This window comes from Amphiura filiformis, chromosome 7 (genome assembly GCF_039555335.1).
Source record: "Amphiura filiformis chromosome 7, Afil_fr2py, whole genome shotgun sequence".
NCBI lineage: Eukaryota > Metazoa > Echinodermata > Ophiuroidea > Amphilepidida > Amphiuridae > Amphiura > Amphiura filiformis.
In genome coordinates this window covers 70,082,975-70,144,061 of record NC_092634.1, presented here as the reverse complement: position 1 = coordinate 70,144,061, position 61,087 = coordinate 70,082,975, and the positions used below count along the sequence as shown (strand labels likewise).

The 61,087-nt window shown below is 36.0% G+C and overlaps 1 protein-coding gene and 1 long non-coding RNA gene across 3 annotated transcripts; both read right to left on the bottom strand.

Moving 5' to 3' along the window:
* Positions 1-18,321: 18,321 nt before the first annotated feature.
* LOC140157559 (uncharacterized) lies at positions 18,322-20,455 on the bottom strand. The gene is made up of 2 exons (XR_011859703.1): positions 20,318-20,455; positions 18,322-19,925 (listed from the first exon to the last, which is right to left on the bottom strand). It is a non-coding gene; the product is annotated as an uncharacterized lncRNA (long non-coding RNA).
* A 3,927-nt stretch (positions 20,456-24,382) lies between these two features.
* On the bottom strand, positions 24,383-38,121 carry LOC140157558 (terminal nucleotidyltransferase 5C-like). Of its 2 annotated transcripts, none has more exons than XM_072180789.1 (2): positions 37,957-38,121; positions 24,383-26,330 (listed from the first exon to the last, which is right to left on the bottom strand). In XM_072180789.1, exon 2 carries the CDS (start codon positions 26,303-26,305, stop codon positions 25,085-25,087), a length of 1,221 nt encoding a protein of 406 aa, XP_072036890.1. In that variant the 5' UTR covers positions 26,306-26,330; positions 37,957-38,121; the 3' UTR covers positions 24,383-25,084. The 2 variants fall into 2 exon arrangements, with proteins under 2 accessions (XP_072036890.1, XP_072036891.1); XM_072180790.1 differs by lacking the exon at positions 37,957-38,121 and adding an exon at positions 26,587-26,672.
* Positions 38,122-61,087: the final 22,966 nt, after the last annotated feature.

Here is a 61,087-nt window from a genome sequence, read left to right as displayed (position 1 = left end):
TCAACCTTTATCCAGGCCTTTTACTGTACACCCGGACTGTACACTCCTAGTGGTAAACCTACATATGGTGAGTGAGGACATCATCAACCTTTATCCAGGCCTTTTACTGTACACCCGGACTGTACACTCCTAGTGGTAAACCTACATATGGTGAGTGAGGACATCATCAACCTTTATCCAGGCCTTTTACTGTACACCCGGACTGTACACTCCTAGTGGTAAACCTACATATGGTGAGTGAGGACATCATCAACCTTTATCCAGGCCTTTTTCTTTTGTCCCGGACTGCACCCTCCTCGTGGTACACCTCCATATGGTGAGTGAGGACATCATCAACCTTTATCCAGGCCTTTTACTGTACACCCGGACTGTACACTCCTAGTGGTAAACCTACATATGGTGAGTGAGGACATCATCAACCTTTATCCAGGCCTTTTACTGTACACCCGGACTGTACACTCCTAGTGGTAAACCTACATATGGTGAGTGAGGACATCATCAACCTTTATCCAGGCCTTTTACTGTACACCCGGACTGTACACTCCTAGTGGTAAACCTACATATGGTGAGTGAGGACATCATCAACCTTTATCCAGGCCTTTTACTGTACACCCGGACTGTACACTCCTAGTGGTAAACCTACATATGGTGAGTGAGGACATCATCAACCTTTATCCAGGCCTTTTACTGTACACCCGGACTGTACACTCCTAGTGGTAAACCTACATATGGTGAGTGAGGACATCATCAACCTTTATCCACGCCTTTTACTGGACACCCCGACTGTACACTCCTAGTGGTAAACCTACATATGGTGAGTGAGGACATCATCAACCTTTATCCAGGCCTTTTACTGTACACCCGGACTGTACACTCCTAGTGGTAAACCTACATATGGTGAGTGAGGACAATATGTACGAGGGGGTATCCAAAAGTTTTTGACATCACCCAGAAGCGAAGGAGCTATATCGATGAAATTTTGTCAGTGTAAAAAGTTTGTAAGTAATATGGAATTTTTGGCCAAAAAACAAAAATTTCACTTTGACCCCCCCTCCACTGGGATTTTTTTTACGGGAAAATCAGTGGAGGTGTGCAGGAACATGACTCAACATGTGAGTATACTTCTATTGGGAAAAATGAAGTGATTTGCAAAACAGGAAAAACCAACTTTGAATGTGATTGGTCAGAAGCCAATAGCGACTGCTTGGTTACCATGGCAACGGTTTTATTACCTTCATAACATGGCCAACATATCCCTACATAAGCACAAACTCACTTGAGATTGTATCATGAAAGGTTTTGGAGATATTTGCAAAAATGTTGGAATTCATGATTTCCCTAAACCTTGCCTTTCGAACCACCTTAAACTATTAATTAGCCCCGATAGAGGGCACAGCTTGAAGGGAAAAAAAGCGCAGTGATTTATAGTGCACTACGCACAGGCACAATGCCTAGACGTTGATCCACAAGCCTCAGCACACTTTACAGGTTTTCACTGACCACTACAGCCCCACATCATTCCATAAACCATTAAACAACAATTCAGGGACTTTGCTGTTTCAAGAGCGCACACCCTAGACATTCCACAAATAACCTTCGCAACCAGGATCAGCTCCCCGAATTCCGTACAGGTTACAACGAGACAAATTAGCAGTAAGTTCCTTGTCCAGGGGAATTTCAAGCTAACTCAATTTTTACCACAAGAGCGTACTAGGCACCGCCAGGGTTCGAATCCACAACCTCTCCCACCATAGTCGAACGCCTTATCGATTGAGCTAACTTGACTGAATGAGGGAAATTATGGTTAACACCATAGAGTATATAAATGTATCTATGTATACAAATCTATGTTCTATTGCATCTTATGTACATAGTGTATAGTTCAGGTGTGGTAAGTGTACAGGAAATGTGTGGGTAAAAGGTTTATTTTTCACCTTTTACATTACAACATATATACATTATTGTTAAATAACAACTTAAATGTGTAGTAATGGTGATGTAATATTAAATGTTTGAAGACAATGCTGTATTCTGTATAAATCCTAACTCACTAGCTCCATGTGCTAGTTTGGTTTTTGTTATGGTTTTGTTTGAAGGTACTGGATGCTGGAGATTATGTAACTGGCGCAAATAGCCATAGTAGCTGAAGGCGCCATTAAAACCAAAGAAAGAAAGAAAGAAAGACACCATAGAATATAATATGTATGTTAAACTTAACTTTGTTCTATCTATAAATATGATTTATATTATGGTGTCAAAAAAAGGTCCTAACTAGTACATAGAGATGTTTAAAAAAGTAGAATATATCGTCAGCCTGCTACACTAATTGCCTAAGTCATTTGTACTTGTTTCTCATTTGCAATTTTGATTTTCTGAGTAATAAACCCATAATTCATCAAATTTCCAGCCTCATTAACTTGTGGAATACATCTCTTTTAATGTATTCCACAAGTTAATGAAGAATGCGGCTGGAAATTTGATTAATTATGGGTTTATTACTCAGAAAATCAAAATTGCAAATGAGAAACATGTACAAATGACTTACATTTGTAGGCAATTAGCGTAGCAGGCTGACGATATATTCTATGGTGTCAAGGTTACTGGGCTTTCATGCCCTGCGGGGCCTTTTTATATTGGAACTCACTTGGACTGTTTAGTCGACGTATAGGAGTACCATGTGGTTATTTTTACATACTGTGAACACATATGCAAAATAATACAAAAAAAACAACAGTTTGGAATTTTGTTCAATCTGTTTTGTTTTTCTCACAAAATAATTTAATAGCAATAATAGTAAGTGATGTCTATTCCTCTCGCCTGTACTTATACACGTCTTTCAATTCATTATACAAAATCATCAAATGTACAACTTTGGATGTTACTCAAGATGCATTATAACATGCATGCAAATTCATAAAGCAAGGAAATGGATTTTATTATGGGTAAGTAAACTGGCCTCAAAAAGAAACTTATAATTTTTCACAAGGTCATATCTTGAAATCCTGTCCATCAAATTAAAACCAAAATTACACACAGATTTACTTCAATACTCTACTCTGAACACATGTCAGTAACCAAGCAGTTATCCAACTGACACAACAGCAAAATGCACTGACATGTGACAGCTTCCTGGACCACATTCACAGCCCAGCCCTGTTTCATGAAAAAAAGTGTATGAAAAGCAGAAAGCAGCACCGTTTTATCATCAGTGCAAGGATCTTGTGTGCATTCTCACAGATTTTTTGTCCTGGGTGAAAGTGAAGGAAGTCCAGGAAGCTGTCCCATGACAGTGCATTTTGCTGTTGTGTCAGTTGGACAACTGCTTGGTTACTGACATGTGTTTTGAGTAGAGTATTAAGGTAATCCTGTGTGTAACTTTGGTTCATTTTGATTGACAGTATTTTAAGATATGACCTTGTGATTCACAAGTTGTAAAAAAGTATAAGTTTCTTTTTGAGCTCAGTTTATGATCATGATAGCCCTGGCCCAGTGCTGTGAGATACTCTTGCACCACACACTGAGCCAGCACCACCTCAAGAGTGCAATGTGATTACAACAAACAATATACTCAAATCATGTAGTAGAGAAAACCTTTTTTTCCTATACTTGTTCGACCTTCTCTTCACACATTCTACTATCCAGTTCCAAGTATCCACATCTATATATAGTATTATGTATAACGTCCTCCATACTGCGAGAATATACACAAAGTTATCATATTAAGAATATGTACAGAATGCATGACTGGAAGTAGAAATGATACAAAGATTTGACCAATATATTGGCATATTCCACACAAAATCCATACTCCCCCTGGAAGACCCATCTTTAACCTTGCGCATGGGAAGTGTGAATTTGAAATGGACGACTGGAAGATTACAGTCATGTCTTCCATATGGAGTGTATGGATTTCATCTGGAATAGCCTATTTTGTGATTGACTTCATTGTAAAGATATATGCAAATATGGCAACCAATTGAATAACTGCAACACATCAGATTCTGTACAGTGTACATGTATGCTACTGCAGTGATATGCATCTGTTACCCCCAGAACTGGACTGGGGGTAATGCAAGAGACAATATTCTGCCTACAGTGTGCACTCACTGTGATTGGTGTAAACAGGTATGATCACATTAGGGACCGTTCACAAACACTTGTAAGGGGGGGCCTGATGCAAAAAATTTTATCACAAACATTTTTCGGGGCCCCCCTTTACAGACCTCGAAAATTTCAGGGCCCCCCATTTTTGACATGAAAATTATCGGTCAACCCCATAGAAAAGCATATAAACTCAATTTTCCCAGAAAAATGTGGTCATTTTTCAGGCCCCCCCTTAGGAGGGTCAAAAATTTTCAGGGCCCCCCTTTTTGCATCAGGCCCCCTTACAAGTGTTTGTGAACGGTCCCTTACATAGGTCTACACATTATATGCACACACACACCAATCACTGTACGTGCAAATCTGTGACACATAAAACATTGGGTGAATCTTTTAGATGACAAAATATTACTCCCTCATTGTAATCTGTATACAAATTCTGCGCTTACACTAAGGATAAAGTGCACATGTTGATCCCATACACAAGACTAGCTCACACTGATGATATTTCCATATTGTCAAACCCTAATGGCCCAGTTTTGACTGGCAATGACAGACATTGCACACATGTACAATACTATATGGCACTGAACATGCTCAACATTAAAGCTTTACACTAGCTTTATATTTCCACAAAACAAAGACCTCTCTTGCACTGATTGACAACCGCGTCTGTTAAAAGGGCATTTCGTGATCCACAGCACCATCCCCCCACTTTACTCAAAAAAAGTTGAGATTTTTATATCACTGGAAACCTCTGGCTACATAATGTTTATCTACAAAAAAATTCTTGCAGATTAATTAGTTTAGCAAAGATATCATGAAATTTGAATTTCGTTCTGGTATACCAGAACGAAATTACAATACATTGTCTATATGGAGCAGTGTAATACACATAATCATGCGTAACTCGCAAACGCAAAATCGGACTCAACTGAAATGTTGGGAATAAGCTTTTTTCGTGGATATACACTGAAAAATGTCATAAAAAGAGGAGGCTAGGATCACGAAATACTTCTTTAATTAGCAACATATAGGCTTCTGTGTTTACGCAGTATACACACACCACGGACAAGAGAGGTCCATTTTCCTCTGCAAGCTAGTGTAGTATTAAACATATTGTTAGGGGAATACATCCTATATAATGTTATGACCGTATAGGTTGTGACCATCAGTGGCGTAGATTTCTTTTTTGACAGTGGGGGGGATAGGGTTGAAAAAAAATTCTTGAAGTATAGTGAATCCAGCACTTTTTGGTGACAGCTAGACAACCCATATTCAGGCGTCTACATTGGGGGTGATTGTATGGACCATCCCCCCTGCAAAATATTGGGGGGATTTATCCCCCTTGATCTACGCCTATTATGACCATACACGTGCAAATGGAAGTTTTTTGATAGATTACCCGTCAGACATAGAGCAGGATAAAGCAAATCAGTTGCATACATGTCAGCATATATCACACTTTATGTCCCAATGCAAGAACAATCTCAAAACAGTTTGTCTAAAACTTAATACCGTACTGACGCGAGTATAGTCCCACCTTCGAGTAAAGTCCCACCCCCAAATTTTCGAAAAATTTCAGAAATTATAAAATTCATGGTTGACCTAAAAAAAATTTAAAAATTTTTCAAGATGTTTTGTATTTTTATATATGAAAATTGATACTTTGTATTCATGTCATACTCTATTAATGATTTCAAAATGCATTCAAATTCAATGCATTTTGAAATCATTAATAGACTATGACATGAATACAAATTATCAATTTTCATATTAAAATAAAAACATCTTGATTTTTTTTTTTTAGGTCCACCATGAATGATCCTAGCAATTAGGTCTAGGTCCAGGGACACTCCAAAGCCGAAAAAATAAATAACTTAAAAAAAATAAAATAAAAATTTTGAAATTCGAGTATAGTCCCACCCCCCAATTTTGAAAAATGTTCACCCAAAAACGGGGTGGGACTATACTCGCGCGTCAGTACATCTTTCAGAACATTTTTATAAAGTTATCTAGCACTGTTCAACATCTCAAATTTCAACAACCATTGATTCTGTTCACAAATTTAACAAACTTTGTTGTAAGACTTATAATAATTGCTTTTTGTTCACAAAAAAATTTAACAAAATCTTTCACACATTCAATTCGCTGTCGTAGTGCACGTTACAATATGGCCGTTGCCAGGTCAACTGGATCACGCTTTCTTTGTTACGAACCACTGATCGAAATGATCACAACCCAAAGCCTATGGCATATCAAAATTCGGAACAGGTGTATGAGCCTAGGCTTGGAGCAGTAACCAATGGTTACTAACGTGCACTGCGACAGTGAATAGCTTCACAAGTACTTCAACGGTATGTATATACAGTGGAAACTCTTTATTCGACATTTGTGGGGCTACAACATTTAGTTTGTATTATCAGGTTTTTGTCTTATCCATCAGATATTACATAGGGATTCAGTGCCAGTGAGCTTGTCTTATCAGGTTTTTTGTATTATCAGAGCTTGTATTAACGAGTTCCCACTGTATTTGTATCAATATATTAAAAGAAAGATTCAAATGTCAGCATATGCCTTTCCAAGTCAATGCAGTATTCATATCTATAGGGCTGTGTAATAATAAGCCCCCATCCATGCTAAAATTTCGGAAATGATGTGCCAAAAATTGCTTCCACCCTCTGTCTCAGCCTGCCAAAAAATAGCTTCACTCCCCACCCTTAGCCTGCTAAAAATATATCATGCATGTTTGCAAACCCAATTTGCAAGCGCAGAGAGCAGGAAATTTGTACATCCAAATTTTTTGGTGTGACAAAAAATTCTTGCCCCCAATTTTGCCCAGGGTTCATAATCATTGCACAGCCGATTGAATTACAAGTACATTAAAGGCCTGTACAAAATGAGTTGCCTTTCGAATTGGTAGACTTTTGATCAGTCATTTACACATGGAGGGATTTCAAAAATATTCACACAAATGATCATCTCCCTTGTTCATGACTTACTAAAAAACTGGGCTAAAATATCAGGGCCCCTGATTATCATATGGAATATTTATTTTTCCCCTTAATTGAAGGAAAAATACCCATTTTCCCTCTCTCGTAAATATAATTGTGTTTCCACTCATCTCCCAATCATAAATAATGACCAACCCCTAACACAGCCTTTGTACTTTCTTGCCACTGCCAGAGTAAAACAAAGTATATAGTGGTGTAATACCGTCTTTTGATTTGGGAAGGCAGATACAACAATGTATTCAGTTTGATTATCAAAGCAAGAAATTTCATTCAAATAATGAAAGGAATCAGTCCTTTTGTGTCCGTTTACACCAAATTCTTTCCAAACAAATAAACAAACACTGTAGCACCATTCATCAATTGACTATTTTTTGACCCCAAATATGCCATCCAATAACATCTATGGCGGGGCAAGGTTGTATTCTTCTTATAATATTGAGAGGGTCTTCTGCCAAGGAACACCATTTAGTTGATGTCAAATTACCATCAAACCTGGTGGCAGCTCCTAGACAATCAGCCATCAACATCATCAGTGATAAATTGCTGATCAAGCTGGACTCACTACCCAAAGTCAAGAACTTTACAACTCTTGTATAAACAGAAACCACACTGAAAATGTCTTTTTTCATGTCCACCAATGCAGTCTTTTTAAGAACCCAAAGACTTTATACAAAATAAAATAATATATTCATTTTCAAAGTGTACATGGATTATTGCATGCTGAACATTGTACTGTTCATTTCAGAATACAAAGCTCACAATTAGACAAAACAAAAACAGACAAAAATAGAAATATGTACCAATAATTATTGATATTTACAGCCATTTTTAGGCCTCTTCTTGCAGATAATACTCTGCAGTGCTACACAAACACAGTGCATAGCAGTCCATTTCCTTTCAGGTAAGAATCTAAAATTGCCACCAAGAAAAAAATACATGTGTACGGTACTCTACATAATTTGTTTTTGTGTGTGTTACTATTTCATTATGAATTAAAGCACTTATATAGAAATATTTGTTACAAACTTATTTTAAAATTGACATTTTTTGTCACCATTATTATTCAGGGATTTACTAACAGAGCATTGAAAAAAGTTCAAAAAACTGTAAAATGAAAGAATGAGAAATAGGGTGGTACCAATGAGCCATTCAAGTTCAGATCCATACACCTCAATGGAAGATATGACCTTATTCTTCCACACAGGGTGTGTGAATATCAAATGGGGTTACCTGAATTGCATGAATAGGCGACTCCATTTGAAATCCACACCGTGTGTGGGAGATTAACTCTCTCCTTGTGTGTGTCCACTGCAGACAACAAGTTTTGACTTTTTTTCAAAAAGGTTAGAATATTTGGATTGGTATGAAAAATGCATTAAAATGTATTAAAAACAAGCCTACATGTAGTACTGGTTCAGTGAGTGGTTCTCTTGATATTTAGAAAAAATATCTCAAATCTGGGATATTTATTTTGAAGCCTAAGGCAGCACACGGAGCATTTAAGGTCATGTCTTCCATAGGGGGGTGTATGGATTTCAACTGGAATTGCCCAAACCAGATGAATATAACTTTTTCTCATTAAGAGATCAATAGATTCAATTCACTGTACATATAGATTACATATACGCCTATTTAAAAATATTTCCTGTCTCTTGGAGGATAAATGAAAATGCCCCTCCAACATTGTTTTTGGTTACAATGATCAAAGATTCTTTAAAAAAATCAAAAACAACATGATGATATTCAATAGTCTTGTGATAATACATGTACAGGCTGTACATCAGAAAACGTTCAAAACATGTGTTCATCTTGGATTCATTCTCCTCTGACAGCTGTGTATACTGACATTCAATAATTCAGATCTATGCAAAATGTGACATTTGGGCCCCTAAATGCCGAGTTTTTTTAATGCTTTTTTAAAACTCTCAAACAAGGCTACCAACTTGTTGCCCCCCCCCTCGTTAATTTTTAGAACTACATATATATAAGTAGCACATACTTTCTTTCTTTTTTTATATATTTTTACCAGTTAATTTGCCAACATTTTATATTGAGAAAAGTCTGGGTATCCTAGCTTCGTGTAAAAAACCACAAAACAAATCCTAACCTTTACCCTAACCCTAATCCTAACCCTATTTTTATTGAAGGATAAACCGAAAAGTTGATATACATGCATGCATCAGAAATCTTCATTTATATACCCGGATACCCATTCCTGTCCACAATGAGAATCACCAAGATGTACCGGTTCTTTCATAATTGACACACCATGTGAGCCGAAATCAGGAAAGAGTGAGTCCACCAGATCATGTTTCAATACATAACAAATTATTTTTGTACACATAATATAATAGTAATACTGATAATCTGTTACATATGTACAATGTAAGCTAATGTAGAGAGTAAGACTTAATTTATGCGTTTGCAAGTACAAATGCAAGCATGAATATCGGTAATAATGTCGAGTAGCAGAACCTTTCAAACAAATCTGCATCGTTAACAGGCAAAACAAGATGGGGTCCTAGTTTGTTTTTGTTTACTATTCATAACTATTGTGAGGGTAAAATAGGTTGCATTGTCAGCACAGTAGTCAAATCAGTGAATGAATGTTAACAAGTTAACAAGCACACTAGATAATCCTCTACACTTAGGCCATACATTGTGGTTAAAGGGGCACTTCATGATCCACAGCCTCAACTTACTCCAAAAAAAGTTGAGATTTTTATCCCATCAGAAACCTGAGACTACATTACAACATGCTTGTGTAAATAACCTTGATTGACAGTGTCCGATGTCCAATATATTTTCAGGCTGTCAACAGCCCAAAATTGCAACACAGTGGCCTATGGGGCACCGTAAGGCAATCTTAATTAAATCCTGTGTCTCACAAGCTGCCACACACGTTAGTAAAATTGTGCGCGAAGTTCTCTTTGAAAATCACGAAATTCTTTTTTTTTTATCTCTTTTTTTTTTTTAAACAAAAGGCGGAAATAAAACTCAAAATTAGTATTTGATTTCAAGTTTTTTATTTTTTCGCAAACTTTGGACACAAAAATAATAGAGAAGAATAATAGTTTGTAGCAGTGACTTTTTTGTCTGCTATTCCAACATTTACAACATTAGATATTATTTGCACAAAATGCTTGTCCGAAATTCTGTACCGACACATAATTTTTTTTTTTTTACAGTAAAATACACTGCCTTCCGCATTAGGTTTTGAATTTCTCACAAGCTTTGAGACACACAATTTAATTAAGATGGCCCAATAAAAAAAAAATTAGGCCTTGTACAATGGGGCTGTTCTACATGTAGTTGAAATCTATCAACGATCAACCCCTATGGAATACATGGCCTAAATCTCCCATACAGGGAGTGTGAATTACCTGAACAAGGTTACCAGAATGGGTGATCCATTTGAAATCTACACCCCCTGTGTGGATGATTAAGGTCATAGGAATGGATGGATTTCAACTGGAATAGAACTAGCCCCGTTCCACAAACCGTGGTGCCTCTCAAATAGCGAGCGAAGCGATCACCGAGCTACTAGCGAGGCCCAGGAGTGAGGCTTGGTGGAATATCTTGGATCCACTAAAGAGTACAGCACAGAGCCTGTGCTAAACTGGAATAGCACAATGTACTGTAATATTATAAATGACAGCTAGATATATAGCAAAATGATGTACAATACCTGCACAACATTTAATGGAAGGCATTATTTAAAACAATTTTGGTCACTTTTCTTTCATGATGATAATGAATAATATTAGTTATCATAACATTTACATATCAATTGAATTTCAAACACATTGTATGTGTGCATTTGTATAATACAGCAAAAGCCTGCATAGTCAGTACCTTGAGCTAGGCTTAGAGAGAAAACGCAATCTCGCTTTTCTCGCCGTGAATCTCGCGTAACATAAAAAACCATTTTGTAATATGAAGTGCAATTGTTGTCAATACAATGATTACAATCATGAAAACAGAACCATAATAATTATTGAAGGGATTTTTATTGCAAACACTGCCAGAGATATTTGCATCAATTTGCACCATGTGATTCTTTGGAAATATTGTGCAATGCAAAATTGGTATAATGTAGGCCTAAATAACAACAGTGACCAAAGGTTGTACATGCATGTATATTTGGCAACAAAAAAAAAGGTTTGTCTCAAAGCTCACGAGTTGTTTGAAAACAAATGCGAAATGCGATTTTTTTTTTTTTTTTAGTTGTTGACTTGGTATTTTGAGGAAAAAAATCTGATTTTCGCCGAATATTTCTGGAAAAAACTATAAAAAAAAAAAATTTGAAATAAAAAAAATTTTTGCATTTCTTTTTTTTTTCCAAATCACGCGATTTTACAAACGTGCGCGCAAGCTTTGAGACAAACTTTTTTTTTTTCCTAATATGAATCCTAATGAATGTACATTTACAATTCCCAATGCAATGTGAAAAACTGGACAGATAATTCCAGTAGCAACAGTAAGCAAGCCCTGAATTGTCAAATATTGTCACCTTTTGGATTTGAGTAAATAAGATATTGTTCAAAGGTTATCTATGATCCACTTCACCGTAAAATAAACAATAACAAAAACCATAGTGAAAATCCCAGCATATCAGCACAAAATAGACACAAATTGTTACGTTTTTAAATCCAAGTAAAATGGGTGTACTCTAGATGCTCAGGGGTAGCGCTAACTTGTGCCATGGGGTCATAGGCGCATTCTTGTAGCTTTTGGTGCACAAAATTATCATTTAGAGGTTGCTAAAGGGTCATTTGAACCCTTTATTTCTATTGTTTTGCATCCATACTTTCACAAAATTTCAAATTTTTGACCCTTGTTTGAAAACCTATCGCTACCCCTGTACACGCTATCATTACAGTATGTATATGCACGTCAGACATATATGCACTACCAGTAACATTTAGTGTTGCACATATGTACATATTTGCACTGTTTGGACTCCGGTATAAAACAATAGTATTGTATGTGGCCAGGGCATGATAGAACAGGTTGGTAAGTGATAAGGGATGATGATCAATAGGAGTTGATAACAGGCCTGTCAACATTTCTTATTATCATTGCTCACAGTGCTATAGCAACAAATGAATCCATTTGATACCAATCAAGGTTTGTTCCCTCAGTATTTCAATTGTTGTTTGTTGGTCTGAACGTACGGTAAATAAATAGCGGTGCAGCAGTGGGCCAAAAAAAGCTTGATATGCAATAACTAAAACTTTGACAAGGCATTCCAAATTAAATCAACAAAAACATGTATTCAAGTTTCAGCCAAGTTTGGTGCATATTTTGAAGAGAAATCTAGGATGCAGGATAAAGAAAAGTTTTTATGCAGTCAAGTTTAAATCAGGGTCTTAGCTGTGATTAACAAGTGCCTGGTATTTTCATCAAAACTGCCTGTCCAAAATTTGACCCTGAAAGTATCAACCTCTGTCCCTTCTGGGGTTCAGTCAGCTCAAATAGCTACAAAAATTGATCTTGGCTTGATTTTACATTTATTAGTCTGGTCTTGTTTTTGAGTTCACAGAACTTAGTTAATGGGCATAAATTAACACAGGCATTAATTTTGCCTGTCCCAGGTTTTGATCAATAAAAGGACTTTTCATCCAGGAACATTACAAGTAGCTAGATACTCTGCATACAGGCTTTTACAATATCTGCAACTCTGCAAGTTCAAGCTTTTACAATATCAGCAAGACTTAGGCCTACTCCCCATTCCAGAAAAATACACAACTAATTTTTTTGAATAAAAAAATTTTATCCTGTTTTGCCAAATGAAACATAGCTAAATCTCAATCCTTTAGTTACATGTAGTCTAGCAATAAAAGTCAAATTTTAATATTTAGCCGATTTTTGGAAATAAGGGCCAAAAACATGCATTTTGAGGGTGTTTTTCATAACCTGTGACAATCAAGACCAAAGACTTGTACTAAGACTAATTTCAGTTTAAGCATTTGTAATTTTGGAAAAGACAAAATGTTTCATTCTTATAACCAACCATTTAGGCCTAATTAAAAAGTAACACACAAAAGTGAAAATTGGCCTGAAGTGACTTGACAGGAAAAGCCTGAAAAAGCACATAAATTTGGGCTATAAAGCCTCAAAACGGGCTGAGTAGCAAAAGGCCTGAAGTCAGGCAATTGCCTGAAAACTGACATCCCTGTGTTCCAAGTCTGTGATTTTTGTGGCTCGATTGTCAGAAAACATGCCGAAAATGCATGTTTTTGGCTCTTTTTCAAGAAATTAGTAAAATACAGTGTAGTGAACTTTTTCTTTTAAGGTTATTAATTATTTTAAACTGTTGTGATTTGGTAGTTCACAGCATCTTACGAATGGTAGTGAGCTTTGACAAAAACTGCATTGCTCAATTCATAGCGAGCATGTTGAAGAATTAAAATATCACAGATATACTTTTATAGGTGCTGCGGTTCTTGAGTTACGTCGTAAAGAGGGCTGAAACAACAACACTTTGGTAAAACGTACATAATTCATTAATAACAATAAATTAAGCATGTTTGCAAAGTATACGATTTGTAGAATGAACTTTTGCTAAACATCAAGGTGTTAATTTTCAATAATATATTGATCTAGATAATGAAAATCGATTTTTAGGTTGCTTCGACCAACAATACCGCGTCTACCCTTAATCTCCAGTTAGGACTAAATGGATGATTAGGATTGAGCTATGTTTCATTTGGCAGAACTTGATAATTTTTTTAATCCCAAAAAATTAGTGCTGTATTTTTCTGGAAAGAGGAGTAGCATCACAAATATACGCAATTCCTTGGCATGGTTCAAAATTGGTGTAACAAGGATTAATTTCCCCACATGCCATACTCAGCGTGCATGTTGTCCTTTATATCAAACTTTGTAGTCTCTTGCAGAGTGGGGGCCTGACCCATATGGCAGGTAAACTGTAAACTTCCAAGGGAGTTCTTTGGGGGATTAAACTGAATTAGTTACTGAAAGAGGTGAAATCCTGGTTCAGGATGGAATTTAATATTCAGTGCACACACATTGAAAGTTTGTCAGGAGTGCAGAATGAGCAAAACACTGCATCAGGTTGAATAAATCCTAACAAATTTACAACAATATTTGGACTGTTTTACTCATTATCCTCTCTACATGTAGGCATACAGGTATAGGTGCACATCAAATGCAATAAGGGAGTGATCGTTATTTATGGCAGGGGGGAATGGTTAAATTTAGGGGGGAACACGAAATTTTTTTGTGGTCTTGAGGGGGAACCTGACATTTTAAGTTGAACCAAGAGGGGGGGATTGTTAAATTTTAAATGGAGAAAATTGGGAAAACCAGGGGGAACGCAAACATTTTGAGCGGACGCGAGGGGGGAACGCGAAATTTTTTGTCGATATTTTTGCCAAAACACCCATTCCCCCTGCCGTAAATAACAATCGGTCCCTAAATGCTTTGTAGTGGGACATAAAGGTTTTCTCAGATTTTGCTGACTTTACTGTTCCTGAAATTGATATCTGGTCCTACTATTTTCTAACAATAGGCCTCCTCCCTATTATTTTATTCAAAGTATTGACAAATTGAATCAATATCAGGGCTGTCAATTCTCACGCACTGGCCGTGAGTCTCACGCATTGAGTCACTTTCTCACGCCAAGGTAGTATAATCTCACTCCTAGGTAGTAAATCTCACGCAAAATGCTGGAAAATGAGTAAAATCTCACGCATCGTCAAAATAGTTTGTTGTGCATTGACAATTATTTATGGTACTTCATACATTTTTATGAACAGAAAAAAATCAAATATATAATTAAAACGCAAGAAAATTATTTTTCTCAGCAAACAAATGGTTTCATTGCTGATCTTTCAAATGATTCTTTGCATTTCATAATTTCTTTTGAGCATACAATGTTGTTTGTTAACATATGACAAATTATTAATGATAACCTTGCAATACTCACACACAAAAGTTTGATGGTTGCTTGATTTTTAATTTAATCCCAATTTAATTCACCGTAAAATTAGTTTTGTATTCATCACTACACCCACGCTTTGGGTGGAGTCTCCTAGCTTCAATTGCAAGATGAACCCTCCTCATCACTACACCCATGCTTTGGGTGGAGTCTCCTAGCTTCAATTGCAAGATGAACCCTCCTCATCACTACACCCATGCTTTGGGTGGAGTCTCCTAGTAGCAAGATTGCAAAATGAACCCTCATTTTTTAACATGGTCAGAGATTGGCCAGAGGATGTATTGCTAACATTAATATTTTGTTTTTTATGTTCCACATTAATAGTCACATTGTAGTCCATCACAAGCTGGAAGTTTATAGGAAGCCAATTATAACATTTTACATTCAAACCTCAATTTAGAATTAAGTAAAATTTGACATACATGTATATATTTTTCCTGGTATTTTTCGCCTACATGCTATAAGTTATTAGGCTTGTTCAGACGATCGCTTGTAACTACATTCGAATGTAAACTTGTATGTAGTGCCCGTCTAAAAGAAAATGTAGCTACATGCTAGCCGCAGTCTGTGGCCCTCACTGACTTAGCGAAAGCGTGCGCGAGAGAATCGAGCGCGTGGCGCGAGACGTTCAATCGAGCGCCAGCCTCTCTGGATAGTATACTAATAGCAACAGAGCCCGAAAGTAGTGCTACTACATGCAAGTTACAAGTGACGATTTTACATGTAAGATATCTTACATGTAATGAGCAACATTCGAATGTAAGGCCAGTGTGAACAAGACTTGCATGTTAACTCCCTTGTAAGCATGACCTTGATGACCCAATCCTATTCTGATTGTGCATAATCATGCCATAATTTACCAGTGAAGGTCACTCTTACAGTGAGTTGGCTTACAAGTAAGTCCTGTGTGGACACACACTCGCTTGTAGCATAATTTAATTGCGGACTCGCTTGTAAGTTACATTCAAAAGTAGGCTACCGTCTAAACACACCTATTCTATGTAACAGGAGCTTTACTTCCACAGAAGCCCTGGATTTATTACATCAACCATGTTCATATGATTAAAGGATTTGCACAATACCTTCTTCATTTTGTTTGTGGGCTCTCTACTACCCCCATGAGACAATGAACACTTTATTTCCTATTTATCCAATCAAACAAAAAAAGTTGGATCCTCTTTAAAAAGGCATTATTACTGGTTATCAATGCAAGATATCTCTGAATATGAAGGTAGTAGAGAAAGGTAGGCTTGGTATGGTAAATGCCAATATTATCCATGCCCTACACATGGTTTTCTTGTTTTTACTGAAGTAATTTTGGGTTATGTAATTTTTTTTTGGGGGGGGGGTGGCATTTGGGGAGCAAAGTGAATTTCAGGGGAATCAACCAATTTTGCACACAATTGCTGCAAATGGTGGAAATTTTCACCATTTTGGGTTTTTACTGGGGGGAAAGAGTTCTGATGGATTTGCTAACCCCCCCCCATGCAGGACACAGGACTTATTATCAGTCTATTTTCAAAATACAATGTAGGGCTAAAAAAAGTCAAAACATCTATTCTAACACCCACAGATGATACTCAGGATTTTTGTTATTTATTTGTGTGGGAGGGGTCCTCTAGAATTTGAAATAATTGAGAAAGATACAACCCTCAAGGAAACAGATTTATATTTCTTTCTCAGAAAACCTTGTTTAATTTATAAAAAGATGTCAAAATACTTGAGTATCTATATTATTTAACAGCCGAAAACCATGCAAGGACCCAGGACGCAGAATGTTGCCATTTCTAGGTGCAGGTGTACATACTTGTTTTACATTGTTGTTAATCAGTTGTCTATCTATCCAAGGGGGTGATGAACTGATGATGCTCATGTGTGCAGATGTTATAAAGAGATCAATAATAATTATTACTTCCCTATTTGGGGTTGAAATTAAATGCCCATTTCAAATTGAAACTGACAAACATCTGTAACCCACACCTTCAACAGCTTTTGGTGGTTTACTAGCCAAAATATCTGAAATTTAAGAATGACTTTGCTGGGACAATTTGTGTGCAAAATGTGCAAAAATGTGAAATATTCATGCTTAAAATGTTTAGGCCTATTTAAAATGTAGGCTAAATGGACCAAAATTAGATTTGGCCTGAAATGAGCCAAAAGGAAGCAGTTGAAACAGTTCAGAATTGAAAAACACATGTGCAAAATATTAATGGCAGGAAAATTTCTACTGTAAAGAAGCTACCAGCAGTCCATCACACACCCACATTGATTGATTGTGTAATTATACAAATGTACGTGTAAGTTTCTTGGAAACAATCACAACACATAGCCCAGGCCCATTCATTGCAAGAATCTTGTTCATTGGTTGCTTTTTAAAAGGAGTGAACAATAGCATTCACATAAATTATAAAAGAATTAGTCATGAGCTTTTGGACAACCAGATATTGAATTCCCAGGGCTCCATCCAATAGATGGTCTATGATCCAATGCAATGCAATGCCTGGAAAAACAGGGAATTTTAGAAAGCTTGGGAAATGTTGTCATTTTGAGGGAAATGTTCATTTCTGAATAAAGCAATTAGCCTATAGGCCTACATTTTTTAGTAGTGTGAAATCCTGCTTTTTTTAGAGGAAAATTAAAATCTTTCCAGAAATAATGACTTTTTCCAGCCCTGGGCTGCCATTGCATGACTCTGGTTAAAATATTTGGCTTTTGATCTTCAAAATCTGCCTAGCAACAATTTGTTTATCCATTAATTTTGTGAACAAGGATTTAGTGCCCCAGTTTGAGAGAAATTCCAAGAAATCTGCTAAACTTATAACCTTCCTAATGAAATATCCAGGCCACTACCATGACACCCCCATACTGGCCCATCAAAGATTCTATAAGGAACTCCTACAATCTGTGGGCCCATAGCCAGTTCACCATTCTAATCAAATCTGACATCCCCCTCCTAAACACTGAAGTGTTGAGAGCAGTTGCTCTGCATTTATCATACATTTTTACCACTTTTGTCATTTTTATTCTCCTAGTAAAAAGTAGGTGTGGCCAATATCAGGTAAGTTAAAGTATACCAAACATTTTATGCTGCAAATAGTATTTAAGTACTATACAATGTACCTTGCAACTGTAGTTTCTACAATGTATTTGACCTTTGAATTTCTTTTCAAGTTAGACTGACAATGTGAAATCACGAATGGAAATGCCAGTCACCAAAATGATGACAAGTCAGGCAAGTAATACTGTACACATGTGTATGAATTGGTCATTATTTTATTGAATTTCCACATCAATACCCAATTACAAAATTGGTTGCCACAATCAATAGGTACTGGGTGGGATCACTGGGTTTCTTTCATGTGGGTTACTCTCATTTATACACCCAAAATTGTGCGTGAGACAATGACGTTTAACTTTGTATTTAGTCGATCATGCCTGATTTCATATCATTAGGTTTATCAAATTTGCAAAACATGTAGGGCGGCAATAGCAACTTAGTCACTAGTCAGGGTTCAGTTTTTGCCGGCAAAAACCTGTTTTTGCAGACAAAGTGGCAATAACTGGGTTTTTGCCTGGTTTAAACCGGTAAAAATGGTAAAAACTCATTTATAGTCACTCAAATGTTAACAAGTACACAGAAAGCTCATTTAACAGTAAACATACAACTTTTAATGAATCATTCAACATCAAGTCCTTAAAATGAAAAAGTTTTGAATCTGATTTGCCACATTTCAGTTAAATGCACTAGTGAGTAGTGAGCAATGAAAACGTATGCCTTTAATTTCTTATGTTACTTTTAATTACAAAATCTGGCCTTGTTACACTCAGGAAATTAATTAATAATTCGTTTTGAGATCAAAAATCTGAACTTTAAATCACATTTTTAGTTTTTCCCATTTTTGCCAAGTGGTTAAAACCGCATTTTTTTTACCTGCGGCCTGTAGCCACAGGGGTTTCGCTGGCCCAGCTAGCGATTCCCTGTGCATACAAGACTTACAGTGATTGCGTCATCGCTTTCAAATGTGGAATGCATGCATGCACAGTGGTTTTCATAGCGAGTTTCAGTTGGATTAGGGTTAATTCTTATCAGTATTGGCAAATGAAATCTACGAAAATGCACAAATTTCATGCAATTATAGGCAGGCTTGTCAATGGCAGAGATTGGGATCTTTGGTAATTGAGACACATTGGATGACTTTGTCTTTTTTAAGTCACATGATTTGGGCTGAAATTTATGATTAACCCTATTTTAATACGGTACTTGAACCTCCAGGAAGTAAATGTACCACACTATTTATTTGTAAACAAGAGTCTCATGTTTCTACTGTACCTGATCATGACCCGATGTATGTATGTACATGTAGGCCCTACATTTTCCATTTTATGGTGTGATAACATTTGAAATAACTTCAAGAATCAACTTTTCTGTTGTTTTGAACCATAGACCATTTAAAACAAATTTTAATATGGTCTGTTTTAACAGAGCTAGCCAATTGATTTTCACAAAACAAAAGCAATCAAATCAAACCAATATTAACCTTGATGCCTTAGGCACATCTAGGCACCTTTAATAATAACACTTTCATGTGGAGCAAAACAACTCATTACCAACTTCTTATCATACCCTGGGCACATTTGTAACAACAAGGCCATTTTGCAGAACATTCAAACATTTGTAATTTGGTAATTACAAATTTCCTTGCAAACAGATTCAACATGACATGGTATCAGTACTGGGCATGAAGAAATACCACCTTGCCACAGCTTAGCACGCTTATACATAGTGTCATTTAATATCAATGGAAGTTCAATACCAAACCAAGGGAAAAACAAAGTGGTACTAACTAAGGCCCTTCACAATTAATTCTTAGTTTCCTGTTTCATGGTTGAAAACCAGGGATGAGGCGACTTTTAATTATTAATTATTAATTATCTTTTATTTTCTTTATTTTAAAATAAGTGGTCGCAACCTACATCAAGCCATTTTGACAAGGAGCATGCATTTAATTATTTTACTACTATGTTTGATTTTATACATAGTAATGGTACAATTAGGTTCTATGTTTATTCATTATTATAGATGATATGATCAAAGTCAGAAAGTAGCAAATGGTAGTCATTAAAAGTTATTTTTAAAGAGAAAATCCAAAATATAAATAAAATAATTAAATATTTTGCAATTCTCTACTTTGGACGCGGGCGGGAAACAGGAAACTAAGAATCAATTGTAATTGGCCTAATACTATTTATTTTTCCTTCAGTTTGGTATCTAACTTACTTTGATCATTACTAGCATACTACCTTCTGTACATTGACATTCACTTGTAGCAAGTCCTACATCTAGGTTACTTTGGTTTATCAAAGTAATTTTTGAGTCTTAAAAATACAAAAGAAAATTAGATGCCCCAATCATGACGATTCTTTACCAAAATCACAAGTTTACATCTTATGCTTTTTTTCTTACTTCACATTTTACTCCCAGGTTGGGGTTCATGGCAGTAGGACTCAATATTTTGACATTGTGTATGTAACATTAACCTTTGATCACTGGTTTATCTTTACATGTTTAGGTTACAAAATAATCAATTGCACAACATAATGTAATCATCAACAAATCACAGTAGCCTAGGGGTAGCCTAATCAAATTTAATACAAAAAATAGAGAAAAAAATCTGTCAAACTTAACAAATCAGTAAACCACTTGAACATTTTTAAATTAACATTAGACATTAGGCCAAATAAAAAAATAAACATGTTTCACGTCCCCTCCCGCTTCCTTTTTTGAAGTTTCCTCAAATATATTTTTATTTTTTGAAATTCAGTTATAACTTTTCAAAAAATATGTCTAGGAGTAGGAAGTTGGGATGCTTTCTATAGCCTTGTTAAGATACAAGAAACATTTTAGGAAGGTTTTGTTATCATGAAGGGGTGTAACTCTCAGAACAACAAATAAAAAAGGGCCTCCTCCTTTTCCCAGGCATTATTATATACGCTAAAACGGCTATAAGTATGGGTATTTTACCGTATTTACACCAATTTTGCGATAAAAATAGAAAATAAAAGACCCTCTTCCTCCTTTTTTTTTTGAAAACCGGACGTGAAACATGTTTTATTTTTTACTTGGCCTTATGTTAGACTCTACCAAAAAAGCCAACATTTTATAAAGCGGGTTTATTTCTGTGGGTGATTATTTGTGGTCAGACAGATAGCAGTGTGGGTTGGTAATAATTTAGCCTGACAACTGAATAAAATCTGCTATTAAAAATGTCACTTGGAAATATTCTGCCTCTGCTAAAATCATAGTAGAGAACTTCCTTCTAGAGTCTATGAGAGAACCTAGTAAATAGGGTATGTTTCTTCAGCGCAAAGAACGCATTTGCAAATTTCTAGCAGCCCTAGAATAGGGCCTATAACATGTACAAATGTAGGCCTTAATTACTCACAGGTCAATGTGTTCTTCACTTAATTTATTTGGAAATTAAGGTTGATAATGAACTGGTTTGACAAACAAGCACATTAGGCCAAGTAAAATAAAAAACATGTTTCATGTCCGGGTTTTTGAAAAAAGGGAGGAAGAGGGGGCTTTTTATTTTTATCGCAAAATCAGTGTAAATAGCCATAATTAGAGCTGTTTTAGCGTATAATGCCTGGAAAAAGGAGGAGGCCTCTTTTTATTTGTTCTGAGAGATAGACCCCCTCTAACTACCACAAAACTTATCAAAGTGTTTCTGTAGCAAGTCTATAGAAAGCATCTCTACTTCCTAGACATATTTTTTGAAAAGTTATAACTGAATTTCAAAAAACAAAATTGAAGAAACCCTCCAAAAAGCAAGCCAGGGGGTGGGGTGGGAGGGGGAGGGCGTGAAACATGTTTATTTTTTTTATTTGGCCTTATTCAATTTGATTCAAGGGTAGGGCAAGTCATTATGTTTTCAGGTGGCTCTACGCAACAGTGTCATGCACAGATTTGCTTGAAAATGATACGCATGATACTTATATTTTTTTGTTATTGGAATCCCCATAGACTTTGTACACAAAGTGTTTTTGGCATAATGCCAAGTTCATCAAATCAGCATTGAAAACAGATCATTAATGTGATTGTCTCTCCTTTATACACACTGCATAAATACATGTAGATATGGTTTTTGATTTATTTTATTGCAAAAATGTTACCGGTACTTAATAAATTGTCCCAAAAACTCCCAATATGTACTATTTAGAGAATAAAGGTATTGTTTTTAACTGCTGGAGTGCTCATGTATACATAGATCGTCTCATACATGTAGGCCTATAACATGGACGACATCAATATTTTCTTCACCTTGCTGTTAAATGATGTCGTGTGATATGAGACAATAGATGCACAACAGCAGCTAAAAACATTAAACTCATTCTTAAACACTTCAATTCATTTTATAAATCATAATTTCGCAAGGAATTACCTACGGCTACGGCTTAGAATCAATCAATCCCGTTGTTGCTATAGCTATGCAGCTCCGATAATTGGTTCAAATAGCCTGTCATATGATATCACACAGGTAAGAACCAATAAGATTACAACAACATTCCCAAGTGTTTTTAAGAATTAATGTTAGTACCGGTACTTTTTAAAATTTTCATGACTTTTTCTAGAAACACTAAATTACCTCAATTCAAGAATTTTTTGGAGCTAACTATAGCCTAGGTCCAATGTCAACAAACATGGTGTTATATGATAGGTAATCAAATTTAGAAAATTATCTCGCCAGCTTTGTTATTTTATTTTAGTGTTTCTAGTTCAAGTTAAAGGTGTTTCTAAAGTTACCCAAAAATGAAAAAAAAAAAATGAAAATTAATGTAAAACAAAATTAAACACTCAATCTAAAAAAGCTGGCGAGGTAATTTAGATATCATTTAAAAACTTTAATTGTACACCATCCCTGTAGGCTAAAAAATTAAAATGTGGAAAAATATAGGTTATTTTCAAAAAAATAAAGAAATATATACCGTAATGTAAGTCTTAAGAATCTTGATGGAGTGAAGACTTCCATTTTATGTTTGTTTTAAGTTTTCAATTACACAATTGTGATTTTGCTCAATTGCAGCTATTTTGCTGCAAGCCCTGATTAGCCAATAGCCATACGAACCACCTTCTTTTATTTGGAGTTGATGATGAACTGGTTTGATTCAAGGGTAATTAAGAAAAGGCAAATGTTATTGAAATTTTGAGTTCTATTTTTAAAAGAAGTAAAAAATAGGAGATGATTTTGACCAACCTTTTTTTTTGGTAGCCAATATAATATTTTGATGGAAAATGTCACTTTAACTCAAAGTAAAATCATACAATGAATGATAAAGTACAGGTCATGTAGTTTGTAGATCTTCCAAATAAAACATCTCATTTTATACAAACTCTATATTATCAATTATACAATGTACATGTCGATGTTTAAGTTTTTATTACTTTACAACATGATGAACCGAAATCATCTCACAATATACTTGTAACTATTTGGGAAGATCCACACACAAAATGAACATCAGTTCAACATGTTGTTGCAATGACTTTGTCAGTGACAGCTAGATTGTCCCATACATAATCATTTCCAACAGTGTAAAAATGGTCATTTGCATACATGTATGTGCAATTTTTCATGTTTGATCAAATCTGATCTTTGTTTTTCTTGTTTTAAATTTGCCATTTTTTTGACTTTTTATATTGACTTTTTTACAGACTAAGCATGAAAGAACATAATAGCTCTGTGTTCAGCATGAAAATTCCACTTTTACAGATGTTGGCAGAAAAGATATCATTCTCTTCCCAGAATCCTTTGCAACATGATGCATCACCTCATACATTTTAATGACACAGTGACACTTTTACTTTATAACAGGTTCCCTTTGTTTCCATGTTTTAAATCAGGAATGTGATTCTTCTGGATTTTTCCTGATTTCGAGATTTTTTTGTGGCCAAAATTTATGCAATCGGATTGAATTTCAGCCCGAAGGATTTCTACTGGTTTCAGGATATTTCACCAGCTTTGAATCACACCCCTGATTGAGACCTTGGCTAAACATGGGTCAACACTTTAGACAGTCATCAAATTAACATATTTTACAAGATCTGTATGCTGTTTATTTTGTTACTACATAGCCCATGTTGCAGACTTGCAGTGGATAGCAAATCGGTACAGAAAATTGATTGAACAAATGCATTGTGGGAAGTATAAGATATCTTGTCTGGGACGTGTAGAGGTGGATGCATTATGGATCCATACAGTCAGGTGATACCGTACAATGACATCCACTCTTCAGTCTTCACGTCTCAGTTGAATTGGAAATGAAGACTTAAAATAAACAATTCTTTAAATTAATAAAGAGAACATTTATAAGAACAAACTTTTTTTTACATGAATGTCACACACAATAGAGCACCTTGAGATTCAAATAAATTCACCATTTATCTATTTCAACCCAAGTTTGACACCGTTGCAAATTAATTATTTCTTTTTTGTAAATTCCAGGGCAGTTCAAGATCTATGGCAATCTTGTGGCTGGCCTAGGTCTACTAATCTGACTGACAGCATGGATGGCTCTCCCAATGTAAACAAATTGTCAAAGCTTGGGTTGTATTCAGGTATAAATGGTCAACTCCATCAAATCTTCCAATCTCATCGATTTCCCTTTCATTGTATTATCCTGACATCATTTTCTTTGATATGCTGTATTACATACTGAACTGGTTGCAGCTGGCATTGAATGAGTAATAATATTTTACAATAATGACAAAAAAGAATTTAAAAAAAAAATGATAACAAGATTTTTTTGGACCCGATTCAACAGTAACATAATACAGAGCTACACTCAAGTCGTAAAGTCAGAATCTTACTGGTCTAACCAGTGCATGAGATTAAGACTAAAGTCAGAATCTTACTGGTCTAACCAGTGCATGAGATTAAGACTTAAAAGAGAGAGCAAGTTACATACATAGTAATAGTTTCTTGGCAAAGCTGGGGCATTGTTATTAGTAAGCGTAATGCACCCACTTGCCATTATGACCATGCGGCCTGTAAGAGTTGTGGTGAGGAATGTAGACAGAGTTCGTAAAACCGAATCCCTGATCAAACCCGTATGGAATGTACTGTTGTTGCATAAATGGCAGAGCTGCGTACAGACTTGTCGGATGTCGGTTGTGATTATTGCGACATTTTCTCTGCTGGAATGCAAGAGACCGTTGCACCTCCTGTGCCAAGTCTGTGATAAGTTTTAACGTTTGCCTTCTCTCGTGCATCATTAAGCACACAGTACTTGCATCAACAACACGACGCAACGTCACAAGGTACTCGTACTTGCTGACATCATCACCAGAGAAGTGTGCACTCAAGTAACTGTCAAGTTTTTGCCTCTGCTGCGGTAACTCACTGAAATCAATGAAGAACCTTGAGCACATATATCTCTCCAGCAATTTGATTTCTTCTTGACTTGCTGGCAGGTAGTCTCTCACAAGGAGATTGCAATACTTGAGTAAACCACCACCACGGATCTCTTCCGGATTCCGTGTCGCGATCAGCTTGTTATTGAGATGGTACAACGCCTCATGGAAGTTGCCGAAGACGCTCTCTCCCATCACAGTGGGGTAGAAGTGCGCATTCATTGGGATCTGTGACAGTTTGTAGAAGAACAATAACGAGTCCATGATGATCTGGAATGAATCAACGCTGAACTCAAACTGCCGCCGCATACGATCCACAAACTTAAGTTCTACGTTCTTTCCGGAATTATTGGCAAGACTGATGAGACTCCATCTATCATTGTCATTGGAGATCTTGACCATCTTATCCACATAGGCATCCTGCATGGTGCAAGCACCGATTCTATCTCGATTGACGCCATCAGGAAGAAAGTTAAGCAAGGACTCAAACACTGCTTCCTTGATCAGGTTCATGTTGTTGGGACTAGACAGATCAACACCAAATATAAGATCCAGGTCGTTGTATGACTGCTGCTTCTCTGAACACAGAATATAACTCGCTGCTCCACCATTTAATCGTATTCCTCTTACGTTCACGCCATCTTTTTCCAGCTTTTCGCGTACGATATTAACTAAATCCAAGAGTTTAATTTCCAATGTTGGGAAGTTACCTCGTCCGTGTACCGATACCGGGTCCTTGAGAACTTGGTCCAGACGCTCGACCTGCTCAAAACTCAGCACTTGGAAACGACCCGATGAGTCCATTGAAGCCATGATGAGCTAGATATGGCGAATTTAGCTGCAAAAGGTAGAAGAAAGAGAAGAATTTGGGTTATATTCCAATTATAAAAGTCCAGAATTCGTTGTGCAACGCTTTACATACACGCTGCAATGTGCACAGTTAGCAGATTTGACACCAAAAACTTCACAGCTGTTGACCTAATCACTCACTGGTTTTCACCCATGCAACTGCGCAAATGTCAATACATGTATAAATAGTACCATTCACGAGCATTGATAAAATCTTGAAGAACTGAATAAATTTTGAAACTGACCATATATATGTTGGTAAAAAATATGACAACGTAAATGAAACGATTTCAGCTCAAACTATTATTAAATATCGTGACGGTGACTCTGCAAAAATAAATATGGGAAAATTTAAAAGGCCCAGCGCGGATGACTAATGGTGTACATGCACCACTGTGATATTTATCAGTCGTGACATTTGATTGGTCGCGAGTAAATAGTTGATCATAACGACAGCCAACAGGTTTATCTGTATTTGGAAAACTCTTCAGCATATCAATCAATGCTCATGAATATTCATAGTGGTTGTGCAATTTAATTCAAGGCCAGGGTATTCCCAATATAATTTTACCCTGTTACACTGTTGTGAAATCCAGGGCACGGTGAAATCTTTCACGGATCTTTCACAAGTTATAACTTGTTTCGTTTCTGAAATAAAATGTATAGAAAGTAGAAAAAAAATATATTGGAATACCAAACAATTCAGGAAAAACACACACAAAAACTTATCAATCAGTATCAATATTAATGTTTTGGCTTCCATGGTAACACGCATACCCGGGCACGCATATCAGTGAAAAATGTCCAACCGCATTTGGCAAACATTTTAGTAAAAATATTTTGCCAATATTTAATATGCAGCAAGTTTCAGCAAGTTTTCACAAAAAAAATCAAATTTTGAATTTTAGAATGTTTTGCAGCAACTTCAGAGCATGTTCAAAAATGTTTAATAGGCCCTATGAGTATTTTTTTAAGCCCGATAACAAGAGCTAACAAGAGCGGTTAATACCATACCGCACCATAGCTGAACCATGTGGCTTCAGTCAGGGGAGCGGCATTTGTACTCTTTGGGGTAATACATTTTCGAGATATGAAAAGGACCCAAATATGAACACTGCATGTGACCCCCGGGTCACCTCCGGTAGTGATATAATTGTTAATCTTTTTTCTTTCTTTCTTTCAATCAATGTTCATTGCATTTGTAGGCCTATTATGAGAAAGCAAAATCAACAAATCACAACAACTTATCAAATAAAAAAAATAAAAAAATAAAAAAAACACAAAACAAAACAAAAAAAAACAAAAAAAAACCAGCAGCAAACAACAAATTTTCTAATTACAGATTGGTGGGTAATGAACCCGGGGCAATGAAGGCTAGTATGGAAATGAGAGCTAAATTATTTACCTTTCTTTTTTATTTTTGTTCTATTTCCCTATTATTCTTATACAGAGGAAGTTCAGGGTGAACTAAACCTGCCTGGTTATCAAATTAATCATTGAAAAGGTTATCTCTGAATTTGACAGGTCCTATTTTTTGTTTAATGTTATTGCATCAATTAGCACCTGTCAAATTCAGAGATAATCTTGTCACCCCAGAAGAACTGCTCTGGTGACGGGTCTGGTGAGTGGGCTTCCTCTTTCTAATGTAAGGGAGTGATCGTTATTTGCGACAGGGGGGTAGGCCTAATGGGCGTTTTGAGGGGGGAATCCGAAAAAAAAATTGGGTCTTGAGGGGGGAACGCGAAATTTTTCGTTGAACCAAGAGGGGGAATGGTTTTAAATGGAGAAATCAGGAAAACAAGGGGGGAATCCGAAATTTTGGAGAGGACGCGAGGGGGAAACGCGAAATTTTTTGTCGATATTTTTCCAAAATGCCCATTACCCCCCCTGCCGTAAATAACGATCGGTCCCTAAGTGCCTGACCAAGTCCCTTCATTTTTGCTCCAGTGGGTCTGTCATGTCCAGTCCAGGCCAGGCCAAGCCAGGGCCTGGGCCAAGCAGTGCGATAGAATAGCGCCTCAGTATCACTTGGCACTTAAGAAACATGGAATAATATTTTTCCAAGATTGAGGGCGCTATGAAACTTGTAAAGTTCCCATCTGAAAGTTCTCCAGGCCTGAACGTTTCCATTTCGAGAGTTATTACACATTACAGCCCAGCAAACACACAACGTTTCAAAGTATGGTTTACAGAACAGGTTTAAATGTCGGGTTTTAAAGGGTAGGCCTGCCCCTATATGCAACGTTTAAATAAACAATTGGAACGTGATGCAATACATTCTAACAGAATGCATGTTATTAACCATTGACAAAATATTTTGGAAAAATATTTGCCCAAAACATTACAATTTATAGGCCTATCGTTTTAAAAACGTAATCATGATCTTTATATAACCCGGTATTTAAATGTTATTAAAACATTTTGAATAGGCCTAAACATCTTTAGAACATTTTTATGTTTGCTGGGAGTGCAGATAAAAAGACTATAGGAGAAGAAAACTCATGCAGATCGCAATAAGTGAACAAACTCAAGGAGTACTAATTATTTACTAGAACGTTGCGTAAAAGGCCGGCATGATAAGTAGGGTTCCAAGAAAAGTCATACGTGCACATCCGAACGTTGCAGTAATTTGAACCCTAATACTATCCGAATTTTACTGAAAAAAAATACAACTTCTCATCGTTTCTGATATGATATTATAGCCTGCGCCTAGTGGGCCTATATAGTCCCATCGCAGCCTGTGGAAACCTTTTTTTCTTCAAAATTCATGATCGCATTCCGAAATGAGTCACCTGTCGGTAAATCATGACATCGTATCCTTAAAGACCCATTCAGTGCCCGGATTCAGTGATCCATTCGCAAGTGTAAAAAAATTAAAATTGTTTATAAATTGCTTAAAAGTGAAGGATAAGTCATTAATTACAAGAAACAAGATATGAATAAAAGTACACATTTTTGGAAAGGAAATTTGCCAATGAATCTAAATACAATCATCACAGATTTGGTGTAAAAAGTAAAATATTGAAATAAAAATCGCAAAAACACATCTTTCCTCACTTATTTTGTAACACAATAGTGTTTTTTTTAAAATGGGTGAATAGTCACAGATGTGACTTTTACGTTGTTTCTTAAATTTAGAGGCACTCAATTCTAGGAAATAATTTAAATTGTTTGGACAAAAGCCTGAATTATTGACCAAATACGGTCAAAATTATGAAATTTTGGCTAAATCTCCCCCCAGTCAAATTTTGACTTGAATTCCAGACCACCGATTGAAGTGGAATAAAGTTTATATTTTTTATATAGCTTGATTTATAATTCCCACAGAATTCTGTAATTATTCCTTTTTACGGATCAGTTTTAGAATTGGCTTATATACCGACAATTATTTGGCTTCCGAGTGTTAAAAGATGATCTTTTGGGGATATATGTGTTTGGATCCACGGTCAAAATAATCACAATAAAAAGTCAATGGGTTGCTAACAGACGTGCAAAACTAAGGTATGGCAATATTCACTATACGACAGCGAATACGTTTATCCGCCTCGCGCCTTGAATTGGTTAAAACATCACGTGCAATACGACACACACCTGGGGGACTCGCAAATCGATTCTGATGACTGAGATACGCCTACGCTTTTACTACGCTCGTGTTTTTGTGAATGAAATCCCTAAAAGCTCGTAAAAATGATCCGTTCAGTAACAAAATGTCGACCGTATACGACGATTTCTGTCGATGATGGAGCTCGAAGAATTTATTACTATACCCGTCTACATAGAAAAATAGAATCAAAAAATGAAAAAACAACATCGTTCCTGATCCTATCTTCAGTAGAAAGCATATGTACATTATAATTTCATTGTTTTCAGTAGTGAGGCTCCTTATAAAGTTCCTATCAGATCTAATTTTCATATATGGCCTTGTTCAAAAAGATAACAGTGAATTTAGACCTTCCAATATAGACCACCTTGCAATTGTGCTATCTTCAGTAGATAGCAAGTGCGCGTATTAGCCTATGGTGAAATGACTATGTCCAAAATCCCTAAAAATACTAGCTAAGTTTAATAATCCATGATGAATAAACAGTTTATAATGTAAACTAAATACTAATAGTAGGAAGGCTAATATTAAACTGAATTGTATTTTTATACGAAAGAAACAATAATTGTATTGTATATATAATGTCGCACAATTATACATCAAAATCTTCGGTTTCAATCAGACTTATCACCATGCTTTGGCATTTCAGTATAAATTTATAAAGCATAAGATAGCAAAGGAACATTCTCGAATTGAGGTGGGCTGGCATTTTGCATGGTGACGCCCACGCATACATCGAGAGAGAGAGATATAATAGAGAGTGGTTTTGGGTATGCCCCATTTATAAGATGTGGAAAAACACCTTGCGTGGGCGTGAGTCGTGTGAATGAGATAGATAGTTGGTATCGTCAAATCGCGCATGTTCAGTTACAAGACCAGCTGGGTTTCTCATACATACGATAACGTGTCGTTGTTTTGACAAGTTGATATTTTATGAAGATTTCTGAGATTATTTGAAAAGTACGCACACTTTAAAGTCATTAAAATAACAAAAATATATTTGACATCAAATAATTGGTTTGCTTGAAATTATGTCCTTCTTTCAAAAGATATTATTAGACATTTAAAATGTTCCCAAGTATTTCTATAGGCCTAGGCCTACATGTAATCATGATATATTCATGAACTATATAAATGAATTTATTTATCCTTGCCTTCCAATCCGTCCTCCATAATTATCTTGTTTTTGTAAATCCGTTTGGTTTTGTTGTTTTTGTATGTAAGCTTTTTAATTATGGAAATAAAGACGAAGTTGATTATTATCATGAGCCTTGATTACATGTGGGCGAATCACCCACATGTAATACAGGTTCTTATTACATAAACGTGTTATTTTCTTGCTGGACAGAATTGCATAAGATTATAGGATATTTTATTTAGATACATCTGAAACCCCTATAAATAAATCATTTACAAATTGGTCCCACTCCGGGGTCCCACTAGAGCAATACATTATTTTGTAACCCACAATTGCGCAACTTACAATCTTTCAAACATTATATTCTGCCATTGCAGCATATGAGTGCAATGGACTTTAGTGCGCGTCGCGATTTCAGTGGATATCATAGTATTTAATTTCATAATAATTCCAAAATATAGATATTTGAATCTATACCAGACACCTGATTTCCAGTTATATCGCGTTTGCTTTTTGCCAATAATTTTGCATAAAATAACTGGGCTCATTATACACGCTCAGATTTTTCTTATTTTCGTTTAATAGTCCTTTTGTGGTTCACATTGGTTCACACCTATAGTACAGTAGGAATTTTCTGTTTTCTTGTTAATTTACATTTTATTGTCAAACAATCGCAGCATTGACTGACAGTCTGATTGTGTATTCAAAAAACAACATACACAAACACCCTTTTGACCTTACCATACTTATTCCGTGTCCGAGTAGGGAAAAAGTCAAATGGACAAACACAAGGACACTTAAGATCGATGACGTCAGCAATATCTGTCTGTCCTCCAAACGCAGTTGTAGTTATTTGTGCATTTTTACTTTGAAAGCAGACTGATTGTAACAAATACTAGGCATTCGCTACTTGCACGGTTCCGCCATTATGCACTATGTGCGGGGAGAGCCTCGAACTGGCAGCATACATGAAAGGAAGAATTACGTAACCTTACACAGAACGTTATGACTAGTTCAATTCCCATTCATGTATGCTGCCAGTTCGAGGCTCTCCCGCACATAGTGCATAATGGCGGAACCGTGCAAGTAGCGAATAGGTTTAGAACCGGGGCTCAGCCCCTCAATAATTTTGGTGCGGAATACCTTTCAGCCCCCCCCCCCCTAATCCTAGGTTAAGTTAAACGTTTGTGATAAAATAGAGGGGAAATGGGTGTTTGTGACCTATATTTTGCAAAAGTTTCTGACTCCCAGGGGGAAACCCCCTCGTGCACCCCAGGGTGGCCCACCAAATAATTCTCAAGTTTCAGACCCACATGTTGAAAATCTTCTTAAGCCAATGCTATAGTATCTGCATGGTCCCCAATTGGGTACATGGTAGGACAACTCTAAGATGGAAAAGGCTCTGTACACCCAAAGGTCAACATTTTCATATTATCATTATCTAAAATGCAGGCGGCATGTCAGTTCGTTTCATGTCATACTTTTTCATATACTGCATTATTATACAAACTTAAAAAACATCTGGTATCATTTCCCAACTGGTGACATTTTAATTGAACCAGCAAATATTATGAAACAAATTCAACCTTAAATCGAACGACCTACGCAATATCCTCTAATTAAAAAATCCCGGGGGGGGGGGTACTCAGTACAAATGACCATACGGGGACGTGCCGCAAACATGGGTATCATTTTCAGCCTTCTGGTATATCAATGACCCCTTTTTCAAAGCCTATTTTGGTATATGAATGGGTCCTTTTTTCAAAATTTTCTCAATTTTTTCGGAAAACAGCTCAATTTTTCCTTAATCTAGCCTTAATCTAGCCAAAATTTTCCCAAAATTTTGGGAAAATTTGTAAAAACTAAGACAATTTTGGGTAAATTTGGCCGAAAATTTTGACTTTTGGTATATGGGTCCAAATTTCTTGAAAAATTGGTATATTTATGGGTCTACTTCCAAAATCTCAGCGGCACGTCCCTACCAAAACCAAACTTGAGTACCCCCAGGTTAAAAATCTAGTATGTGTATATGAATTGCAAAACTTATCATTCCCTTTTACTTATGGGAGACGTGTTTTTAGGTTTATTATATACTTTCAAGATGCAATGTGCACAAGTATAACATCGGTCAGCTCGATCCTTACGTCGAGGCAATTATCTGCAAGCCAGTAACCAATAAAGCATAAACCAAGTTGAGTTGATATAGTCGGTAAGCAATGAGTTGCTATAACATACTTAAAGGAGGATTTCGTGATCCTAACATCCACTTTTTATGACAATTTTCAGTGGATATTCACGTTATTTTCCAAATTTCAGTGGATTCCGATTTTAAGTTTGTGAGTTATGCATGATTATGTGTATCCCAACTTTTTTTTTAATGTGGGGGATGAGGCTGTGCATCATGGAATGCCCTTTTAAGTTATAAAGGGAAAATAACCAGCTTTTTTAAGAGTGTGCCATTCTTATTTTGTCCGTTGATGAAAAGCATTCATTAATTACAAGGAGCCGATCAAGTACAAATTTGAAAAAGGTTACCGGCTATTCATATTGTTTTTCAATTCATACAGAATCTTGCGTGGGCGATTGGTATTAATTTAGTAGGGGCTACTTGGCAAACTTATACTGCTCTTTGATTAGAAATGTCCTGCACTGAAACAATACAAAGAAAGTTTTGTTTGATGGTTTTGATGAAACATTAAGAACAAAATCATTATTTGTGTGTATTTCAGTATGTCGTACTTAACTTATTTGGTGAAATACATGTTGGTATAATTGTTTTTCGCTCTATTATCTCTCACACTTCTTGCCTTGCCGCAATTTTCTTCACAATTTTTGAGTTTGAAAACTTTGAAGAATAAGTTTTTTTCCCCTTTTTATAAGAATAGGTTATTTACTAAATCATGACAACTTTGGTTATTAATGTTTAACATGTTTAAATACATGATATCTACTGAAGATAGCATGGTGTATAACAAATGCTATTTGCCAAAGATAGCATGTGAAACTTTGCACACCAATGCTATCTACTGAAGATAGCATATTAAACTGCAGGTCAAATGCTATCTACTGAAGATAGCGTGGCAATTTGTGTACAATTTTCTTCACCATTTTTGAGTTTGAAAACTTTGAAGAATAAGTTATTTACTAAATCATGACAACTTTGGTTATTAATGTTTAACATGTTTAAATACATGATCTCTACTGAAGATAGCATGGTGTATAACAAATGCTATTTGCCGAAGATAGCATGTGAAACTTTGCACACCAATGCTATCTACTGAAGATAGCATATCAAACTGCAGGTCAAATGTTATCTACTGAAGATAGCGTGGCAATTTGTGTACACCATTAATGCTATATACTGAAGATAGCATCAAATTGTATACACTAAATGCTATTATACTGAAGATAGCATATCAAACTGTGTGTATATCAAATGCTATTTGCCAAAGATATAGCATCATGTGAAACTGTGTACATCAAATGATATACTCTGAGGATAAACTGTATTCACCAAATACTGAAAATAGCCGATCAAACTGCTATCTACTGAAGACAGCAGATCAACATGTGTAAACCGGTCTTATTTATTTTTCATTCCTCATGTCTTCTATTTTTCTCCATTATGTTTTCAATTTCTACGCATATTCCTGTTTATGTATCGTTTTAATTATCTTTGTCGTGAATTAATGTATCGCTTCATTCGACCTCAAACCAGTTGTCAGAGGTTTAGCTAGCCTATAACTCGTACTTTCACGCTATCATGGAGGCGTGATATTTGTCGACACGTTTGTGATCACCTTGTCTAATTAAACATTATTTTTTGAACTTAATATTAACCTTTCGCCTGTACGTTAATTTAATATATAATAGAAATATTACCAGCATCCCCACATACATATTAAATGAGTTGCTACCTCAGGATTTCCAATCTAAGCACAGTTACCATGGTAATGACCAAGATGCTGACGTCATTGGTAATATGACCTTATTTATGTCAAGTCTGGGGGGAATGCTATTGATCTGTCTTACGAGTCATGAATGTAAACAGTATATACACATAACCAGTGCGCCAACGGATACATAAATCTGACAGACTTAGCTGTAATTGTCAGCAAGATTTATATAGAAACAAAGGACCTTGTTTCCTTCTTCATTGCAATTTAACCGAGTGCAATATCTTTATGTTGTTTATTGATCATTTATTATTATTTTTGTTGGTTTCTTTCTTTATTTTCCTCTCGATTTTCCTTTGTTCTTTCTTGCCTTGCCGCAAAATCGGAATCAACTGAAATTTTGTGAATAAGCTTTTTGCGTAGATATTGAAAGGTTAATATTAAGTTCAAATAAATAAATAAATAAATACATACATAAATACAAAAATACTTATATACATAAATAATTGAAAGTAAAATAATATATAATAGAATAAATAAATAAATACATAAATACATAAATACATAAATACATAAATAAATAAATAAATAAATAAATAAATAAATAAATAACAAACAAACAAATACATACATAAATACAAAAATACTTATATACATAAATAATTGAAAGTATAATATATAATAGAATAAATAAATAAATAAATACATAAATACATAAATAAATAAATAAATAAATAAATAAATAAATAAATAAATAAATAAATAAATAAATAAATAAATAACAAACAAACACGATTATTCAGCGTGACTAAGTGGGATTTCAAAGCTTCAACAGACACGAAACCACAACGATCCAGATGGTTTTGAAATCATTGTTCTCATAACATTATCAGTTTTTAATTCTAAATCGGCATTTAGTTGACATAATACGCTGCATAAATACATAATACTATCAATAACCGTGCCTAGCTCGAATCGGAAGTGGGAATGTTTAGATTATATATCACTATAATGTCGACCCACTTATCAAACTATTAATATTATAATCTCGTCATATTTTTGCAGTCGTCAGCAAAAAAAGCAGAACTTTTCCACTAGTGGCGCAAATGTGTCAGTTCGTCATAAATAATTACAATAAGGACATACGTATAGTTTGCAATGAGCACGATATTAATAATGTTAACAATATTATCATGATGGTCAAGATCCGTTATTTACAATCATATTTATTGTGTTTTTTTTTACAAATTTATTTAAAGCACGTATAGGCCTACTAGAAATGAAACATCGTATCTTTCAATTTTTTTATAATGTGTATTTTTCGTTTTTGAATGGATCAGTAGCTATCAGTGGATTGAATAAAATTCTAATTTTGTGTTTATAATCCTTGTAAATCAGCGCACAATGCTTTAATAATTATGGTCCTTCGTTTAAAATAGCAAACATTATTCGACTTTAAGGAAACGTACTTTACAAACGCCAGTTAACTACTCATATAAGATATTGTTTTGGTTTTATTCAAATATCTATCAAACTGATATCGATTATATTTTTTCCATAATACTATAAAGTGATCATTTTTTTGTGTGTGTGGTTTTAGACATCAAAAAAATTAATGATAAAGCGATCTTTTTAATATGGCTATCATCTGCGTGCGCATTCAATCAACTACTGGAAATTCCCGTCTCGTGTGACAGCCTTTGCGACATCAAGTTCAGTGTTGCGAAATCACTTGCCGCCCACATACTCAGTGTACTGCCGGTTTCACCATATGATAAGATATCACTAGGAAATAAAATTGATGACAACTGCTGAATTCCACAATCTGCTGTGACAAAAAATTATTTTATTTTGACAAATTGTGTGTGAAATCATTTTGCTCACGTTTTAAAAATGCTGTTATTGGGCATCACTCCTGGGACACATGCATGGTATTATAGAATAGCGGTACAACGAACTTTCACCTAAAATTGTTTTGTCAAATACAGAAATGAAGAATTCAATTTTATATAACTTTACCAATTCTAACATTTGGTAGAATGTTAGAAATAACACGAGTAGGCATTATTTATAGGGAGGGACCTGTTATTGATTAGGATATATAACGAATATGCGCATTCGTTGGTTCAAAAAGATGATCACTATTTGATGTACAGACATAATTATTTCATATAAAAACAAATAAATCAGATAAATGGAAAGTAACATTGCTTTTATGAACCACTTACATACATGGAAGATTGAACGACAGATCAAAATCTATTGTTATCAATAATTAATAATAATAATAATTATCAATACTATCAATAATCACAATCTTAAACCTTGCCCTTAGTGTGTTAAATTATCACCATGAATCCTCCACCTCACGTACTACATCCAAACTGTCAAAGATTCGATTTCAATTCACTCTTTATTATTGATTTCATTGCCCTATTTTTTCATGAAATGTGAAAATAAAAAATGGTAGGCCTACCTTAAATATATGAACGTTTTAATTAGACAAAATAATAATTAATATGTTTATTGTTATAACCCATTGGTAGCGATAATTGCTATGACAGTAAGTCGCATCTTATTACATGATGTATTCACAGAAGTCAGTTGCATTTACCATTATTTTGTAAAACAAATTTCTGACTGAAAATATTCCGATTGCTTTAATTTCAAAGGATGGTAAGCACCTTACAATGTTTTTGTTTTAAATGCTATTGCTTCTCATATTTTTAACACATTTAACACATATTTTCTTCGTGCAAATTATTTATAACAAATTAAAGCTTAAGAAATATTTTAGCAATACATGCCTTTTCTTTTAGTGCCAACCATATAGGCTAGTTGTGCAATATCATATCACATATATAGCATGCACACGTGGGAACGTAATTAGCACGCACTACGCGCTCTTCACGACCATACGGTAAACTTTAGATTCCGATGCACAGGTTTTTACAACAGAAATACTCAAATTCATTCTTACCTTATTTTATCTATCCTTTTCCACACAAATATATCACTCTTGTATTAAATCCCTTAAATCCTGGTGAAAAATTCACACAAAATATGTTAGATTTGGTGTGTAACAGAAGAGCATGTAAACCGTATGTCCGTATATGCGCTTGTTTATTTCATCTGATTGAGGAGATTGCTCCTATTGCGAGGATACTGGTGCATAGTTAAACTCCATCATTTCAAATCTCAACGCTCATTTACAACTGGGTTGCCAGTTGTATTTATTTCTTACAGAGAAAAGCCCGCAAATCCATTTTCATATGCTAAAGGGAAAGTGTCTGGGATATTGCGGTTAGTGTTGAAATGATACTCAAAACAAACGAGGATTAATTGAATCAAGTATTATAACAATTATTACCACATTGCACGATCTCTTGCTAACATACGGGAAAAAATTACAAAACTGATATCAAATATGCTAGTGTGTAAATAATTCTTTCACAACATGAGGAAATTCTATATGTTGTGAGCCAATATTTAATTGGACTGTTCTAAATATAATAATCATAGTAATGTTTTGACAGCACAACATTTAGAGAATAAAGGTATCGTTTTTAGCCGCTGTCGTGCACTATCATAACATATAACACGGGCGACATCGTTATTTTAAGTAAAACAACGAGGCGAAGCCGAGTGTTTTATGCCAAAAATAATGATGTAGTGTGTTATATAAGACGATAGATGTACGACAGCGGCTATAAACAATAACAATAAACCGTTCAAATAAATATATTAATCATAAGGATACCAAACTTTAATCAAATTAAATCCTACATTTTACATAGAACTAGGGCTTAGAATCGATCAGTCCAGTTGTTGCTATGAATATGCACCTCTGATATCGCGTACGAACGAGTATCAGCAAATAGTAGTAAATCAAAGACTCTTTTTAAGAAACTGTCTTCAGTAGATAGCAAATCCAAGATTCTTTGTAATAAGCTATCTTCAGTAGATAGCAAATCCAAAACTCTTTTTAAGAAGCTACTTTCAGTAGATAGCAAAGCTAAGACTTCTTTTAAGAAGCTATCTTCAGTAGAGATAGCAATCCAAGACTCTTTTTAATAAGCTACCTTCAGTAGATAGCAAATCCAAAACTGTTTTAATAAGCTATCTTCAGTTGATAGCAAATCCAAAACTCTTTTAAGAAGCTATCTTCAGTAGATAGCAAATCCAAAACTCTTTGTAATATAAGCTATCTTCAGTAGATAGCAAATCCAAAACTCTTTGAAGAAGGTATCTTCAGTAGATGGCAAATCCAAGACTCTTTTTAATAAGCTACCTTCAGTAGATAGCAAATCCAACACTCCTTTTAATAAGCTATCTTCAGTAGATAGTAAATCCAAAACTGTTTTAATAAGCTATCTTCAGTAGATAGTAAATCCAAAACTCTTTTAAGAAGCTATCTTCAGTAGATAGCAAATCCAAAACTCTTTTAAGAAGCTATCTTCAGTAGATAGCAAATTCAAAACTCAAGTTAATAAGCTATCTTCAGTAGATAGCAAATCCAAAACTCTTTTTTAAGAAGCTACTTTCAGTTGATAGCAAATCCAAGACTTCTTTTCAGAAGCTATCTTCAGCAGATAGCAATCCAAGACTCTTTGTAATAAACTAGAAAAAGTAGATAGCAAATCCAAAACTCTTTTAAGAAGCTATCTTCAGTAGATAGTAAATCCAAAACTCTTTTAAGAAGCTATATTCAGTAGATAGCAAATCCAAAACTCTTTTAAGAAACTATCTTCAGTAGATAGCAAATCCAAAACTCTTTTAAGAAGCTATCTTCAGTAGATAGCAAATCCAAGACTCTTTTTAATAAGCTACCTTCAGTAGATAGCAAATCCAACAATCCTTTTAATAAGCTATCTTCAGTAGATAGTAAATCCAAAACTGTTTTAATAAGCTATCTTCAGTAGATAGTAAATCCAAAACTGTTTTAAGAAGCTATCTTCAGTAGATAGCAAATCCAAAACTCTTTTAAGAAGCTATCTTCAGTAGATAGCAAATCCAAAACTCCCCCCATTTCTAGTACTCCCCTCTCTGTAATACTCATTGTCTCGCTAACTCTGGGATGTCCCTCCCTCCTCACTCTCTCCTTCTCTCTCTCTTTGATTGATTACGACATCACATCAGATGTACAATGATTTCTTGTTTAAACACACCGTTAATGAATTGTGTATTTCCTGGTTTTGTGGGAGGACGATGCATTATAATGGACCCACGCACAGGATAGAATAAAGACAAATGAAGACCCACGCACGTACAGGACAGTCTAAAGACAAATGAAGATCTCGTTCCGGATCCTTTGTAAATCCGGGATACTAAAGAGGCCTATAAGATGATTTATGGCACGTGTAATGGCATAATAGTGAGAGCGGCAAAAGTCACATTTGTCAGATTTTTGTTGTTGTTTTATGTTTAATTGTTCATTCGTTGTTGGTCATTATTATGATCGTTTTATTTTGCATTTTTTCTGTGTGTATTATAATATGTGGGAGTGAGTGGTGCATGGTGATGTACATGTCCTCAAAAAGCGGCGATGTGCATAATTAAAACAAGTTTCATGATATATAAATATAAATTGTATAGAAAAGTTGAAGGATCTTAATTACAGTGAGTTTCCCCTTGATATTCCATTTTTTTTAAATCGAAATTTGATAAAATATTTAAAAAAAATTGTATAACATATAACATAAATTGCAGGTCATTGTGATTTGTTCAGCATGTTATAATCTAATGTGGGAGGTTAGTATCAATGTCAGTTTCTTATTGAAATAAATCAATTGTCTAATTTAAAGGAGTATTTCGTGATCCTAGCATCCTCTTTTTATGACATTTTTTAGCAGATATCCACGAAAAAAGCTTATTTCCAAAATTTCAGTTGATTCCGATTTTGCGTTTGCGAGTTTTGCCAGAACGAAATTCAAATTTGGCGATATTTTTGCTAAACGAATTAATCTGCAAGAAATATTTGGTATACATAAACATTATGTAGCCAGAGTTATCCAGTGGTGTAAAATTCTCAACTTTTTTTTGGAAAAGTGGGGGGATGAGGCTGTGGATCACGAAATGCCCCTTTAATACATGGTATCTATTACAATATCAATGTTTGTGTGCATTTGAACTTTGAGTTAATTCCGGGTTTATTGTTGTCACATCATGTGGCAATTGAAGGAAGTTGTATGGTAGCCTATCGGGTGTGACACAGTTAAAGATATCATTAATCACAGTCATTGCTTGAAAGGGAAGTCGTAATAACATAATGTTGTAATAAACAGTGGTATCCTACCATGGTAAAGGAACCTGATCTTGATCTACTCTCCCCTAAATCTTTAACACGTCGGAATAGGGAATAAATCGTAAATATGTAGGACTAGATCAGGAAGGAGGTTATTGCCCCTGCCTAGTACAAACACAACATCTGATCATGATAGATATTGCCTTTACTTTTTACTTTTTCACTGAGGGCAAATATTGGCTTTACCCAAAATGCTGAAATAATATAACTGCTGAGAAGGCTTTTTGTCCATTAATTTTAATTTTAAAGCTTAAAAAGGGCATTTCGTGATCCACAGCCTCATCCCCCACTTTTCTCAAAAAAGTTGAGATTTTTATATCACTGGAAACCTCTGGCTACATAATGTTTATGTACAAAATATTTCTTGCAGATTAATTCGTTTAGCAAAGATATCGTGAAATTTGAATTTCGTTCTGGTGCACCAGAACGAAATTACAACGCATTGTCTATGGAGCAGTGTAATACACATAATCATGCATAACTCGCGAACGCAAAATCGGAATCAACTGAAATTTTGGGAATAGGTTTTTTCGTGGATATCTAATGAAAAATGACATAAATAGAGGATGCTAGGATCACGAAATACTCCTTTAAATAACAAGGAACGTGAAAGAACCCCATTGGCTATTTTTGGTCGTTTGACATGTAGTTCTTATGGCGGTCATAAAGTCATAATAATTGCTCTATTGACCAAAAACACAACAAACGTGGCTGAATCCATTTAGGTGTAAGTTGGGACACGTATAACATTACAAATATGCCCAAAAAATCATGTTTGAAAAAAATTAACTATTTTTATATTGTTACATTATAGCTTTAATATAAATACATCCTATTGTGGTCGACAACATCAAGGCGCACATACAAGGCGTACAATTGCAATAACGTTCTATTTTCGGAATCTAATCTCATAACATTTAGAAAGGGAATTTTTGATAAAAAATAAGCCTATTTGAATTAATTATCTAAGAATGTTTCCATAAATAAACATTAATAGCCTACAAATAAAACTCAACGTCTTTTCTTTTGTCATAGACACAATAAGCACACAAGGCTGACATACACGGCATCAAATTATGCATTTTAGAAACATTTCATAATACTATTTTAGAAATAGGAATTCATAATAATTAAAAATATCTGTGCAAGTGAAATGGAACGGTTTAAAATTGCAAATGTGTCAAAATTGGTGAAATAACCTAAAACTAATATAAAGCCAACCACTGTGGCAAGACTCATCCACCTACGCACACAGAAATCTAAAAATAACTCCACCGTCGAGGCAGGGAACGCCGCAATGGACTGGTGACGTCAATTCATTCTGTGACGTCATTTGTGTATATCTGACGTCCACTGGCACTATGTGATATTAGATCTCATTTTCAGGGAGCAACATGTCCTGTAAGGGTAGGTTTGAACGTGCAACTTGAAGCACAACATTTAACACGGGATTGAGAATATGAATGGGAAAACGCTCTGTGAAATTGATCGTTGTGAAACGCAGAATATATATAGGAAAAGGCAACATTTACATAATGATCGAATTGGAAAGGAAATAAATCAAAGTAACTTGATTAAATTAAGGGTTTGCAAAAGAAAAGAACATGTGAATAAAATGTAAATCAATTTACAATAATAACGCTTTATACTGGTTTTGACGTAACTGGTGTAACTAAGCTAAATTTCGCTCACGGTGACATACTGGAATTTATAGACCAGAAGTCTGACAAACTAGAACCTTTCCCTTGCGAACTGAGCAACATAGGTTCTGAAGCTCTATGTACAATAAAGAACTTACCCCTTGTCATCTAGCGGTTCTTAAAAGGAGGTTTGAAAGTTATAGACTTCAGACTGTTTTTGAACTCTGAAGTGTTGTCACTGTTGTGCATAAAATTCTTTTACCCCCCCCCCCCCAAAAAAATCACAACAACAACAAACAAACAAAAAACATCAAGGGCGCTCGTATTTGTTTGGGAATACAATTTGACTGCATTTCAACTTCACTTTGATTTGATAACCCAAGAAATAATAAAGTTTCTTGCATAAAATCCCAAAGTGAGATAATGCTATCTTAGGTAGATAGCTACATCTGTCTACAATTGACTAGGCCCTATATCATAATTATGTTATCTTAGGTAGATAGCTGTACCTCACTGCAACTACAACTGACTATACAATATGATATCTTAGGTATATAGATGGCAGCCTGTATCTCACCACAACTGACTACATACACTCTCACTACAACAACTGACTACACAATGCTATCTTAGGTAGATAGCTATATCTCACTACAACTGACTACACAATGGTATCTTGGGTAGATAGCTATATCTCGCCACAACTGACTACACAATGCTATCTTAGGTAGATAGCTATCTCACCACAACTGACTACACAATGCTATCTTAGGTAGATCTCACCCCAACTGCTTAGGTAGATAGCTATATCTCACTACAACTGACTACACAATGCTATATAGCTGTATCTCACCACAACTGACTACACAGTGCTATATTAGGTAGATAGCTATATCTCACCACAACTGACGACACAATGCTATCTTAGGTAGATAGCTATATATCACTACAACTGACTACACAATGCTATCTTAGGTAGATAGCTATATCTCACCACAACTGACTACACAATGCTATCGTAGGTAGATAGCTATATCTCACCACAACTGACTACACAATGCGCTCGTATTTGTTTGGGAATACAATTTGACTGCATTTCAACTTCACTTTGATTTGATAACCCAAGAAATAATAAAGTTTCTTGCATAAAATCCCAAAGTGAGATAATGCTATCTTAGGTAGATAGCTACATCTGTCTACAATTGACTAGGCCCTATATCATAATTATGTTATCTTAGGTAGATAGCTGTACCTCACTGCAACTACAACTGACTATACAATATGATATCTTAGGTATATAGATGGCAGCCTGTATCTCACCACAACTGACTACATACACTCTCACTACAACAACTGACTACACAATGCTATCTTAGGTAGATAGCTATATCTCACTACAACTGACTACACAATGGTATCTTAGGTAGATAGCTATATCTCGCCACAACTGACTACACAATGCTATCTTAGGTAGATAGCTATCTCACCACAACTGACTACACAATGCTATCTTAGGTAGATAGCTATATCGCACTACAACTGACTACACAATGCTATCTTAGGTAGATAGCTATATCTCACTACAACTGACTACACAATGCTATCTTAGGTAGATAGCTGTATCTCACCACAACTGACTACACAGTGCTATATTAGGTAGATAGCTATATCTCACCACAACTGACGACACAATGCTATCTTGGGTAGATAGCTATATATCACTACAACTGACTACACAATGCTATCTTGGGTAGATAGCTATATCTCACCACAACTGACTACACAATGCTATCGTAGGTAGATAGCTATATCTCACCACAACTGACTACACAATGCTATCTTAGGTAGATAGCTATATCTCACCACAACTGACTACACAATGCTATCTTAGGTAGATAGCTATATCTCACTACAACTGACTACACAATGCTATCTTAGGTAGATAGCTATATCTCACCACAACTGACTACACAATGCTATCTTAGGTAGATAGCTATATCTCACCACAACTGACTACACAATGCTATCTTAGGTAGATAGCTATATCTCACCACAACTGACTACACAATGCTATCTTAGGTAGATAGTTATATCTCTCACTGCAGCTGACTACACAATGCTATCTTAGGTTGATAGCTATATCTCACCACAACTGACTACACAGTGCTATCTTAGGTAGATAGCTATATCTCACCACAACTGACTACACAATGCTATCTTAGCTATATCTCTCACTGCAGCTGACTACACAATGCTATCTTAGGTAGATAGCTATATCTCACCACAACTGACTACACAGTGCTAACTTAGGTAGATAGCTATATCTCACTACAACTGACTACACAATGCTATCTTAGGTAGATAGCTATATCTCACCACAACTGACTACACAGTGCTATCTTAGGTAGATAGCTATATCTCATCACAACTGACTACACAGTGCTATCTTAAGTAGATAGCTATATCTCACTACAACTGACTACACAATGCTATCTTAGGTAGATAGCTATATCTCACCACAACTGACTACACAATGCTATCTTAGGTAGATAGCTATATCTCTCCACAACTGACTACACAATGCTATCTTAGGTAGATAGCTATATCTCACCACAACTGACTACACAATGCTATCTTAGGTAGATAGCTATATCTCACCACAACTGACTACACAGTGCTATCTTCTAAAGGTAGATAGCTATATCTCACCACAACTGACTACACAATGCTATCTTAGGTAGATAGCTATATCTCACCACAACTGACTACACAATGCTATCAGGTAGATAGCTATATCTCACCACAACTGACTACACAATGCTATCTTAGGTAGATAGCTATATCTCACCACAACTGACTACACAGTGCTATCTTAGGTAGATAGCTATATCTCACAACAACTGACTACACAATGCTATCTTAGGTAGATAGCTATATCTCACCACAACTGACTACACAATGCTATCTTAGGTAGATAGCTATATCTCACCACAACTGACTACACAATGCTATCTTAGGTAGATAGCTATATCTCACCACAACTGACTACACAATGCTATCAGGTAGATAGCTATATCTCACCACAACTGATTACACAATGCTATCTTCTAAAGGTAGATAGCTATATCTCACCACAACTGACTACACAGTACTATCTTAGGTAGATAGCTATATCTCACCACAACTGACTACACAGTGCTATCTTAGGTAGATAGCTATATCTCACCACAACTGACTACACAGTGCTATCTTAAGTAGATAGCTATATCTCACCACAACTGACTACACAGTGCTATCTTAAGTAGATAGCTATATCTCACCACAACTGACTACACAAAGCTATCTTAGGTAGATAGCTATATCTCACCACAACTGACTACACAATGCTATCTTAGGTAGATAGCTATATCTCACTACAACTGACTACACAATGCTATCTTAGGTAGATAGCTATATCTCACCACAACTGACTACACAGTGCTATCTTAAGTAGATAGCTATATCTCACCACAACTGACTACACAGTGCTATCTTAGGTAGATAGCTATATCTCACAACAACTGACTACACAATGCTATCTTAGGTACAATTGACTACACAATGCTATCTTAGGTAGATAGCTATATCTCACCACGACTGACTACACACATTGCTATCTTAGGTAGATAGCTATATCTCACCACAACTGACTACACAATTATATCTTAGGTAGATAGCTATATCTCACCACAACTGATTACACAATGTTATCTTAGGTAGATAGCTATATCTCACCACAGCTGACTACACAATGCTATCTTAGGTAGATAGCTATATCTCACCACAACTGACTACACAATGCTATCTTAGGTAGATAGCTATATCTCACCACAACTGACTACACAGTGCTATCTTAGGTAGATAGCTATATCTCACCACAACTGACTACACAGTGCTATCTTAGGTAGATAGCTATATCTCACCACAACTGACTACACAGTGCTATCTTAGGTAGATAGCTATATCTCACCACAACTGACTACACAATGCTATCTTAGGTAGATAGCTATATCTCACCACAACTGAGTACACAGTGCTATCTTAGGAAGATAGCTACATCTCACCACAACTGACTACACAGTGCTATCTTAGGTAGATAGCTATATCTCACCACAACTGACTACACAATGTTATCTTAGGTAGATAGCTATATCTCACCACAACTGACTACACAAGCTATCTTAGGTAGATAGCTATATCTCACCACAACTGACTACACAGTGCTATCTTAGGTAGATAGCTATATCTCACCACAACTGACTACACAATGCTATCTTAGGTAGATAGCTATATCTCACCACAACTGACTACACAATGCTATCTTAGGTACACACTTAAAAATAGGTAGTCAAAATTTTGACTAATTTAGGGGGTCAATTTGAAATAACCCGGATGAAGTCAAATTTGACCACCATAGGGGTCATTTTCAGTTGTTGACATCATTTTAAATTTACCCCTAAAAGGGTCATATTTAAATGTCCCCCAATATAGGCATTATTTGACCCACGTTCCGGGGTCATTTTCAAACTGGCACCCCCAAATGTAGTCATTTCAACTACTTTAGGGGTATATTTCTAATTATGACCCCGGATATAGTCATTTTTTGACACTAATAGGGTTATTTTTCAAATGACTCTGTTAGGGGTCAAATCATTTTTTGACCCTAAATGTAGTCATTTTTAACTACAATTTGGGTCAAATCATTTGACTTCATCTCCGGGTCAAAAATGACTTCAATGGGTTTGGTGCATAGTTGACCCTGCCATGGGGTCAAAAATGACTACTTTAGGGTCATTTTTGACTACCTATTTTTAAGTGTGTAGATAGCTATATCTCACCACAACTGACTACACAATGCTATCTTAGGTAGATAGCTATATCTCACCACAACTGACTACACAATGCTATCTTAGGTAGATAAGCTATATCTCACCACAACTGACTACACAATGCTATCTTAGGTAGATAGCTATATCTCACCACAACTGACTACACAATGCTATCTTAGGTAGATAGCTATATCTCACCACAACTGACTACACAGTGCTATCTTAGGTAGATAGCTATATCTCTCACTGCAGCTGACTACACAATGCTATCTTAGGTATATAGCTATATCTCACCACAACTGACTACACAATGCTATCTTAGGTAGATAGCTGTATCTCACCACAACTGACTACACAATGCTATCTTAGGTAGATAGCTATATCTCACTACAACTGACTACACAATGGTATCTTAGGTAGATAGCTATATCTCGCCACAACTGACTACACAATGCTATCTTAGGTAGATAGCTATCTCACCACAACTGACTACACAATGCTATCTTAGGTAGATAGCTATATCGCACTACAACTGACTACACAATGCTATCTTAGGTAGATAGCTATATCTCACTACAACTGACTACACAATGCTATCTTAGGTAGATAGCTGTATCTCACCACAACTGACTACACAGTGCTATATTAGGTAGATAGCTATATCTCACCACAACTGACGACACAATGCTATCTTAGGTAGATAGCTATATATCACTACAACTGACTACACAATGCTATCTTGGGTAGATAGCTATATCTCACCACAACTGACTACACAATGCTATCGTGGGTAGATAGCTATATCTCACCACAACTGACTACACAATGCTATCTTGGGTAGATAGCTATATCTCACCACAACTGACTACACAATGCTATCTTGGGTAGATAGCTATATCTCACTACAACTGACTACACAATGCTATCTTGGGTAGATAGCTATATCTCACCACAACTGACTACACAATGCTATCTGAGGTAGATAGCTATATCTCACCACAACTGACTACACAATGCTATCTTAGGTAGATAGCTATATCTCACCACAACTGACTACACAATGCTATCTTGGGTAGATGGTTATATCTCTCACTGCAGCTGACTACACAATGCTATCTTGGGTTGATAGCTATATCTCACCACAACTGACTACACAGTGCTATCTTAGGTAGATAGCTATATCTCACCACAACTGACTACACAATGCTATCTTAGGTAGATAGCTATATCTCTCACTGCAGCTGACTACACAATGCTATCTTAGGTAGATAGCTATATCTCACCACAACTGACTACACAGTGCTAACTTAGGTAGATAGCTATATCTCACTACAACTGACTACACAATGCTATCTTAGGTAGATAGCTATATCTCACCACAACTGACTACACAGTGCTATCTTAGGTAGATAGCTATATCTCATCACAACTGACTACACAGTGCTATCTTAGGTAGATAGCTATATCTCACTACAACTGACTACACAATGCTATCTTAGGTAGATAGCTATATCTCACCACAACTGACTACACAATGCTATCTTAGGTAGATAGCTATATCTCTCCACAACTGACTACACAATGCTATCTTAGGTAGATAGCTATATCTCACCACAACTGACTACACAATGCTATCTTAGGTAGATAGCTATATCTCACCACAACTGACTACACAGTGCTATCTTCTAAAGGTAGATAGCTATATCTCACCACAACTGACTACACAATGCTATCTTAGGTAGATAGCTATATCTCACCACAACTGACTACACAATGCTATCAGGTAGATAGCTATATCTCACCACAACTGACTACACAATGCTATCTTAGGTAGATAGCTATATCTCACCACAACTGACTACACAATGCTATCTTAGGTAGATAGCTATATCTCACAACAACTGACTACACAATGCTATCTTAGGTAGATAGCTATATCTCACCACAACTGACTACACAATGCTATCTTAGGTAGATAGCTATATCTCACCACAACTGACTACACAATGCTATCTTAGGTAGATAGCTATATCTCACCACAACTGACTACACAATGCTATCAGGTAGATAGCTATATCTCACCACAACTGATTACACAATGCTATCTTCTAAAGGTAGATAGCTATATCTCACCACAACTGGTAGATAGCTATATCTCACCACAACTGACTACACAGTGCTATCTTAGGTAGATAGCTATATCTCACCACAACTGACTACACAGTGCTATCTTAAGTAGATAGCTATATCTCACCACAACTGACTACACAGTGCTATCTTAAGTAGATAGCTATATCTCACCACAACTGACTACACAAAGCTATCTTAGGTAGATAGCTATATCTCACCACAACTGAGGTAGATAGCTATATCTCACTACAACTGACTACACAATGCTATCTTAGGTAGATAGCTATATCTCACCACAACTGACTACACAGTGCTATCTTAAGTAGATAGCTATATCTCACCACAACTGACTACACAGTGCTATCTTAGGTAGATAGCTATATCTCACAACAACTGACTACACAATGCTATCTTAGGTACAATTGACTACACAATGCTATCTTAGGTAGATAGCTATATCTCACCACGACTGACTACACACATTGCTATCTTAGGTAGATAGCTATATCTCACCACAACTGACTACACAATTATATCTTAGATAGATAGCTATATCTCACCACAACTGATTACACAATGTTATCTTAGGTAGATAGCTATATCTCACCACAACTGACTACACAATGCTATCTTAGGTAGATAGCTATATCTCACCACAACTGACTACACAATGCTATCTTAGGTAGATAGCTATATCTCACTACAACTGACTACACAGTGCTATCTTAGGTAGATAGCTATATCTCACCACAACTGACTACACAGTGCTATCTTAGGTAGATAGCTATATCTCACCACAACTGACTACACAGTGCTATCTTGGGTAGATAGCTATATCTCACCACAACTGACTACACAATGCTATCTTGGGTAGATAGCTATATCTCACTACAACTGAGTACACAGTGCTATCTTAGGAAGATAGCTACATCTCACCACAACTGACTACACAGTGCTATCTTGGGTAGATAGCTATATCTCACCACAACTGACTACACAATGTTATCTTGGGTGATAGCTATATCTCACCACAACTGACTACACAGTGCTATCTTAGGTAGATAGCTATATCTCACCACAACTGACTACACAGTGCTATCTTAGGTAGATAGCTATATCTCACCACAACTGACTACACAATGCTATCTTAGGTAGATAGCTATATCTCACCACAACTGACTACACAATGCTATCTTAGGTACACACTTAAAATAGGTAGTCAAAATTTTGACTAATTTAGGGGTCAATTTGAAATAACCCGGATGAAGTCAAATTTGACCACCATAGGGGTCATTTTCAGTTGTTGACATCATTTTAATTGACCCTAAAGGGTCATATTTAAATGACCCCCAATATAGTCATTATTTGACCCACGTTCCGGGGTCATTTTCAAACCGGGACCCCCAAATGTAGTCATTTCAACTACTTTAGGGGTATATTTCTAATTATGACCCCGGATATAGGCATTTTTTGACACTAATAGGGTTATTTTTCAAATGACTCTGTTAGGGGTCAAATCATTGTTTGACCCTAAATGTAGTCATTTTAAACTACAATTTGGGTCAAATCATTTGACTTCATCTCCGGGTCAAAAATGACTTCAATGGGTTTGGTGCATAGTTGACCCTGCCATGGGGTCAAAAATGACTACTTTAGGGTCATTTTGACTACCTATTTTAAGTGTGTAGATAGCTATATCTCACCACAACTGACTACACAAAGCTAACTTAGGTAGATAGCTATATCTCACCACAACTGACTACACAATGCTATCTTAGGTAGATAAGCTATATCTCACCACAACTGACTACACAATGCTATCTTAGGTAGATAGCTATATCTCCCCACAACTGACTACACAGTGCTATCTTAGGTAGATAGCTATATCTCACCACAACTGACTACACAGTGCTATCTTAGGTAGATAGCTATATCTCTCACTGCAGCTGACTACACAATGCTATCTTAGGTATATAGCTATATCTCACCACAACTGACTACACAATGCTATCTTAGGTAGATAGCTATATCTCACCACAACTGACTACACAATGCTATCTTAGGTAGATAGCTATATCTCACCACAACTGACTACACAATGCTATCTTAGGTAGATAGCTATATCTCACCACAACTGACTACACAATGCTATCTTAGGTAGATATCTATATCTCACCACAACTGACTACACAATGCTATCTTAGGTAGATAGCTATATCTCATTACAACTGACTACACAATGCTATCTTAGGTAGATCGCTATATCTCACCACAACTTACTACACAGTGCTATCTTAGGTAGATAGCTATATCTCACCACAACTGACTACACAATGCTATCTTAGGTAGATAGCTATATCTCACCACAACTGACTACACAATGCTATCACAATGCTATCTTAGGTAGATAGCTATATCTCACCACAACTGACTACACAGTGCTATCTTAGGTAGATAGCTATATCTCATCACAACTGACTACACAATGTTATCTTAGGTAGATAGCTATATATCACTACAACTGACCACACAGTGCTATCTTAGGTAGATAGCTATATCTCATCACAACTGACTACACAATGTTATCTTAGGTAGATAGCTATATCTCACTACAACTGACTACACAATGCTATCTTAGGTAGATAGCTATATCTCACCACAACTGACTACACAATGCTATCTTAGGTAGATAGCTATATCTCATCACAACTGACTGCACAGTGCTATCTTAGGTAGATAGCTATATCTCTCACCACAACTGACCACACAGTGCTATCTTAGGTAGATAGCTATATCTCGCCACAACTGACTACACAATGCTATCTTAGGTAGATAGCTATATCTCATCACAACTGACGACACAATGCTATCTTAGGTAGATAGCTATATCTCATCACAACTGACTACACAATGCTATCTTAGGTAGATAGCTATATCTCACAACAACTGACTACACAATGCTATCTTAGGTAGATAGCTATATCTCACTACAACTGACTACACAGTGCTATCTTAGGTAGATAGCTATATCTCACCACAACTGACTACACAGTGCTATCTTAAGTAGATAGCTATATCTCACTACAACTGACTACACAATGCTATCTTAGGTAGATAGCTATATCTCACCACAACTGACTACACAATGCTATCTTAGGTAGATAGCTATATCTCACCACAACTGACTACACAATGCTATCTTAGGTAGATAGCTATATCTCACTACAACTGACTACAAAATGCTATCTGAGGTAGATAGCTATATCTCACTACAACTGATTACACAATGCTATCTTAGGTAGATAGCTATATCTCTCACTGCAGCTGACTACACAATGCTATCTTGGTAGATAGCTATATCTCACTACAACTGACTACACAATGCTATCTTGGGTAGATAGCTATATCCTTTCCTAACTGACTACACAATGCTATCTTAGGTAGATAGCTATATCTCACTACAACTGACTACACAATGCTATCTTAGGTAGATAGCTATATCTCACCACAACCGACTACACAATGCTATCTTAGGTAGATAGCTATCTCTCACTGCAGCTGACTACACAATGCTATCTTAGGTAGATAGCTATATCTCACTACAACTGACTACACAATGCTATCTTAGGTAGATAGCTATATCTCACTACAACTGACTACACAATGCTATCTTAGGTAGATAGCTATATCTCACCACAACTGACTACACAATGCTATCTTAGGTAGATAGCTATATCTCACCACAACTGACTACACAATGCTATCTTAGGTAGATAGCTATATCTCACCACAACTGACTACACAATGCTATCTTAGGTAGATAGTTATATCTCTCACTGCAGCTGACTACACAATGCTATCTTAGGTTGATAGCTATATCTCACCACAACTGACTACACAGTGCTATCTTAGGTAGATAGCTATATCTCACCACAACTGACTACACAATGCTATCTTAGGTAGATAGCTATATCTCTCACTGCAGCTGACTACACAATGCTATCTTAGGTAGATAGCTATATCTCACCACAACTGACTAACTGACTACACAATGCTATCTTAGGTAGATAGCTATATCTCACCACAACTGACTACACAGTGCTATCTTGGGTAGATAGCTATATCTCATCACAACTGACTACACAGTGCTATCTTGGGTAGATAGCTATATCTCACTACAACTGACTACACAATGCTATCTTGGGTAGATAGCTATATCTCACCACAACTGACTAGATAGCTATATCTCTCCACAACTGACTACACAGTGCTATCTTAGGTAGATAGCTATATCTCACCACAACTGACTACACAATGCTATCTTGGGTAGATAGCTATATCTCACCACAACTGACTACACAGTGCTATCTTCTAAAGGTAGATAGCTATATCTCACTACAACTGACTACACAATGCTATCTTAGGTAGATAGCTATATCTCACCACAACTGACTACACAATGCATCTTACTATATCTCACCACAACTGACTACACAATGCTATCTTAGGTAGATAGCTATATCTCACCACAACTGACTACACAGTGCTATCTTAGGTAGATAGCTATATCTCACAACAACTGACTACACAATGCTATCTTGGGTAGATAGCTATATCTCACCACAACTGACTACACAATGCTATCTTGGGTAGATAGCTATATCTCACCACAACTGACTACACAATGCTATCTTAGGTAGATAGCTATATCTCACCACAACTGACTACACAATGCTATCAGGTAGATAGCTATATCTCACCACAACTGATTACACAATGCTATCTTCTAAAGGTAGATAGCTATATCTCACCACAACTGACTACACAGTACTATCTTAGGTAGATAGCTATATCTCACCACAACTGACTACACAGTGCTATCTTAGGTAGATAGCTATATCTCACCACAACTGACTACACAGTGCTATCTTAAGTAGATAGCTATATCTCACCACAACTGACTACACAGTGCTATCTTAAGTAGATAGCTATATCTCACCACAACTGACTACACAAAGCTATCTTAGGTAGATAGCTATATCTCACCACAACTGACTACACAATGCTATCTTGGGTAGATAGCTATATCTCACTACAACTGACTACACAATGCTATCTTAGGTAGATAGCTATATCTCACCACAACTGACTACACAGTGCTATCTTAAGTAGATAGCTATATCTCACCACAACTGACTACACAGTGCTATCTTAGGTAGATAGCTATATCTCACAACAACTGACTACACAATGCTATCTTAGGTACAATTGACTACACAACTGCTATAGATAGCTATATCTCACCACGACTGACTACACACATTGCTATCTTAGGTAGATAGCTATATCTCACCACAACTGACTACACAATTATATCTTGGGTAGATAGCTATATCTCACCACAACTGATTACACAATGTTATCTTGGGTAGATAGCTATATCTCACCACAGCTGACTACACAATGCTATCTTGGGTAGATAGCTATATCTCACCACAACTGACTACACAATGCTATCTTGGGTAGATAGCTATATCTCACCACAACTGACTACACAGTGCTATCTTAGGTAGATAGCTATATCTCACCACAACTGACTACACAGTGCTATCTTAGGTAGATAGCTATATCTCACCACAACTGACTACACAGTGCTATCTTAGGTAGATAGCTATATCTCACCACAACTGACTACACAATGCTATCTTAGGTAGATAGCTATATCTCACCACAACTGAGTACACAGTGCTATCTTAGGAAGATAGCTACATCTCACCACAACTGACTACACAGTGCTATCTTGGGTAGATAGCTATATCTCACCACAACTGACTACACAATGTGATCTTAGGTAGATAGCTATATCTCACCACAACTGACTACACAAGCTATCTTAGGTAGATAGCTATATCTCACCACAACTGACTACACAGTGCTATCTTAGTTAGATAGCAATATCTCACCACAACTGACTACACAATGCTATCTTAGGTGAGATAGCTATATCTCACCACAACTGACTACACAATGCTATCTTAGGTACACACTTAAAAATAGGTAGTCAAACTTTTGACTAATTTAGTGGGTCAATTTGAAATAACCCGGATGAAGTCAAATTTGACCACCATAGGGGTCATTTTCAGTTGTTGACATCATTTTTAATTGACCCCTAAAAGGGTCATATTTAAATGACCCCCAATAAAGTCATTATTTGACCCACGTTCCGGGGTCATTTTCAAACCGGCACCCCCAAATGTAGTCATTTCAACTACTTTAGGGGTATATTTCTAATTATGACCCCGGATATAGGCATTTTTTGACACTAATAGGGTTATTTTTCAAATGACTCTGTTAGGGGTCAAATCATTGTTTGACCCTAAATGTAGTCATTTTAAACTACAATTTGGGTCAAATCATTTGACTTCATCTCCGGGTCAAAAATGACTTCAATGGGTTTGGTGCATAGTTGACCCTGCCATGGGGTCAAAAATGACTACTTTAGGGTCATTTTTGACTACCTATTTTAAGTGTGTAGATAGCTATATCTCACCACAACTGACTACACAATGCTATCTTAGGTAGATAGCTATATCTCACCACAACTGACTACACAATGCTATCTTAGGTAGATAGCTATATCTCACCACAACTGACTACACAATGCTATCTTAGGTAGATAGCTATATCTCTCACTGTAGCTGACTACACAATGCTATCTTAGGTAGATAGCTATATCTCACCACAACTGACTACACAGTGCTATCTTAGGTAGATAGCTATATCTCATCACAACTGACTACACAATGTTATCTTAGGTAGATAGCTATATATCACTACAACTGACCACACAGTGCTATCTTAGGTAGATAGCTATATCTCATCACAACTGACTACACAATGTTATCTTAGGTAGATAGCTATATCTCACTACAACTGACTACACAATGCTATCTTAGGTAGATAGCTATATCTCACCACAACTGACTACACAATGCTATCTAGGTACTGACTGCACAGTGCTATCTTAGGTAGATAGCTATATCTCTCACCACAACTGACCACACAGTGCTATCTTAGGTAGATAGCTATATCTCGCCACAACTGACTACACAATGCTATCTTGGGTAGATAGCTATATCTCATCACAACTGACGACACAATGCTATCTTAGGTAGATAGCTATATCTCATCACAACTGACTACACAATGCTATCTTAGGTAGATAGCTATATCTCACAACAACTGACTACACAATGCTATCTTAGGTAGATAGCTATATCTCACTACAACTGACTACACAGTGCTATCTTAGGTAGATAGCTATATCTCACCACAACTGACTACACAGTGCTATCTTAAGTAGATAGCTATATCTCACTACAACTGACTACACAATGCTATCTTAGGTAGATAGCTATATCTCACCACAACTGACTACACAATGCTATCTTAGGTAGATAGCTATATCTCACCACAACTGACTACACAATGCTATCTTAGGTAGATAGCTATATCTCACTACAACTGACTACAAAATGCTATCTGAGGTAGATAGCTATATCTCACTACAACTGATTACACAATGCTATCTTAGGTAGATAGCTATATCTCTCACTGCAGCTGACTACACAATGCTATCTTAGGTAGATAGCTATATCTCACTACAACTGACTACACAATGCTATCTTAGGTAGATAGCTATATCCTTTCACCACAACTGACTACACAATGCTATCTGAGGTAGATAGCTATATCTCACTACAACTGACTACACAATGCTATCTTAGGTAGATAGCTATATCTCACCACAACCGACTACACAATGCTATCTTAGGTAGATAGCTATCTCTCACTGCAGCTGACTACACAATGCATCTTAGGTAGATAGCTATATCTCACTACAACTGACTACACAATGCTATCTTAGGTAGATAGCTATATCTCACCACAACTGACTACACAATGCTATCTTAGGTAGATAGCTATATCTCACCACAACTGACTACACAATGCTATCTTAGGTAGATAGCTATATCTCACCACAACTGACTACACAATGCTATCTTAGGTAGATAGCTATATCTCACCACACCTGACTACACAATGCTATCTTAGGTAGATAGCTATATCTCACCACAACTGACTACACAATGCTATCTTAGGTAGATAGCTATATCTCACCACAACTGACTACACAATGCTATCTTTGGTAGATAGCTATATCTCTCACCAGGATCTCTCACTGCAGCTGACTACACAATGCTATCTTAGGTAGATAGCTATATCTCACTACAACTGACTACACAATGCTATCTTAGGTAGATAGCTATATCTCACCACAACTGACTACACAATGCTATCTTAGGTAGATAGCTATATCTCACCACAACTGACTACACAATGCTATCTTAGGTAGATAGCTATATCTCACCACAACTGACTACACAATGCTATCTTAGGTAGATAGCTATATCTCACCACAACTGACTTCACAATGCTATCTTAGGTAGATAGCTATATCTCACCACAACTGACTACACAATGCTATCTTTGGTAGATAGCTATATCTCTCACCCGGGATCTCTCACTGCAGCTGACTACACAATGCTATCTTAGGTAGATAGCTATAATTATATCAATATAAATGTTAAAAACTGTTTAATATGTACAACAACATCCAAAATTTAGGGTTAAAAAGACAAAACAACCGACGTTTCGGGAGCATAAAAACATCCCTTTTGCAAGGTTAAAACAAGTAGCACTAGTAGCTAGCACTGCAAGAGAGAAAGTGACAAGCAAGAAATTAGAATGATAATAAGAACATACAAGGGAAAAATCAATTAGGTGAGAAAAACAGGCATGTGCAAGTATAGCAGGCCAACCAGGTCAAAAAGGGAAAAAGCAAATCTATGGTCAGCCATTCTAGTCAAAAGATAAACAAACCGTAATATATCAAAGGGAAGGGAAAATTTTGATAAGCCAAAGGCCTAACAAAAAATAAAGGACCACTGTTGGTACCATCCGATACCCGAAACTGTACAGCCCGCCTAGGTGGGACATCCAGGAAGTACCAACGTCTCCACGCGTCGGCTCCGCCTCCCAGACCATACAGCGGGGTACCAGAGATACCAAGGTGGTCCGATTTTGCAACAAACAAAAGATTGAAGAAAAACAATGAGGGAGGACCAGAATAACTGACCAAAGAAAATTTGTTTAACGATGACTTTTAACATATATCAATATAGCTAGGCATCACAAGGTTTAGATCTTTGATTTTCCCCATAAAATTCAGACAGGAGTCCAAACACCTTCTAGATGTGTCACATCTGAACTGATAACTCGTAAGCAATAACCTATCATAACGGGTCATTCCAGTTGATATGCATGCACCCTATGGAAGACATGACCCAAATCTTCGACACAGAGAGTGTGAATGTCAAATGGGGTTACGTGAATGGTGGGAGATTAAGGTCGTGTCTTCCATAAGGGGTGTATGGATCAAACTAACAGCGAAACGGGTAATATTTTGTCGTGAAATTATTCTCATGTCATGTTAGGCCTACAATTTGTTATTATAATAACCCAGCAAACACAAAACGTTTTCGACATCACTCGCAAAAGGTTATAAAAGGTTGTCAGAAAACGTTTAAATGTCGGGTTATATAAAGGGTATATTAAGAGTATAAAACGTTTTCATAACCTTAAAAACATTTTTGATAATCTACTGCTCAGCAAACAAAAATGTTTTACAGAAAACGTTTAAATGTCGGGTTATATAAAGGGTATAAAAACGTTTTAATAACATTACAAAAACATTATTGAAAACTTGATACAAAACATTCTAAACAGAATGTTATTTTGGGAGTTGAAAAAATATTTTGCGAAAAATGTTTGCCCAAAATATTTGCAATAACGTTTAAAAACGTTTTCATGACCTTTATATAACCCGACATTTAAATGTTATTAAAAGGTTTTGAAAAAACATTTTAAGAACATTTCGGTGTTTGCTGGGTTCAAATATTTTAACATAATGTTATTTAAGTATTGACAAAATATTTGGCAAAAATGTTTGCAAAAATAGTTTAAAATAAAATTTTTTGAAAACATTTAAAAAATAGTGTTGTAGTGTGTTTTCATACAAAACGTTTAAAACGTTACCATGACCTTTATATAACCCGACATTTTAATGTTATTAAAACGTTTTTACCTAAACCAAAATATAACTTATTTAAAACGTTTTTAAAACGTTTTTGTGTTTGCTGGGTATTTTGTCGTGAAATTATTCTCAGATCATGTTAGGCCTACAATGTGTTATTATAGTATTAGTAACCTATTTAGGGCAAGGCTGTATAGGCCTACGCCACGTGCAGAACGTGGAGCATTTGGACAAGATTAGAAATTATAAATCGTGTAAGAATAGAATATGGACTATTGTCAATATATAATGTCATTCACTTGAAACATTGGGAAACATTGGCAAAAAGAGAAGGGAATCCAACATTTTATTTATTGAACATAGGCATTACAATAAATTATTGTAAAATAATTAACTAAAATAGTTCAATTTGGACGAATTCCACGTGAATGTAATCAATGTATGCATTCATTTGGCATCTGGCTTTTCACCTGACGATATTGTTGATTGTTACTTCATAATTTTGCTCTTATTGTTGTTGAAAATCTTTTTTTTATAATTCATTCTTTCATTTGAATGTTTGTATGTTTACCTCGGTATAGCGCAACGGACACTGACTCATAATCGGAAGGTTGCGGGTTCGAGCCCCGGCGACGCCATCGTGTTGTGCCCTTGAGTAAGGCACTTTATCTCGATTACTCCTCTCCACCCAGGTGTTTAAATGGGTACCGGCATTCTTAAATGCTGGGAAGGTAACAGACTCGCTGTATGTAGAGGAGGTGTAGCGATCCCCCTATAGCAACATTACATGGAGGAGTCTGGCCCAATCGCCAATGAAAGAGAGATGGGCACTCCGATCACTGCTGTTTATACAGGATCGTCTCCTTTACCTTTTTTTTATAGCGTAACAAGCGGTGGATGTGGGGTGGGGGTGGAGTGTCCTAAAGACGCGGCTCTGAATATCTCCGAATGTTGCTGGAAATAATAAAAACACACAAAAAAAACATCATAATGTCGACTGATATGAAAATGGT

Coding starts and splice junctions, on each gene's coding strand:
- LOC140157558 (XM_072180789.1), bottom strand. CDS start 26,305: ATGGCTTCAATGGACTCATCGGGTCGTTTCCAAGTGCTGAGTTTTGAG.